Raw genomic sequence first — 71,426 nt, forward strand, 5'->3', positions numbered from 1 at the left:
CGCTCAGAGTCACACAGAAATCCTGCAACTCTGCTGTCCTTCCAGAGCCTTCCATCAGCCAATTGCCCCCAGTTCAAGGAGCACGGGGATGGGCCAGATAGCACAGGGGTCTGCAAAGACAGAAGTCCAACATCCTCCTCATCTTGATAATTGCACAAAGGACATAAATTCAGCAACATGTGCCTGGTCAGCTGCCCCCGTTTCCTGCTAAGTAGCAAATTTATGGGGCACACATGCACATGGGTGATTATTTCCTGATAGTTTATAGTATCAGGGCTCCTTTATTTCCCTCCAATAAATCTAATTTATATGGATTGACAGATCAAACAGTGCATTTCCTGGCATCGGGAGGTTGTGAATCATTCACAGTGATTTAGGAAACTTGGGGAGATTAAGGTTTTGCATAATGCAAATAGTGATGGAAACGTATTTGGTTGGACTTGCTGTGGATGCAATTAGAGCAATGAACACCAGGAGAAATTCGTTTTCCCGGGACAGAGAAAGGTCTGCTTGATATGCAAAAGAGCACAGTTATTTGCAACACAGGAGCCCAGAACGTGGTTAGCAAAGCATCCAGTGACTGTTTGATTTGCAGCTTTAAAGAATTCAAGGATGAATAAAACATTGAATTAATTGCCAAAGAACTGTCGCCAGCCTGCATGTGATCTAAGCGGCTTAGAAAGCACAAAATACCCCGAGTCCAGGCCTGTGGTTTCCCTGTTCCTGGCCCCAGAAACTGCGTTTGGCTCACAGTACTTGGTTCTACCTGGAATTTCTCCCTTCAGAACTCTCCCTCTCTCAGTCCAACTGGTCCCACCCCAAGTACCCTCCCTCCAAAAGCCCTCCCTGCTTACCCTGCCCTGCGGTGGGTGCTCTCTTGTCTGATCTCCTATTGCAATGGCCTCATTTGTTGAGTGACTATTTCCTGAGCACTTGCTATGTGCCAGGCATGCTCTGTTCTAGGTGCTGGGGAAACAGTAGTGAGCAAAGCAGAGGGTGACTCCTGCCTGTGGGGAGTGAAAAATGACAAGCAAAAATAGAGAAATTAGTGCATGGGAAATGACAAGTGCTAGAGAGAAAAGCAGAACGCAGGAAGGTGGAAGGGAGGGTAGGAGATGCCAGGAGGGTGGATCTGGTGCAGATCTGGGCAGAGTAGGCAGGGAGGCCCGAGACCCCTGCAGGCGGTAAGGGCAGGAGCCGTGAGAAACATCTAGGGGAGGAATGTGCCAGCCAGAGGGAAGAGCATGAGCAAAGGCCCTGAGGCGAGAAAACTCCCTGGAGTCTGAGACATGGCAAAGGCAGGTGTGGCTGGAATGACCCAGAAGGACGTGCTGGGCAGCGAGTCCAGACAGGTAGCAGGGCCAAGGTCATAGAAGACCCATTCATTCCACTTCCCAGTTTGTTCATTCACTCAACAAATATTTTTGGAAGCCCTACTACGTGCCCGGCACCTGCTCCCCTAGGCCCCGGAATCCAACACTCGATGAGCAGGTCCTGTGCTCTCATGGGGCTCACATTCTGGCAGAAGATAGAGAAGAAGTGAATGAGTAGCTTAAAAAAGGTGATTTCAGAGAGAGATCGGGAGGCATAGGGAGTAAGGCGGTGGAGAGGATGGGCCCGGCAGGGATGAGAGGTGCACCCCGGGGTGGGCAAATAGACTAATTTTGGGGGTGGTAGGGGGTGACTCTCCTGAAGTGGGCAGGACCCCTGTCCCCATTGACACTGTCCAGGCCCATGAGCCCTGCAGAAATTCCTCATTGTTCTTGAGTGACTCTTATCTTCTCCCTAAGCCCATGTAGCAGATGGGAAAACAAAGTCTCCTTCGGGGCTGGGAACTTGGCTTCCACTGTTTGACCTCTCCCCATCCAGTCTGGCAGGTGATGGGGGAGAGAATGGGGTGGGTGGTCCTCATGGAGCCAGCATGAGGGAGGCTCGCAAACCGTGGGTGGGGTCTTACACACGCAGCCTCCTGCAGACCCCCCGCCCTGGGCTGGCCGCCCCAGAGGAGCCACTGGGTTTGGAGAGGGAGGAGCACCCATAGTCAGGAAGGAGGAGCCCCCTCCCCTGCACTGCAGGCACTCTGGGGGCAAGGGGCTCCAGGGCTCTCTGGGTACCAGTGGGCAGGCCCCCCGTCCTGGTTCCAGAGGGCAGGTTCAGGTCAGGAGCAGGGGCCCGGTGTGCAGAGAGGGCAAAGCAGGCTGCGTCTCTCTCTGGCAGCCCGGCTCTGACTCAGGCCCCAGGAAGGTCTCTGCGCAGCTACTCTCCCTTCTATGGGAATCTCCTTCCTGCCTCCGCCTCCACCCACCCTCCATGGAGCCATAGAGATCCCAGCTCAAGACTTCCATGACTCCCACGGGACCCAGGTTGAGAGGACGCCCTAGTGACCAGGCCCTCTGACCAGGCCAGGCCAGACCCTCCCAGCACTTTCGAATTAATCCTCCAACGACCTTGGAGTGAGGACTGCTGTCATCCCTACCTGTTGAGCGGGAGCCCCCTCCCCAGCATTTGTTGAGGGAACAAAGGAACAGGGGGGTGACTCCCCCTCTCTGCTGCCCCAGGGTCTTGGGAGGGCACAGAGGAGGCCTGTGTCACGCAGGGGGAGGGGGAGGAGGTCTTCAGGGGCTGTTCTTCTTGGTCCAGAGGCAACACCTGACTCTGCTCTTCACCACGGGGGCGGGGGGCTGGGTGTCACTTTAAAACAGAAAGTCCTGCTCCCACTCACCAGGCCGCTGGCCCACCAGCTCCGTGTCCCCATCCCTGTGGCCTCAGAAGGCCTGGGAAAGGGAGAAAACAGAGGATGGGGGCACCGAGGCACAGGGAGGGGTGCTGACCAGAGGCCATTGGTCCGGGGGCTGCTCCAGGCACCCGGGGTGGACGTGGCCTTGGGTCCACACGCCCGGACAGGGCAGCTTGGTGGACATCTGTCTGGCTGTCTGCCCCCATTTTCATGTGAAAGGCAGGCGGGACATGACACGGGGGACGACGCTGCCATCTGCTCCTGGAAAAGCGCTGTGTTGAGAGCCGTGTGTCCGCAACCAGGGTGGAGAGGCTGGCTGGGGCAGAGGGTCAAGGGGAAGAAAGCCAGCAGCAGGTGCTTGCAGGGCGGCTCATGTGGGGGGTGGGCTCTCGAGGGCAGGGCTGTTCTGGGCTGGGTCACCATCTGTGCCCGTGTCCCTGGAGGCGGTTCTGGGCTCGGCCCGGCTCAGAGGCACCCCTCCCTGCCCAGGGCCCGGCCGATCCGATGCAGCCGGTGCTCGGCCCCTCTCCGCTGCCTGCTGCGGAGCCGACCCCTGAACCGGCTCCATCTGCCTCCAAGGTCTGCCCAGCAGGATCCTGCCTCAGTTCCTCGGCTACCAGAATGTTGGGATGGTCCCTAGGCCACACCTGCTCGGTGGTCAGGAGGTTGTCCCCCTGGGAGGTTCCCTCCAGCTCTGACCCTCCGGGTCTGGACACCTGGACACTCCAACCAGAGGTGGCTCGGGATGAGGGAGCAAAGAGAGGCTCTCCCAGGGAGCAAGCAGGCGGGGGAGGAGGAGGGACACCATCCTCTGGCAGTGCCCCTGTACACTTGAATTTCCAGCGAGGAAGACCAACGGTGGTCTCCTCTTTCTGCAGGGACTCTGCACAGGGGGGCAGGCTCTTTGCTGGCTGCAGAAGCCCCCAGGTCAGGACAGCCCGCTGTCTCACTGCAGACACCTCCCTGCAGCCCAAATTCCGTGCCGACCTCAACAGGATCCCTTTGTCTTGTTTTAGTGGAAAGTTGGTGTGTCCCCTTTTGAGCAGTTCTAGGGGTTGGGGAGGAGGCAGGCTGTTGAGAAGAAGGTGTGCTGCCCGCGTGGCCCAGAAGCGGCAGGAGCATCTGCGGGGGTTTGACGGGTGACTGGCGGGAGGGTCACCCAGACGCAGAAGGAGGAAAGGAGGGACCGGTCTCACTGGCCGCGGCGGGGCAGCCCATATGGGGAACGGAAGGGAAATGCAGGCCCGGCCATTCCTGCAGGGCTTTCTCCCCTGCACACCCGCCGCGCTCACCCAGAGGGAATGCACAGGTATTCTGTTTGTAATTAGAAAGTAATTTAATTAGCTGCTGAAAATGAGGTTCCAGAATTAATATTGAAATGAATTTCTAGCTGTGCCATTCAACATCTTCTCTCCTGCCTGTTAGAAAATCAGGAGGTTGGAGGGAGAGGAGGCCCGAGGAGCAAGCGTGAGGCTCCTTCTTTGGTAGATGCCGCGGCAGCCCAGCTCTGGGCTGGGGAAGGGGAGACACAGCCCCCGGTACCCTCAGACCCAGAGCACCTGCGGGGTCTGGGCGAGACAGGGAGGAAGAGTTACAGTCGACTTTGGGGGTTGATGGCTCTGCCACTCAGCGGCTGTGTGGCCCTGGGCAAGTCACCGAACCCCTCTGAGCCGAGTGTCCTCACATGGAAAACAGGGATGACCTGTTGGGGGATTTGGACTCCTTGAGCTCTGGACTCTGATGTCACTTGTGAGCAAGGCTGTCCCCGGCCGCCTCACCTGAAGTCTCCACCCAGCCCCTCGTCAGCGCCTGTCTCCTGGCAGGTAGCACCACCGCCCACGCTGCGTGTTGCCCTTCTCTCTCTTGTTGTCTGGCTTCCACCGCGAAATTTAAAGTCCTTGAACGAAGGGATTTTGATCTTGTGCTCCTTGCTTTACTCCTAGAACCCATGACACTTGCTGGCCCGCAGCAGGTGCTCAGTAAAGGCAGGTTTGGGTGAGACGGTGAGTGGATGAATGGGTGAGTGGGTGAGTGAGTGAACGGGACGTAGGGCCGCGAGCCCTGGCTGCACGGACAGCTCCTGGGAGAGTTAGCCACCCTGTTCCCCTCTCTCCTCCTTTTCTTCCTTCACTCACTCAACAGTCATCCACAGACTCCCGCCACGTGTCGGGTGCCCTCCTAGGCGCTGTGTGAATACAGCCGTCGGGGGAGAAAAGACTTAAACTCCTGTCCTCTTGGAGGCCGCATTTCGGGGGCAGGAGGCAGACACTGAAGCTTTGTGTAAAGGTTAAATACCCAGCAGAGCGTCAGCTGGGGCTGAATCTTAGGGAGGATGTCGGGAAGGGGGTGGAGAGTGATGGTGTGCTAGTCAGCAGGGCGGGTGGAGGGGACCTCTGGGGACGGCGGCCCGTGGGCAGAGCCCCGGGGGGTTGGAGCAGCCCTCGGGTGTGGGCGTGGGTCAGGGGGCCCTGCAGAGGGCAGAGGCAGGGGGAAGGCCCGGTGGGCACCGCGTGGGGGGTCGGGGGCTGCAGGGGCGGGCGAGGCGGTGCCAGGTGGGCAGAGAGGAATTGGGGGGAAGGGGTGAGGTTGTTCCTGGGGCGCCTGTGGGCGGGGTGAGGGGTTCGGCTTCTACCCCGAGCGAGATGGGAGCGGGTGTCCCAGCACCGGAGGGCCCTGAGCGGGGTTTTGAGGCTCCCCGGGGCCACGCGTGGAGCCCCCACTGGGCAAGGGCAGAGGCCGGGGAGGGGGCACACGGGCTGGACGACGGTGCTTAGGGAGCAACGGGGGGAGAGGGGCTGGAGGGAAGGCGAAGAGGGCGCGGGGTCTGTGCTGTTTCCTCTGGTCCCCTCTTCCCCCTTGCAAGCCTCTTCCCACAGGGCCCCGGGGCCCCGGAGCCCAGGCCACGGTCAGGTGTGCTCACCGCCCACCCAGGGCAGACCGGGGTGGGTCCTGTCGGGCTCGGCCCCCGGGGGTCCCCTGGGCTGGCAGGTGGCTCCAGGTGGAAAGGGGGTGTCAGCGGGGCGACGGGGGGCACCACGGGCAGAGAGGGGTGGCCCCTGGGTGGGCCCAGCCTCAGCAGCGGGAGATCCGGGCCGGGGTGTCAGCGCCCAGGCCTCCAGCATTTGTAAATCAGAGTCACCTGCAGCTCCGGTTACTTACACAGGACAGTCGCGGCGTCCGAAGGCCAAGCTCTGAGACCAAGACGGTGGCAGAGCAGAGTCCAGGGCTTGACTCCTCCGGGGCCCCTTCTTCATGTGCCCGCTGCCGCCCGCCTGCCTCCTGTGGAAGCTTCCAGGAGGCTCTACTGGGCCTTGGGAGGACAGGCTCATTGAGCTGAGGTTCACCGAGGTCTTGCAGGAAGCCTGGGCAGCTCGAGGCCTCCATCGATCAATACCGTCAGCCGAAGCTTCCTGGCAGGGGCCCGGTTCCCAGAAATGGGCTCTCAAGACAGGGCTGTGACAGGCAGGGACATGGGGGACCTGGCCTCCTGGATGCCCTGGCTGGTGGGTGGACGCAGGTCTCCAGGGGTGGCTCTGACCAGGGTCTCGGCAGTCCCAGCGGGAGGGTCCTGGGATCTGGGGGCAAGGGAGGGCAGGACACGGGGAGGGTGCCAGAGCGGGTGCTCACCTGGAGGGCGCTCACCGGGTGGCCCCGCTCATCCAGGAGTGCTGTGCATCCTGGTCACCTGCTGTTGGAGGCGTTGAACACCCTCCACCGTATCACACACCGTGGGCTGGATTTGCCGCTAGATGCCCAGCAGTGACCCTGGCAGTTGACCATCAGTAAGTATCTGTAGAATTGGTCATAGAAGCTGAGCCTGGTGACACCTGTCACGGTGCATCATGGACCCTACCAGCTGCTGAAGGACAGCCTTTTCTAGGGCCTCTGAGCATTGTCTGTTTGCTTGTCTTCTCTTTCTCACTCTGCTCCCCTGCCCCATCAGGCACAAGTGACACTTGAGCCCCCAAAGGTCAGGGGACAATGGGATCTGGGCAGACATGTACCTGGGGCTGAGGAACTACCAGCAGAGTCCCTCCCCAGACTGCTGAGAGGTGCTCCTGCTCCTGCCTTGGGGGAAGATGTGCCACACAGAGGCAGCCTATGTTTACCCCAAGCTGGGGCCGTGCTGGGTGCTAGGGACGCAGGGAGGGAACAGACACTGTCCCCACCCTCAGCAATGCCCAGTCCAACAAGAGCGAACACAAGTCAGGCACTGGGCTGAACCCTCATCCCCCTGCTCGGGGGGAGCAGGAAATCCATCCTGCCTTTGCCCCAACTTCAGCCCATGTCAGGGCTCCCGTGAAGGGGTGCAGAGTAGTACAGGTCAGGATCTGTCTAGTGACAAAATGTAAAGTGGGCTTCCCTGCTGCAGGGTGCATCCAAGTCACTCTATGTCCCTTCCGAGTACTGCAGTGGGTTCCTCCGTGGTCTGCATCCCCCCCACCCTGCCCCCTGTGGTTCCTTCTCCACATTCAGCTACAGGGGCCCTCCTCGACGGGCAGCCCCCTCCAAAGCCAGCATCCTCGCAGCCATCCACAAGGCTGTGCCTGGTCTTTCCCGTTTATATCTCACCCACCCTTGTTACGATGCAAAGCAGATTTATTTGCATGTACAACAATGGGATTAGGAGATAAGATAAAAAGGAAAGCAGTCTTCTGTGGGTAGAAGATCAAGATTCTTAAATAGCTCACTTTGGGCCCAGTATGATGGGAAGACATAGTCCCCACTCTCCTCACTCGCTCCCCTCAGGCACGCTGGCCTGCGTGCTGGGCCACACACACACACACACACACACACAAGTACACATAACTGAGCCTCAGGACCTTTGCTCTTGTCCTTCCCGCCATCTAGAATGTCCTTTCCCAGATATCCAGCCTACATGGCTTTCTTCCTCAACTAACCCAGTCTTTTCTCAAATGTCATCTGATCAACAAGGCCTTTCTTGGTCACCCACTTTAGAATTGTGCATGCGTGCACATACACACACGCACACATACACACACACACACACACACCCTATCCTCTTTACCTGCATTATTTTTCTCCTTCGTAATTATCACCATTCTATATGCTATTTTTTTGTACTTGTTTCCTTCACTTACTCTCTGGCTCCCCTGCTAGAGCAGCAGCTCCGCAGGGCAGGGACATTTGTTTATTCAAGCTATGGCCATAGCACCTAGTGCTCATTTTCTCTTGATTGGGTGATGAGTGAATGGATGGATGGGTGGATGGATGGATGGATGGATGGATGGATGGACAGGTGGATGGGTGGGTGGCTTTGTGTTGTCCCTTCCAGCTGATCTGGAGGCCTCTGCTTTCTCTGGGCCCTGTATGAGACACAGAGCACTTAAGGAATCCCCCCTGCCTAATGCCACAGGGAGGTGGCTAGAGTCCCCAGATGGTGTGTGGACTTTGAGCAAAGCCAAGACTTGGGCTACTGGCTGGGGTAGAGCCAGTAGCAAGGCAGCAAGGCCCAAACACAGAACCACTGTATCCAGGTGTAGGCTTAGCAGAGGCCCAAAGACATTTTATGCTTGACCTATTTGGTGCTTTTTAAATTGCCATTTTGCCAATATTTAAAAATCAGGAGATTTCACACAAAAGCTCAGGCTTCTTTCAAAAGTAAAGAATTAAGCTCCATGAGGTCTCCCTTCTCTCACATAATGATGGGCCAGACCCCATTTATACAGAGCACGAGCGTTCTGGCTCAGGGTGGGCCCCACCCCCACTCCCGCCCATTCACCACGTAGGTCACCTGCCCCCCCCTGCAGGTGGCTGAGTGGGTAACCCTTTCCCCGAGCAACTGGATCTTTGAGGATGACAGAGAGTCCCTATCCTGCAGCATAGGAGCTGTGGGGGGACTTCAATGTGCCTCAAGTGGCAAAGAAGAAACAGAGAGAATGGCCACTGGGAGGGGCATGGGACAGGCACAGAAGCATCTCCATGGTAGTTGTCTGAGTCAACCCGTGGACCCAGCCAGAGAGTGGATGTCTCGGAGAATGCCAGCTCGAGAGAAGGGGCCTGAGGACTCTGTTGCTCCTTCTGTCACCTGGAACCAGGTATATCTTCAGAAAAGGAGAAGGATTGGCACCACACTGTCTGAGGTCAAGTTTCCATCTTCTTGAAAAAAAGTGACTCAAATGGAACCAAAAATAGCTAACATGGCAGGCACTGTTCTAAGCGTTTTCACAGGAAAGTGTTTTTTTATTTTCTCAGGACCCTAAGTAAAGGTTCTGTTATTGCCGATGAGGAAACTGAGACACAGAGTACTCAGGTAGAGGTGGTCAAGGGCGTGGACTCCTGAGAACAGCTGCCTGGGTTCAATTCCTTGCTTCACCCTTTTATTACTGTGTGACCTTGAGTGAACGCCTAACAGCTCCGGTGTTAGTTAGCTCATGGTAAACTGCACCATAATAATCACAGTGGGTTCCCGGGCTGTGCTGAAAGAGCTGCTACCCCTGAGCACCTGGGCCTGAGCTGCCCAGAGTGAACGCGTCACTGGACAACAGATCTCATCTAAACCAACCCCCCTGGAACTTCCATGTGACTTCATGTTCTGCCTCTTCCAGGAAGCCCTCTCTGACCACCACAGGTTTCTGGGCTCCCTTGCATAACATGCTGCTGGGCAGTGCCCCAGACCTCCCAGGTCAGCTTGTCAGTCATGTGCCTCTGCAACCGATGATGATGGTAATGAATGATGACGATGGTGGCGATGGTGGCGATGGTGGCGATGGTGGTGATGGAGGTGATGATGATCGTGATGGTGATGTGGTGATGGTGATGGTGATGATGATGGTGATGATGTGATGGTGGTGATGGTAACAATGGTGGTGACGGTGATGGTGATGGTGGTGATAGTGATGGTGATGATGGTGATGGTGATGGTGATGATGTGATGGTGGCGATGATGGTGATGGTAACAATGGTGGTGATGGTGATGGTGATGGTGACAATAATGAACTATTACTGAGCCCTGATGTGGACCAGGAGGTACATTTCATGTTTGTGTATCACCTCATTAAACTGACCAAAGGCAGACAAAGACTCTGCTGTCAATCCTGCGCCCATCAGGCCTCCTGGCAGGAAGGAAAGACCAGGATGCACAGCTGTTTCTAAGCCCCTGCCATGTACTCAGCTTTTTTACACACACTGGCTCCCTTAACTCTGCAGGATCATGTGTCCATCATCCCCATTTCATAGATCAGCACAGTGAGGCTCAAGGAAGCTGAGGTGACCTGCCCCGGGTCACACAGCCAGTGAGTGGCAGAGGGTGGTCATGCACGCAGTGTGTTTGGTGCTAAACCCCAGATCTGCCCACATGTCCTCCTGGCATTTCCTCCAGACATGAGTGGGAAGAAGATTCCAGAAGGCAAGGCTTGCCCCCAGGTGGGCCATTGGCTCAGAGAAGGTTGTGATGAGACTGTGAGGTAGCATTTTGGGGTTCCCTCCCCTAACCTCCACTGCACTCACTCCACAAAAGGAGACTGGGCCCCCTGCAGAGGCGATGGCTGACCTCTACACACTGACAGGATGGCTTCAGGCATGGCTACATCCAGGGGCTCCTACAACGTCAGTGAGATGCTGCCGCTCATCTCTCAGGCCTGGTTTCCCTCTGTGTTGGTGTCGTTCTCAGACAGGCTCTTCCAGGTGGGGGCAGACTGGTCACTGGCAGCTCCAGGCTTCCATCCACCAACGTAGCAGCCCAAGTAGAAACCAGAGACCTCCTTCCAGGAGTCCAGCTGAGCCCCAGGGTGCTGCTCATCGGCCAGACCGGGGTCACATGAGGAGGGGATTAGGCCACATGGACTGGGAGTGAGAGGAGCTTCCACTGCTGAGCCCAGAGCTGGGTGTCTGGGTGCAAGCTGGGGTGTCCGCGCCCCGGGCAGCAGCAGTGGGTCCCCGGGAGCTGTCCTGCCAGGGAAGTCGGTCTTGGTTGCTGCTTGTGGAGCCTCCAAACCTGCGTCTCTGGTCCTCGCAGCAGCTCTAGAGCCTGCTGACCCCGAAATCCATTTCTTTCTCTGCTCAAACCAGCTGGAGCAGAGTCTGTGGTTTGCCGTGAAGAGCTCTGATACTCTGACCATAAGCCTCATTTTGCAGATGGGGAGACTGAGTCCCAGAGAGGGGAAGTGACTCCCCGGTCACCCAGCTGGCGAGTGTGGAGCTGGGATCTGAGCCCGGGATGCAGGGAGAGGGGTGCCTGCTGCCATCCAGGTGCAGCGGGTCTCCTTCCTGCAGGCGGGGCAGGCCCCAGGGCTGAGCCAGTGGCCCCGCCGCGGTGGCCCTGCAGGAGGACCTGGGCCCGAGGTCCCTCCGGGGTTGGGTGTGGCGCTGTCGCAGCCAGTTCTGATGGATGCTCAGGGCAGGGGCGGACGCAAGGGTGAGCTCTGAGGGCACAGTGATTTTCCAGCAGGACGCGGCCTGGCCCCTTGGGTGTCCTCCTACTGGGCGGGGAAGCCCAACCCCGGAGCAGCGCGGCCCCGGCCCAGGGCCTTCCCGGGGCCCTGACGCTCCTGCTGTCGGCTCTTCTGGGGCAGCCGTGGGCTCCTCAGGGGTGGCACAGGCGGGAGACTCTGGGTCACGTCCCTGGCCCTGACCCCACGGTCTCTAGGGCCTGAAATCTCCACTTGCCCAGGTGTTCAGGCCGTGTGTGTGCACAGGCACAGCTGTCCCTCGGCGTTCAAGCTGCACCTGAGAGCCAGCCCTGTCCCGAGGCCACCTGCAACTCCTCCGTGTGGCTTTTTGTCCCCCCCAGCTGGAGCCAGGTCACCTATCCCTGGGGCACCTCACATACCTCCCCACTGATCTCCTGCCCCCACTCTGTCCCCGTAGCAGTGATGTGACACTTGAAACTGAAACGTGTAAATCGGTTCTTGTCATCTCTCAGCTCATCGTCCCCTGGGGGTCCTCACCTAACTCAGCATCAGTGCCATAGCCCTGGCCTTGACTGTGGGCCTGTGCCACCTGTTTGCCCTTTGCCCTCCACGACTACTCTCCTCATCTCCCTGCACAGCCCTCCTGTGTAGGGGGGAGTACCTCTGTTCCCCATTAATCTTTAAAAGATTGCCTGGTTATTTTCTCTCATTACCCTTATGTCATCATAAAATTAACTTTATTGGTTATTAGCAGACCGTACTTAGTTTTGTCTGTCTCCTGTTGGCCATTTAAACCACTGGACCTTAAGGGTAGAACACAATCCCAGGTACACAGCAGGTAATTGGTAAATATTCCCTGAATGGATAAATGAATTAGTGAATATATAGTGGGCACAGACAGCCACATCCGTGCACACACACACACACACACACACCCTGGTCTCCCCCCTCCTAACAATGGGACCTTTTCCCAATGATGAGACACAGTTCCTGTGAGCTTTCAAGGAGCCCCCCGTGGAGCCAGGCCCCACCTTCAATCCCCTGCAGATACCTGCTGGCTTAGAAAAAGATACTTATTTAGACTTTTCCTCCTCTGGGCAGAGGATCCTTAAATCTCTGTGGATTTATGTCTTGTCCTTCTCATTTCTCCGTGAGGGTGTGGGAAAGATTCATGGAGGAAATAAGAAGGCAACCCAACTTCCAAGAGTCCGGGGGGGCCAAGGCAGCATTTTCACAGGGAAGGAAGCTTTTCCACAGTTGCAGCTGCCCCATGGGTAGCGTCACGCGGTCACCCTGGGGAAGCTCTGCCACCAGCTCCTGTGTCCCCTGAGCCCCCACCTGCCAGTCTGGCCTCCTCCCCACTGTCTCCTCTGTGGTTCCTGCTTCGAGGGATGCGTCTTCTCTGAGCCCCGAGCTGCTCCAGCTGCCCGCTCCCTGCGGGTTTATCTCCACGTGGTCAGGACGCTGCTCAAGGCCCCCCCGGCACCCACGGTTCCCCCCGGGGTCGTTCCTCACCACGGGCTTTGCTTGCCAAGTCACAGACAGGACCGTGTTATGTCACAATACGCCATGAAAGCCATGCTACAACTTTGAACCTCTGTAAATATTGAAAAGTAATGAAATTATATTCTAAGTCTTATAAAACATTCATTGCATCAAGGGCCCCTGGTATCATAAAAATATACACATATACATTAAAAGATAACTCTCCAGGACCATAAATATGACACGAAATTAATATAAGGGCTGGAACGGACATTAAATCTTCTATTCACATAAATAAATATACTTTTCTTTCTAGAGTTTTGGAGGCTGTTTTGGAATAATTTATTTGGCCCAAGTTTGTGACAAAAGCTGATTCAAAGGCCGGGCTTTGGAGCAAGTCAGGTGGGACCTGGGGTCAAGTCCAGGTTTGATCCTAAGGGCTGTGTGACCTTGGGAAGAACATCAGATCCTCTGCGCATCAAGTTCCTCATCTGTAAAATGGTAATAGCAACAGGACCCCTTGTCACCAGGTTCTCCTGAGGACACAGTGGAGTCCCACACATGGACAGCTGCGATGGGACCTGCTGATTGCTCATTAAGCTGGAAACTTTGCTGTTCACCTAGGCTCTTGGGAACTCTCCAGGGGGCCCCCCAATATACCAGGTGCTGCTGAACTCCTAGAGAGAGAGGCCTTAATGGATCTTCATAAATAGTTAAACAATAAAAATATGCTCCTAGGCATATATATATATATGGAAGAGCATAGTGATTACACAATGGGCCCTAATGTAATAAAAGTTACATAGACCAGATTAGAAATACAACTCTCTCTGGCCCATAAATTTGACCTACAGCTTGCACATGAGCTAAGGAAGACATTAAACATTTCATTAATGCTCATTTGTTGGGCCTTTTAGAATTTAGAGCAAGGTCCCCGTAGACGTGTCTGCTGCCCCCACTTTGATCTGCTTTTCTGGGATTTGGAATTCACCCCTGTACCCTGAGCAGGACTTCCCATCTGCTCAAGACTCAAGGGAGTTCATTCATCCAACAGATACTTGTGGAGTGCTGGCTCCATGCTAAGGAAGGTTCTAGGCCCTGGGGATGAAACCCTGAATGACAGCAACCCCCCAGAAAAACAGATAAAAGCCACTGTTCTCTTAGACTCTCTGGGCTAATCAAGTGAAATAAAGACAAGAGGAAGGGAAAACCAGCGGCCATTTGGGAGGGAGGGAGAGAGAGAGGAAGGAAAACAAACACCAGCGCGTTGAAGGTTTGTTCTGTGTTGGGCTCTGACGCGCTGTCCTGCTGGAAGTTCAGGGCGACCCATTGGGTGCAAGGTGCTATGAGGTCCCCCCATTTTACAGATGTGGAGACTGAGGCCCAGAAAGGATAAAGGGACCCAATGGGAAGTGGTAGAGGCATGAACCGAACCAGGCACATCTGGATCCAAAGCCTCTCAAAGGTTTGGAATGAATGAATGGTTTCCAGAATGAACGAATGAGTGGATATATGAGCGCATACACATTACTCTAAGGGCCCCTCCAGCAGGGATCCCTCGAAGACTTTGCAAAACCCGGGGAGAGTCAAGACCTTTCTTTATGTCCTCTTACCTGCTTTCTAATTCCCAGAAATAATCCAGGATCGAGATGGAGACAAGGCACCTGCTCCTCCTCACCTGCTTGCTCTCCCTGCTTTTGCCCTCACCCCCTCCAGTCCGCTGTCCACTCCAGCCAGGGGAATCCTGCGAAAGCCCACGTCAGGCCATGCCGCCCTGCACAGACCCCTCCATGGCTCCCACCTCATTCAGAAGACAAGCCGCAGGCCTCGAGAGGGACCCGGGCCCTGTGTCCTGCCCCGTCCCTCTGCATCCCTGGGCCCAGCTCCTCCCCAGGCTTCGCTCCCTCTGCTCCTGCCACGCCTCCTCCAACACACCAGATACGCTCCCACTCTGCAACAGTTGTCCCTGCTCTTCCCTCTGCCTGGAAAATTCCTCCCCAGGGTCCCCTGGCTCCCTCCGTTGGCAACCTAGGCCTCCTCTGTGAAGCCCACCCAGACCACCTACTTTCTCACTGGGCCTCACCCCTGCTGTCCTTCCTTCTTCTCCACAGCACGTCACCAGCTGACAACCTTCTTACAGTATCTCTGCTGCTGTACGTCTCTCGCTCCTAGAGGGTGTCTGCTCAAGAGGGCAGGGATTCTTTCCCAGGCCGACCCGTGCTCTCCCTGGCTGGAATTGTTTTCATCTCCATTACAACACATCTCAAACATCAAACATGAAAGCCTTTGCTCGATGTGTTCTTGGTGCCAGGCACCGTGGCCGCCTCTATCCTACTGAGACTGGCTGTCAGTGAAGCCCAGGACAGGCCTTTGCTGATGGACCCAGTCACTGTTTCTCTTTGCTTCATCCAATTTCTGTAAGTGATATTTCCCTGCATGACTTACCCATACCTTATTCTGTAAGAAGGTCATTTGAGTAAACTGAGTCCCCAGTTAGAAACTGAAAGTTTCTTCAGACAAAAGATCTCTTCTCCAACGTGTCTGGTCCCTAGACTGCCAAGGGCAGTGCAAGGGAGGCAGAGAGTTTTTGTCTGTCTCACTCACTTCTGTACTTCCAGCACACAGAGCAGTGGCTGGTATACAGTGGATGCTCCCTAAATGTTTGAGTTGGCATGGATGTGAAAGGGATCGGCAGCAGCTGAGGAGAGGGACTTCAGTCGGTGTGGGGAGTCACATTTGAGCTGAGACCTGAAGGATGAGAAGGAGCTACCAGGAAGAGAGGTGGGGGGATAGCATATGCAAAGGCCCTGGGGCAAGAACGAGCTTGGTGAGTTGGAGGAACAGTAAGGAACTCGAGGCAGCTGCACTGGAGAGGGCTGGGGGAGAGTAGAGAGAGATGAGTCTAAGAGGTCAGCAGGGGCCAGGCCGTGCAAGGTATTGAAGGTCATGACAGGGAATTTGGGTTTTATTTTAAGTGCAATAGGGAGCCACTGAAGGATTCAGAGTAGTGACACAATTGATTTATTTGATTTTTTTTTCAAGATTTTATTTTTAAGTATTCTCTACCCCCAACAGGGTGCTCAAACTCACAACCCCAAGAATGAGCCAGCTGTCTTGATCCAGAAGTGCCATGGTGGATTATGGGCTCAGGTTAGGAGGCATGTGGGAGGTTCAGACGCTCTTTGGTGACAGGCTTGTGATTCCAGCTGGGCCGTGTGGGGTCTACACTAAAGCTTAGGGAACAAAGCCTCTGTTTATCATAAGATGAGGCTGTGTCTGGAAATTCTCTTGTTCCCTCGACACGTTCACATGTAGACATCATGGGAAGGAGCGGTGGTTGGACAAGTGCCCCATCAAAAATGTCACATACAATCCAAATGGCCCCCCAAACTCCACCCCCCCAGGGGGACCTTCATCCTTGAGCTTCCCCACTCAGCTTCCCTTCCTGGAGCACAGCCTCTGCTGGAGTCTGCATACAGCCATAAGCTCATGTTAGTTTTGCTAATTGATATAAATGGTTTGCCTTTCACAGCTGAGCATAGGCACTGAGCACGTCCACATTAATTGGGTTGGAGGAGGAAAATTAAGTGCTTCAATTTGCCATTTTTCAAGATGAAAAATGGGAAAGGAGAAAGTCATTTGGTTTAGAAAGAGGAGCTCTGAGTAGCTGACACCCCTTTTGGGGAGGGGACAGAGACTGCCCTGCGGAGGGGTCTGGACTCCTGCGGGGGTCAGCCCAGGGGAGAGGAAGTGTGGAGATGAGGTCACACCTTCTAGCACCTCCAGCAGCCCTTCATATGCATAAAGAATTTTAAAATGACCAAGTGCTTTCCAAAGGCAGGTTCATCCGGCCCCCTGGGTGTGACAGGAGCCTAAAGTTGCAAGGATGGGAAACCTAACTTCAAGAGATATAAGCACAAAGGGTATGTATGAATGGGCTCATAGAACTGAAAGATCCCAAGAGTGGTGTGGGCCTCATGTAGGGCTGGATCCAGGCACTCGAGTCATTTTCTTCCAGTTTGTAGCATTTCTCTCTTCCTCTCCCTACGCTGTAAGGAGATGCCACTTACCTGCACAGCAACCCCGAAGGAAAGACTTTTCTTCCTGGTGGCACCTGTGCATTTCACAGGATTCACCTGACTGGACCAACCTGGTCACAAGCCCATCTTTGACCCAACACTAGGGTCGGAATAGGGGATTTATTTGCTCATGGCCAGGGCTGCCTCTGGAGTGTCTTGGTGCCAGTTACAAAAGGTGCCCCTTCCTCTTGGGAAAAGCAGCCTCACACCAGGACACAGGCTTGGTGAACAAAATTTCAGCCCCTTGTTCAGATACAACATGTTTGGTGTACCCAGCGGTTCTGGGTATGTCGATTACGGGCCTGGATGGTGTGCCTGGCATGGAGTTGGGTGTGGGGTCCACCCCCTTCCCCAAAAATGTGAACTGAGAGTGGAGGATGGAGGTTTCCCAAAGGACAATCAAGGCACTGTGCCCAGAGGGAGAATTCATTCATTCACTCAACATATTCTTAAAAAGTGCCCACTAGTACCAGGCAATATGGTAGGTACTAAAGACACAGCAGTGAAGAAAGGAGGACATTCTTCCAGAAGCTCACATCCCAGAGAGGGAGCCAGATAACAAATGAATTAATGATTAATTACATAATAATCATGACAATCATGCTATGGAAAAAAATACAGTGGGATAGGAGGACAGGGTGTGCTGTATCAGATGGGGTGGCTGGGGAGGGCCTCAATGACAAGGTGATGTTTGAATAAAAATTGGAAGAGGGGAGTCAGGTGATATCTCAAGGAAGAGAATTAAGAAAAGAAGAAAAGAAAAGAAAAAAAAAAGAAAAGAAAAGAAAAAAAAAAGGATGACAAGGCTCTGGGGCCAAAGACAAGTTGGCCTGAGCCCAATATAGCTGGACAGATCCTGCAGGGCCTCGTAGGCCATTGTAAGGAATTTAGTTGCCACTCTATGTGAGATAAAAACCCGCCAGAGAGTTCAGAACAGATGAGGGACAGGATCCGACCTGGGTTCTAACAGGATTGCCCAGATTGCTATACAGAGAGGAGTCTGTCGCAGGAGCCGATGGAAGCAGCAGACTAGGAGAAAGAGGGCGGTGCCTTGGATTCAGATGGTGGCAAAGACGCTGATGCGAAGTGGCTGGATCCTGGAAGTAATCTGGAAGCGGAGCGAAAACAGTGTGCATAATAAGTAAGTGAGATGGTGAATGCCGCCTCTGGGGGATGAGCTGACTAGATACTGAATCAGAAGGAGGCAATCTATTTGTTTAAGTGTAATGCGGACCCTGCCTACCTGTCTCCTCCCCTATGCCCCTCAGATCTCACCACATTCTGGAAGCCGCTGCTGGCTCTCCTCCTCTAGAGCACCTGCCTGGGCTTGGCTGAGCCAGCCGGGCGGGACCTGTGTCATCCAGGGAAAGAGGGACCGTGAGCCGGGTCCTGAGGCTCCCCTGGTTGATGAGGGGGCCGTCCTGGGGGTGGACGAGGGGACACAGCACAGCCCCGCCCCACCTGGAGAAGCCCCCGAGCCTGCCGGGTCTCCAGACACCGAGGGCACAGCCTTCCTGGAGCAGCCCCCCTGCCACGGTCGGCTGGTGCCACCACTGAGGGGTCCCAGAGGCAAACTCGGCTCTAATAGCTGGGAGTCTCCCAATTGCAAGTGACAGAAATTAAATTCAAAAGAGCAAATGCAACAGCAAATGTATTAGCTCGGGTAATTAAAAGTCAGGTGTTTGGGGTGCCCACCCAGCCAGATCCAGGGCCTCCCACAGCTTAGTCATGATTGGGTCCCTCTCCCTCTCTGGGCTCTGCTCTCCCCTGGGTTGGCTTCACTCTCAAGCAGGTGGTCTCCGTGGGGTGACCAAGATGCAGCCCCAGACGACAGAGTCTCTCCCCACCTGATCCAGGAAAAGCCCCAGGGCAGCCTCTCATTGGCCCGTTTCGGGTCACATGTCCTTCCCGTAGCCAATCAGAGCATCCGAGAGGATGGACCGCCCGCTGGTCCGCACCTGGGTCACGAGTCCCTCCTGGTGTTGGGAGTTGGGGTCACACTGCTCGGTCCACACCAGGAGGCCGTGTCCCCAGTGGGAAATCAGGGGTGGACAGGGGTGGACACGACTTAGAAATCGTGGGTGCTCCGTGGTTCCTCACCCCAGAGCAGGAGAGCGAGTCAGAGGTGGGACGTGCGTCAGCCGAGGCCGTGGAGCTCGAAGTGGCCAGAGAAGGGTTTTCAGTGCAGGGCCTCACACGCAGCTCCTGAGGGAGCGGGGTCACCGATGTTTTCCATGTGAAACACCCGCAAAGTTTGCAGGAGGCCCTGGCTCATGGGTGAGGCCTCTCTCCGGGATGGCAGCATTGTCTCCAGAGGGCAAGCCTCATCTGTGCACCCCGAAAAGCAACCTGTGAAGTAGGAGCAACCCCAGGAAGCCCTTCTGTCCATCCCGAATGTTCCCAGGGGCGGCTGATGCCCCCACCAGTGCCTCATCCCCCAGCTTGGAAAACACAAATGAGCAACACCTAATGCAGACTCATCCATCAGGTGGCTTTCCTCCTTCCTGACTGTGGGGACCTGCAGGGACTTCCTTCCCTGCAGGGAAGGGGGGTATGGGGGGAGGAGGGAGGAGTGTGGGAGGAAGAGGGTGGAGGCTGCCAGGAGGACATCTGCTTCCCTTAGAACTGTAGGGAGCCCTGCAATCCCTTTCCATCACGTCTGGGTGCAAATCCACACCTTGTCCCCAAAAGGGTGTGCATGTCTACATAAGCACACACCCACAGGGACACACATGGGTACACATGTGTGAGCACGTTTACATGTGTGTGCAAAACCTATCTACAGCACACATGTGCCTGCCCACACATACATCATCCAAAATGCACACATGCATGGGGCCATGCACAACCCCCAAAACACAGCATTTCGTACCGTCTCACACACACACATGCACGTACTTCCTGAAACAGTTGTGTGCACAATGCCCCACAGTATACACGCAACCTCACACATGGGGGTGGAATCACTGATTCTGAAGCCAGGCTGCTTGGCTCTAAATCCCAGAGTCTGGGGACAGTCCCAAGGGCTGGGATCCTCTAGCAAAGTACGTGTGCACTGGGTGTGCAGGTGTGTGCTGTAGCAGGACACCCAAGGGCTGGTGTGGGCCTGGGCTGTGTGTGCCATCTGTGTATGTGGGAGTGGAGTATGGATCTTGCATGATCACAGCATGTGCACAGGGATTATAGGAGGTGCCTCACGTTGAGAGGTTTTATCGCCTCCCTGCACAGCATTCCCTGTGGCATTTTCTTTCCCAGACATGCACAATCTCCAAGGCTGGTAAAATGCCACCAGCTAGATGCTGCCAAGACCTGCCTGGCCCTGGCCTCCTGGGGAGAGACAATGAATTCTCCTCCACTGTTCACTGGCTGCATCTACCCCAGCAGGGCCCGGAATCTCTCATACATCCTGCCTGCTTCCATCGCCTCCTTGACTCAAGAACGGACATCCTTCTTGGAGGATGAAGCCCAGCAACCCCAAGGCAAACAAGACTGGAGTCCTCCCATCTCTCATTAATTTTTAATAATAACGATGACAGTAAAAGAGCTACCATTTATTGAGCAATGACCACATGCTGGCCACTTCTGCCACTACCTCAATTAAGAGCCCAGGATCTCACTCAACCCACCCTCCACAGAGCCCAATCCAGTAGTCATCCTTACGACTTATAGATAAGGAAACTGAGGCACAGGGTGGGCAATGAGTGACCCAGGTTGTAAGTGGTAAAAGCAGGACCTGACTCCGGTAGACCAATTCCAGGGCAAAATTGTCTGGAAATTTGTGTGCAAGATTACATGCTGAAGCAGAGGCTTCCTGATGTGCGATCTTGCTGACACCTGCTTTCTTATCTACTGCTTCAGCCACACTCTGGACCCTTCCTCCCTGCCCCTTCTCGCCGAAGTGTTGTTGAAGTTTCCATACTGTTCCACATGCTGTTCCATCTAACTGGGAGTCTTTTCCTCCCCCCACTCTGCCTGGGAGGCTTTGGGTTGTCTCTCAGGCTGTAGCGCCAAGGTCATCACCATCTCTCTTTACAATTTTCTCTGATCCCAGAGTGGAGTTAGTTGTTCAATACTCCGTGTGCCCATCACACTGTGCTCAAAGCTGTGTCAGAGTATCTAACTACAGTGAAAGAGAGAAAAGTTGGTCGACAGGATGAGCAGATTGATGAGAAACTCTAAATATCAGAAGACAGCAATACAACAAATGTGAAGTACAGAGCAAGAAAGTTAGCATAACCCAGTAGTGATCGATCAGTGATGAAGAACCAGGACAAAATAGTTAGGCGTGATATGTATATGTTTTTGGAGAGAGGGTCAGTAATTTATCACATTCTCAAAGGAGTCTGAGAAACAATGTGCTTAGAAAAATATTTATATGCAAAGCGAAAAGGAGTTAACATAGAACATTCTAAAAGAAAGTGAAAAACTCTGTGTATTTCTGTTACCTTATTATTTAATCACATGTAGATATTGACTCATTAAATGTATCAACAAAGAATAGAAACGGTAAATATAAGTACATCACTTAAAAAGCAGTTTTTAGCCCCAGGAGGAATAATAATAGAATGACCTAATGAACTCTGGTGTCAAGTCAGACAAAGCCATGTAAACGACTCAAAATCCAACAGCATATAACTTCATTATTGTTACCTAAAAGACAGGATGTACATGTTGTATGGTCCTAAGAACATAAAAGGGTACAAGAGTTCTAAAGTGTATAAAATTATATTTTTAAGATCTTATCAAATTCAAAGATTTAGACATAGAGGGGGAAAGCCAGGTACGTATCATACATTTATCAGCTTAGCGGAGACATGAGCCTTACCTGGTAGACAGAAAAATTAGATAAAGTGTATAATGTGCATACATAGACGTGAGCCAGGTAATCACTCCCTTCATGAATTCAAAGAATCACTGACGTCACAACATAAGTGAGCACATACCCTCAACGTCACAAACAAGAATCCAGACACCACCCCCCACTACCTACCTAAATCTCTGCTAACCATTATATAAATCACAGCAAACAAGCTTCCGTACCATGTGCTGTTCATGGTCAAGGACAGTAGGGTTCAACTCCAGGGGAAGCCAGTTCTTTTCCAGCTGTTTCCTCCAATACCCAGAAGACATAATGCTACCGTTTCCCTTTGAGAGCGTGAGTGCTGCTGGCTGCGGGGCCAACAGCAAAGTTCAGGTCAGCATCCGCAGCCCAGCAGGAAGCACAGCTCCACACAGAGAGTCCGAAGAAAAGACTCTGCATCCAGAAGGATGGTCCTTGAAGAGAGAGCCTCCCTTCTAAGTCAACCGTGCACTCTGCCCAGAGACCCACGGGCCCCAGAACTTACCCACTTGAAAAGTGCGACCAAGGAAAGAGGAGTGGCTCTTCAGCAAATCACGGGGAACCCCCCCACACACACACACACAAAAAAACCCTAGAAGAAAATCCCTAGTTTTCTTTTCCTGGTGGCGCAAAGACAAGAAGGAGAAGAAGACATGCTCAGGAAGAGCCAGGTTGCAGAGCCCTGTGAGCAAGGCAGTGGGTCTCGAATGCGGAGTAATCATACTGAACCAAGCACGACGGAACGGTGACTCCAGAACAAATCCCAGGAGAGATGAGACAGTAGCGATCTTGCCAGGTGCTGGACTAGGCACTGGGGTATTACACTGGCTTCTCTTCCTTGAGGGGCCCCGGTCCTGGGGAGACAACTGTGTCAACAGGTCATCTCAGGATGGGTGGTATGTGCCAATCCGTGGAGCGCTAAAAGCCCAGATGGTAAAGACTGTGACCTCCTGGAGAGTGAGGACTGTCACCGTATCCATGAAATCTATCCACAGGCCTGACCCCCGCCCCCAGGGCATTGAGGACACATCTGAGGTGGAACAGCCTGGTGCAGAAGCCAAAGTAGAACCGTGTCAGTCCCGGGCTCGTCCCTAACTCTGGGACTTGGGAAAAGTGATTCTACGTCTGTGTCTGTTACTTCATTTTTAAGTTGAAAATGCTAATAAGCAGCATCTGCCCCCTATGGCTATAATAGAGAAGATTAAATAATAATTTGGTTGCACCTGGTACATAATAGTAAGAAAATACCAAAAATTGTCAATATTATTATTGTTGTTGTTGCTATTATAAACGAGTGGTGAGTGTCTAACTACCCCAGTGGAAATCAGGGTAGTTACTTCTTACCCTGTACTCTTGGAGAGTGTGGGGCGGGAGCCACCTCTCAAGGCATTGTGGGGATTTTCCTGCTTTGCAGACTTTAACCCATTTTGCAGACTGGAGAATGGAGATGAGGGGCCTGGGGCGTGGGTATCCTAGGGCGACCCAGCGAGACAGAGGCAGGGATGAAGGCTGCAAGGGATGACCCCAGTGCAGGGCACCAGCAGCTGGGTGACGAGGAGCAAAGTAAGGAGAAGCCTCACTGCACGGCCTCCTGCGGGGGGCATCCGGGAGAGCAGTGTCATGGCACACAAGGCTCCCAGAGAGCCCAAAATTGCACCCCTCTTCCTTGCTTTTCTGGAGAAGCAGTGGGCATCGTCTTGGGGATAGGGCCAGTTATTCCAGCAGCTTCGACAGCCATCCCTCACCCGGATGGACCCATGGGCAGTAATTCATGGGGTTAGAGACCTAATGGGCTCCAAGCCTTTCCCAAGAGTCTGTCACCTGTGCAAAGTCTGCCCCTCAGGAAGATGAACTGAATGACAGGACTGTCAGTGAGCAGCCCTGTGTCCCCCGCTGGCCACCCACCGGTTCTTCCCCTCGAGGGCAGCTCAGGACACCTCCCAGACCTTCCTGATGAAAGCATTCCTGCTTCCGGCCCCTACTGCACCCCACAACCAGACCCTTAGCCTGGGCCCTAGCCTCGCACCCATGGTCTTTGTTCCCTGGGCCCCCCGCAACAGGTGGGTCGTCCATTTGTTTTGTCATGCTTGTATTCGAGAAGCGTCTAATAAATAGACAAGTACAAAGAATATGAATAAATGCACATGTATCAAAATACCCAGAATGGACAATCGCTAACACTTCATCGTACTCATGTCTTTGGTTCTTCTTGCTAATAAAGGCAATGAAATTGAAGATAGAATTAAAGTTTCTTTTATCTCTTGCAGTGGCCCATTTCCTCACCTTATGGACTATCACTGAATTTGATAAACTTTGGAGAAGTTTTAGCTTCATAGGGAAGTTGAGTGGAAGGTGCAGAGAGTTCCCCATAAGTGGCACATTTATTACAACTGACGAGCCCGCGTTGACACATCACAATCGCCCAGGGACTATAGTTTACAGTAGGAGCTCACTCGTGGCTGTGGGGTACGTTCTATGGGTTTGGACAGATGTGTAATGACATGTACCCATCATTATAGTGTCATACAGAGTAGTTTCACTGCCCTAAAAATCCTCAGTGCTTTCACTCCTCCCTCCCCTGCAGGCAGGTGGCTTTAGTTAAGTGTTGTCGATCATGTTTTCCTCTGGGCACCATCTCAGCTCTCTCCTCGTCCTGCACGTCCTGGCTAGCGGCCTTCTCACCCATCATCTTGAGCGCTTGCTGCCCGGGACACCTGCAGGAGGAGCAGGTTCCAGGTGGGGAATATGGGGGCTCAGTTGGGGACCTGCTATGTCTGAGGTGCCCACAGACGTCCTAGTGGGCTCTTCCGGGAGCACCTGGAGACTCACATCTGGAAATTCAGAGAGGGAACAAGCAGACCGTGGGGTAGGGGCTCTGTGTCCCAGGCAGTCACATCTCCCATAAGGCTCCGTGTCCCAGGCAGTCACATCGTGGGAGGGGCGGAGGCTTGTTACTGTTTACTCCTCACTCTTTCCAGAAGCTTCCCTGGAGCTCAGCTGGAGTGCTTCCTCCCCTCCCCTCCCGCACCTACTGCTGATATTTACTCTTCCACTGTCTGTTGTGCTAAGTGCACAGCTTGTTTGTGAGATATGCTAATAAAGCCACCAGGTCATCACATTAGCAGTTCCTTGCTGAGACCTCCCTTCTTCGGGGGGCGGCAGGCACCCAAACACAGGCCCCATAGTCAGGCTAGCACAGCTAATGATATGCTTCCAACAGGAAGGCAAGCGGCTTCCTGAGGCTTCCACGGACTTGAAACTGCTGATAGATTCCAGAGGGTAGAACCCACCAGGCTGGCCTGGATGCCGAGAGACACTTTCTGGACCAGCCAGGTTCCCCATCTCCCCGTTTGCCAGAAGGGGATCTGGGGTCCAGAGAGGGGCTGACGTCTCTCATTATGCAGATGAGAAAAGATGATGCATCCATCAGCTCAGGGCTGGAGACCAGGGACCAGGCTTCCTGTCTCCACAGGACAGCTCTCTCTAGGCCCATCTCACCTCTTCCCTGCCAGTAGAGTGACCTTCCTCCCCAGTGTGGAGGGTCATACAGGGACCAGACTCTGTGTGCGACCACAGTGTGCTTAGAAAAGGAGGGCCGTGGCTCTCCCCTCTGTCCACCCAATCCTGCCCACCGACCTACCCTCCTCCTGCAGGAGGTCCACATGCTGCCAGGCCTCGCCCAGAGGCCCATGGTTGGTAGCTTCCAGACTACCTCATGCTTTCCCACCGCCCCATCTCCTTGACCAGCACTCTCTCTGTGTGATCCAGCGCACACACTCCTGGTGTCTGCGGTTGACAGTTTTCCAGACTGTCCACCCTGTGTGTTCCACTTCCAGCCACAGTGACAGGTCCGACACCGACATCTGCTCAAGTTGGTCCAATGGAAACACACTGGGGATGTCAGCTGGATGGAGAGCGGAAGAGAGGCCCTCCTTCCTCTGGGGTTTCCTGAGAGTGATGCAAGTCTGGAGCATATAGGGAGTTCGAATGGGAAGCCAGCCCAGGTAAAAGGACTACCGGCTAAGATGTGTTGGGTTAAAAGTGACAAACAAATCCACAAAAAAAAAGAATTTATATTAGTTTAATAGAGCTCAGCTCAATCCCCGTACTCTGAGAACTTTGTCAGAATTCTTGCCCCAACTCTCAGCTCGCCTTGCCTCTGCATCAGTTTCTCTATCAAGCCTGACATTTTCTACAGCGTCAGGGATGGCCTCCCCATCTCGGCCCCTCCAGCCAGACCCTGATGCCAAAGTCCTGGGACTGACTTCATCTGGACCAACCTGGGTCACGTGTGCAACTCTGAACCCATCCTGTAGTCAGGGGAAGGGGCTGCTCTGATTGGTCGGACCTTGATCATGTGATAACTGGGGCTGCCAAGGACCCTGCCCCCCTCTGCCCCCCTGAGCCTTTGAACAGTAGGTTGCCTAGCAACCGGGTGCGGGCTCTTTTCCTGCACCCAGGCCTGGGAAAGCCACACCAGGGTCCTGAATGTTGCATTACAGGGATCCTCAGTACTTGCATCTCAGCTGGCTGTGGCTCCTTGGAGCAGAGGACGGCAAGATATCCTTGATTTAAATCCTGCCAGTGACACTTGCTCACTAAGAGACCTTAGGTAAATGACTCCGTGTCTGTCCCCCCTTGGGTAAAATGGAAATAATAATAGCACTTGTCTCAGAGGGTTGTGTGAGGATCGAATCAGGTAATTTGTCATGGGGACTTAGAAGAATAACTCCCTCATAGTTGGAGCTCGGTAAAGAGTTATTATTAACTGGTGTGAGGAGGAGGTGCCCCTTACTACATCTAGTCAGGACCGCCTCCCCACTTTCCCCTTCATTCCCTCCCCTTCCCTCTCTCCTAGGGACCCTGTCCACCCTTCCATTTAGCCTGTGTACCCCTCAATCCCCTCCTTCTCCCTCTCTCCTGTGGCCCCCCTCCACCCCTCCATCCCTCCCACCCTGTGATCCCCTCTATTCTCCTCCCCCTCCCCTGTGACCTCCTCTACCCCCCTCCATCTCTCCTCCCCCATCACTCTCTACTCCTCCCTCATCTCCCCTCATCACCCCTTGCTTCCCCATTTCCCTCCCCCACCCCCATCACCCCTTCCATCTTCCAGGTAACAAGAAGGAGCAGATTTCTACTGTGGTTTTCAGGCGCCTGTCACCTACTCACAAAAAGCTCCTTAATGCCTCCTTCGTGGCATCCAGAGTCCAGGTCAGCCTCCCACACTGGTCTACAAGTTCCTCCAGAATCCAGCCCTGCCCATCTCACTTGGGCAACATTGGGCCTTTTATATTTCCAAACATGCCACGCAGAGCTCATCCAACCTCAGGGCCCTTCCTCCTTGCTGCTCCCTCTGCCTGAAGAGTCTCCCTCAGATACCATCATAACTGGCTCCTAGGTTCATATAGGCCCCTTCCCATAGCCACCCCCTCGGAAGGGCCTCTTCTGAGCATCCGATCCAAGGTGGACCACCTCCCTCATTCCCTTTCTGGGCTCGTCAGCCTGTCACTCGAGTCTCTGTGTCTCCTCTCATTATCGAAAATGTTCTTAGTCCCTGTTTGTGTTTTTATTGCCAGTAAGGGGACATTTGGGGCTTGGAGGGCAAAGTCCAGACAAGACAACTCGAGAAGGAAAGAAGCCGAGGCTTAGGGCCCTTGTTACGGGATGATCGGAGGCTGCTTTCAGAGGGAGAGCTTTGCAGGGCCCCGATGAGCCAGCTGATGGGGTCCGCAGATCCCAGGAGCCGTCTCTGCTTGCTGGCAGCTTTGCTGGTTCATCATGGAGGCTGGATCTGCTCTCCTGCACCTTCATGGTAAACAGGACAAAGCTGGACCCTTCTCCTGGAAAGCAGGAGGCCGCCACCTGGTGCATAATTCACCTGCAGTCAGCAGCCCCAAATGCTGCGCTGGCAAAAAGCAAACAGCCTGCAGAACTGTTTCTTATTTTTAATCTACTCAAAACCAGGGCCTTAAAGCGCTTACTTTTCCATCCTACTAATTTGGGAGGCAATTAGCTGTTGGGTGTTCTTGCCCGCCAGCGCCCGCTCTGCGTGTCTGCTGCTTCAGTGTGTTCATTTCTGCCCAAATAGGCCAGCTGTGAAGAGCTCTGTTAATCTGCTCTTGAACTACAATTTTTAACAAGACTCTTAAATGATAGAGGCATTTGTGCATAAATAGCACATGGTAAGACTCCCCTTGGGACACTAACCTGATTTATTAAAAATTCTGTAACTACCAAGCTTTATATATCAACATCATTAACACAAAAATATATGATCTAATCTCCTCCCGCAGCCCGGCCCTGATGCAGACAGACAGCTCGGATGAAAGGTAAGAACCTGAAAGACACGCCATGAAGGGCAAAAGAAGCCAGTTTTAAATATTTTAAGTGAAGCCCGGCCAGCCAACCAAAATTTGTTTTCTCCGATGTTAGCCTGGGAACATGTGGAGGAAAACAGACACAATTTCTTTCCATGACCAAACGTTCCCACCGTGCTGGGCTCGGGGTGGGGTCACCCTGGCACCTTTCTCTGTCGTTCTCATGGGCAGAAGAGGATCCCCTCCCACCCCCGTGATGGGATTTAAAATTCAGTGCCCAAACCGCCCCGCCTGCCAGATGCTCGGCGTGTCCCGAGTGGCACCCATCACACGGCCCCCTCATGTTTGTCGCTGGGACCACCTCCCTGCACCACCTGTGCTACTATTTAATGGGTTTATCTAAATGGACTCACTCATTCAAATTTTAGCCTCAAACCAAGCAATATTGTCTATGAAATCATAGATTTGATGTGCTAGTTATAAATGCTCTTCTTTAAAACTTTAAAAAACAAATAATGAAATAAATTATGCTTGCCAGCATGGAGCACCTGGATGGCTCAGTCGGTTGAGCCTCTGACCCTTGATTTCCACTCAGGTCATGATCTCAGGGTGGAGGATAGATCAATCACCACCACTCCCATCCCCTCCAGTCCCCCCGCCCCACACTCATCCAGGAGTCTGCTTGCAATTCTCTCTCCTTCTCTCCCTGCCCCTGGCACCCTGATACCTGTGCTATAAATAAATAAATAAATAAATAAATAAATAAATAAATAAATCCTTTAAAAAAAAATAATGCTTGCCAGCATACCATGCTCTCCTGGTGTGATGGGCAGTGCACCTGGCGTATGCTGAGTTGACTCCATATACCAAGGTTCAGAGCACACCATGTGGACTAGGACGTGGAGGGTGTCTGTTACTTTGAAAATTCAAAGACGAAGGCTCAGTTTTCCAAGCACAGACACTCAGGTCCAGGAGAGGAGTGTCAGGTGGGAGCAGATGACACACAGTGCCCCCCTCCGGCCACATTCCTCCAGCGCCTCCCCTCTGAGAAGACACAAGAGCCAGACCTCAGAAGGATGACTAAGGAGGTGATGTCTTGATGTGTTTGCTTTGTTCTGTTTCTGATGATAGGTTAATCATCTCTGTGTCCCGGAGCCTTTATCAGAGGGAGGGAGAGACACATGCTCGAGACTGAACCGCCAGGCCCACCCTCAGCTTTGGACTGACTGCTCTGCTACCAGGTAATTTCCTCTCCAGCAAATTCCTTACTTTTTCTCATCTGCAGGTATATATGGCATGTCTTTATAGTTACAGGATTTCTTCTAACTGTAAAATTCTGGGACAATTCCAGCATATTCTAAGCCACCAAACCCAGGATGGTGAGGAGGTTAGAGCACGGGCTCTCAGGGTGGAGGTCCTGGCCTTGGGTCCTGACCTTGCTACTCTCTGTGTGACCTTGGGCAAAGGATCCAATGGCTCAGTTTCCCCATCTGCGATACAGGAAGAATCACATGGTTACCGCTTTGGAAGTTGTTCTATTGATTCAGAAAATATATGTAAAGCCTACATGTCAACAGTGCCAGGCGTATGTTAAGCACTTAATCCATGGTCTTGTTTTAGCATTTTTAATGTTGCAGCTCGCAAGTAGAGCATAATCCGGCAATCACAGGCTAAATGTTTTCTACAAACCAGTTTGTTTGGGGTTCATCCTTCCCCCAAAGTATTAGAATACACACACACACACACACACACACACATTTAAATTAACTATCACTTGTTTTTTAATTGAAGGATTGTGCATCAGAGCAAACCTCCAGCTGTGCTGAAAAGGTTGGAAGACCTGTCTCTTCTGTCCCTCTTTCTGCATGGAGACAGGGGGAGTATGCAGCGAGGGCTGCCCTGGATGGGACGTTGTCACTAGTGCCCCTCAGGCCCTTCTCTGCCAGTTCTCTAGTCCACGTGACCCCAGCTTGGCCCCTAAAGATGCTGAGTTCACAACTTCAGCCCCAGCTCAATGATCCTGTGAATAGAGCACTCTGCTGTGACCCAAGGGACATTCCAGATGAGACCCATGGGTGTTTGTCGGGGGAGAGAAGCTGCAGGTCTGGGGTGGTTTCAGAACTGGGGCAGGGCCATCAGTGCAGCCCAGGGATGGGAAAGCACCTGCGTCCTGCTCCGCCCTCCAAACACCAGCGTGGGCCCACCAGGCTGGAATTCCTATGGTAACCCTTGTCTGGCCTTCATCTGATCCTGGAATGTCCCTGGAATGTCCACAGTGTCACCAGATCAGATTGTGAGCCACCTGCCCCATCAATCCGACTGCCCCGTCCCCAGCAGGGGAGGCGAGAGGAAGATCTGGGGATGAGCCGCAGAAGTGGAGGCCACATCTGGGCAGAAGGACTCCATTGTTTCCCGAACAATGACATTTGATTCCTCTCCTGGTGCTGGAATGTGCTCGCTGCAGTCAGCTGGCAATGACTAGTCACCCTGGGTGCCCGGGACCTGCTGCTCAGACCACTTTTCCTCCCGATGGAGCAGAGGGGGAGCCACTCCTGGCTCTCGGATGTTACAAAATAAAATCAAATGCTATTGCTGGTTTTAGCTACAAGAAGCCAAGGCTCAAAATTGGTTCCTAAACCCGGTATCAATTAAGCAGATGTCGAAGAGGCAGTGTTGGAATTTCATTAATGAACCTTGAATGGAAAAATCAGAAAAATTATGCAGTAATGTTTTCCCTCTGCCTTCTGCTGGTTCTGGCTGCAGAAGCTTCAGAGAGAACACTGGGATGCGATCGTTCTGAGTGGAGGGTAGATGGCAGAGGGCCTGGGAAAGGGCAGGTCGCGGGCATCACAACGGCCCTGGGCAACCGTTGGGCATTTCTGTTTTCTCTCTGAGAAGCTCTGCCCACAAGTTGTCCTTTCCTGATTGTGTCACTTGTGACTTCATAAGGCTCTGTCTTCAGCAGCAGGATTTTTATCTAATGAGGTGTAGCCTACAAGGCGTGTTTCCAAGTTCGGGGTGTCAGCCCCACAAGAGCCAGTGGACCAGAAACTGCTGCTGGACCGTGTCTGCAGAGCAGCTTAATGTCCACCCTCCCTCCTGCCCCCCCATCTGTTCCTCCTCCCCTGGTCTCCCCATCTCTAACAGGCACCACCATCTGCCCAGCTGCTCAGCCAAAACCTAGGCTTCTCCCCCACTCCCCTGCCACCACTCGTAATCCATCAACAAGCCCTGCAGACCTTCAAACCAGACCTGATCCACCCACGCCCAGACTCCGCGGCACCCCTGTCCTGCCCTTGCCACCACCATCTCCCCCGTGGACCAGGAGTCTCCCTCATTCTTATCTGGCCCTCAGGTCCCTTTATAACCGCAGCCAGAGTGAGCCTTTGAAAACACCAAGCAGATGTTAACTCATCTTGGAACGAGTCAGTAGCTTTCTCTTCTTACAATCAAATCCAAATGCTCTTTCATGGCCTCCTGGGCCCTGCTTGACCTGTCTCCATGCCAGTCCACCCTGGTCTCTCACCTGTCCTCCCCTGCCCCGCGGCATGAATGAGGGAGCAGCAATTGGCCTGGCCTGGGTCACAAACTTAGTATGCGGTCCTTCAGTGTGACATTTAAGAAAATCCTCAAAGGCAAAAAAAAAAAAAAATGTTTTTTGCCTTTACATTAGTTTTGGGGTCATCCTTAAGGTCAGCAATCTAAGGGGATCTCTGAGAGGCACCTTATTTCTGCCTGGTGTGGACACTCAGGAAAGTAAGTCATGGAGAAGCAATGCCTGAAATCCTAGGGTTTGGGGACTGTCTACTTAGCTCCAGACAAAAGAGCCACTACTTTGCTGACCCATGGACGTGTGGCCCCAGCATTAGAAGCCCATGACTCACCCTGGAGAAATGTTTTCCCTTTCCTAGTCTCCTTCCTGCTAAGCCATCAAGTAGAAAGTCTCCAGGAGGTACGACTTTATCTTAAACACCTCTCTTCTCACTCTCATTGAATTAAGACGTATCAGCCATCATAGGAAGCAATAACTTGCTAAAGATTAATATGTTTTCACTGTACTTGGTTTTACAACAAACTTCTACTTATTTTTGTGAATATTGGTTTCCTGCTCACAGGACATAAATTTTATTTTAAAACAAAATTAAGCCTAAAAATAAAAAGTCCAATTCAGACAAGTCTCAATAGCAGAGATGGTACTGGGTTATTGCAAAACCGGTGCAATTGCAGGCGGCTGGCTGTTCGTGGAGAACTCTGAGCTACATCGGATGCTCTGCAAGGCAAGGGCCATGAATTATTATCTGAGTGTCCCCAGGCTTGGCCAACTACTAGCCCTGGGGATTTGTCCAGATTGAATAAAGTCAGTACCACCTGTCCACAGATATCTCTGGAAAAGGCCACTATTGCCACAGCCGCTCTTCCAAAGGACACGATGCAAACAAGGGCTGGACCTTCCTGTGTGTGTCTCTCTCTCTGCAGAGAAAGGAAGACTCTACCTATTGAAGGCACCACCCCTATGCCTCCCTCATCATTAGGAAGCAGGATGATTCCCTTTCCTTGCTGTGTCCCATGCCAGCTATCCCAACCAGCCCCAAGGAAAGGGGCACAGCTGTTCACCCACCCTGGGACTGGAAGGAAGCCTGGGATGATCTCAGTCAAGAAGCCTCTGGCCCTGAGAACCATCAAAACTGCCACACAGCTGAACAGAAAACAGCAGATGGCACATTTTCCCCCGACCCCCACCTCTGCATGCAGGCTGTACCCAGCTGTGAGAAAATGTGTTGTTGAACTTTGGGGGGAAGAGCATCATTGACCTGGGTCTGTTTCCAGGCTCAGACGTCCCATCCTCTTGCCCATTCCCCCTGTCTCAGAAGGAGCTTGGCCACCTTCAGAGCCTGGTTCAGCAGATAGAAAGGAAGTCCTGGCTCTTTGTAATAGGAAAGGCTTTGAGGCACTGATCTAAGAGGGTGGGCTGTAGGGTGGGGGCTGACAGATGCCACAGATGGGAGGGACTTTCAGACACATCCTCTCCCTGAATTCATCTTCAGAAACCCTCGGAGTGCAGAGATCTGTGTGTGCAGACATTGCCAGCAACGCTATTTATAACAGTTGAAAAATAACCTTTCAAATTGGAACCACTCAATATCCTCTACCAGACTGGTTGAACAGTGCAGTGGTTAAGAACATGTGTTCAAATCTTGGCTCTGCTACTCCAATATATCCATAAAATATGCACATATAAATTAATATGTATATATACCTGCCATGTATAAATACACACACACACATACACACACACACACACACACAGATACCTTTTCAACCTTCCATGATTTTCCTTGCTCTGCGACCCCATCACACCCAATGCTCCCTTTTTTACTCCAGTATATTCTGCTGGTTTCCATTGAGTCACGGACATAAGATCATAATCCAAGCCTGATATTTAGCTTATTTGAAGCACCGATTGTACAGCAGACATTTGTTGATCCCAAGAGAAAAGTTCTGGTGTTCAGTCACCAACCTAAGTGATTCAGGTAAAAATTCTAAGAGATGTCCCTGCTCCTTTTCTGGGCCTCAACCTCCCAAGCCCACGCTGGGTCCTGCAATTTCTCAATGCCACCGGGCTCTGGCCAGCCCCCATCACCTCTCACCTGATTATCACACTGCCATCCTCCACCATCTTCCTGCTTCCCCCCTCACCCTCCACCATTCGTTCTCCACCTGAACACGAAGGGATCTTGCTGGGATTTGAGGCAAGCTGTATCCTCCTCTGTTTAAAACCCCCTAACTCGTGTCTCTCTCTTGGAATAAAGCCTGGCACCTCAGCACAGCCCATGGGCCCCCACATTATGGCATTGCCACCCTCTCTAAGCACAAATCCACTTAGCAAAGTTCTGCCTGGACACAAAAGTCCACCACAGTATCCATGGTCTGGCAGGTGGCTCCAGGTGGCCTATTCTAAACACAACCGTGTTCTTATGTATCAAATTGTCAGTGCAAGTCTGGGGCTCTGATTGCTTCCTGACTGCATATTCTTTTTGAAAACTGCCTTAAAAAATCTATATGCGTGATCATTAATACATATTGTCACATGAGGAGTACCTTGGTTTCATACTAATCATCTATTCTTGGCAGCTAAAAGACTGATTCATGCTTTTAAATAATGAATTCAAAAAGGCTACAGATTTGCAGTTGTATTATCACCACAATTTAAGAGTTGATTGCAAAATCTCACCTAGAAAATCTTAAAAATTTCTGCTAGCAACAATATTCCAAACTCTGTTGTCCTTGACAGTGGACAGGCTAAAGACCCAACCCTCAGCTTATCGATGGCTAGCACTTCTTGCCATGCCCAGAGAGCCTCCAGGATCTGTCTCCTACCTTTCCCTCCAGTCTCATGATCTACCTGCCTTCCCCAGCCTCAGTCAGTTCCAGCCATACCTGCCCTCCTAGTTCTCCTTCAGGATATTTGCACATGCAAAGAGAGTCCCTCTGAAACCTGCCTTTCAGGTGGTGATGTGACAAAAAACATAGAACTTCTTTTTAGGTTTTTTAGGGTTGTTTTTTTTTTTTTTTTTTTTAAGTAGGCTTCATGCTGGGTGTGGAGCCCAGCGTGGGGCTCGAATTCATGACCCCGAGATCAAGACCTGAGCTGAGATCTAAAGTCGGATGCTTAATCAAGCCTGAGCCACCCTTTAGCAGAGAGAAAGCAGTTGTGGAAAGTTGGCAAAGTAGGAGCTAGGGGGCTGATCTCTTGTTTCTTTCAGGATGCAGGAGTAGCATTTTGTTGTTTTATTTCTTTTTCTCCTTGCCTTTACATTCATGGGTCTAAAGGAAAAGAATCATGTGGATATTTACACAAAGGCAGGCCCAACACCAGCACTCAGATAACGATTTGTATAATGTCTCCTGGCATGAACAATGAGTTTCTTTGAACAGTTGAAGCTATAGCAGAGCAAAAATTTAACTTTGCTAAAGTCAAAAGAAAAATATTTGCAATTTGCTCGGTCAATAGACTGGCAGAAAAGCCTTTTGAGATCACTTCTGCAGGTAGAATTTCTCCCCTGGGCCCAGAAGGATGTGCTAGTGGCAGCCTAAGACCCAAGTCAGAAAACCAGCCTGTCTCTGAACCATCCAACCAATTCAACAGACAAATCAGCCCCAGAGAAAGAAAAGCTAAAAGCCCAAACTGGGGGTGGGTGGGTGGTGGGTGGATATTTTTGCTCGTCCTTTTCTCTGTCTGCTCTGTGCATTAGGAGAGTCCCACATCTACAGCCAGGTCATCTGGGCTCCCTTCCCTGTGGCTTTCTGTGTTTGTTCCATAGTAGGAGGCAGAACAAATTATATAGGAGGAGAACGGGGTCAGCAGGTCCCCCTCCCTTGAGGGTTCATGATGTGACAGTGGCCATGATTCTCTCCCAGTGGCCTCAGCTCCTCACCAGCAGCCCTGCCTTAGAGGTATAGCTCTCCCTGGGCTCCCCCGCCCCAGGCCTGGAGCTGGTAAGGGCCCCTCTCAGTTTCTAGTCCCCATGATCCTAGAAAAGTCCCCACTCCCCACTATGCCTCACAGTCCTGATCTATATACTGGGCACAATAATGGCACCTTCCTTGTTGGGTTATTGTAATGATTAAATGAGTGAATGCATAGGAGGTGCCTAGAACAGTGTCTGGTATGTAATAAACCTTCAATAAGGGTTGGCTATTGCTCTTATTCTTTTACTACTGCCATTCCTGTGTTAAGTGCTCTATGTGGTATCTTACTAGAGCCTATGAAGTATACTCTTTACTCAAACTGGTAAAGTGATGACACTCATATATTGTGGTAAATTATGTGTATACCAAAAACAATCACTAAAAAAAACCTATACAAGGAGATATACTTAAAAACACCACAGATAGGGGCACCTGGGTGACTCAGTGGTTGAGCATCTGCCTTTGTCTCAGGATGTGATCCTGGGGTCCTGATGTTGAGCCCCACATCAGGTTCCCTGCATGGACCTGCTTCTCCCTCTGCCTGTGTCTCTGCCTCTCTCTGTGTGTCTCTCGTGGGAGAATAAATAAAATCTTTAAAAAACAAACAAACAAAAATCAAACAAACAAAAAAAAAACCTCCAACACCATAGATAAATCAAAATGGAATGTTAAAAATTGTTCAAATAACCTACAGAAAGCCAAGACAAAACAAAACACCAGAAAGAACAAACAAAAATAAAATGACAGACTTAAACCCTAACATACCATTAATTACATTAAATGCAGATGGTCTAAATACACCAAGGGAAACACAGAATTTGGCAGACTGAATTTAAGAACATGTCCAATTACATGCTGTCTACAAGAAACTCATTTCTGCACAGGCAGAAAGAAACCAGTATCAGAAGAAAACTCTCGGAATTTGAGAAAGGAAAAACAAATACTGGATTGGGCAAAATTAGGTGTGAGTTTAAAAGACTGTTCTTCACTTCATGAGCTTCTTAAACTGTATAGGATGGCGGAAGCAAACATAATTGCATCGTGTGATGGGATGCTTGAGGTGTGAAGGGTAACACTTCAGGGAATCAGTTGCATTTTTTAAAAGATTTATTTATTTGAAGGGGGGTGTTCAGGGGGAGAAAATCTCAAGCAGACTCCCTGCTGAGCACAGAGCCGGACTCGGGGCTCGATCTCATGACCCTAAGATCACGAACTCAGTTGAACTCAGGAGTTGCACACTTAACCAAATGACCCACCCAGGCCCCCCTGGCCAATTGCCCTTGACAAGTGGGAAGGATCAAGGACCTTAAATATCAGGAAGACTTCAATACTTCCCTCTAAGTGTTAAAACATGGTAGCAGTCGTGTTGATCAGTTATATGCATACCGAACACTAAATTACCACTGAGAAAAAGATATAAAACAATGTGCTCTAAAATGTTATAAGTAATCACAACAGAATTACAAAAAGGACTCGGAAACCACAGGAGGGGAAGAGAAACAGAGGGAGTAAATTGAGAATAATAATAAAATTGCAGTCTTTAGCCCTAACTGATCAATAATTATTTTAAAATGCCAATGGTCTAAATAGACTAATTAAAAGAGAGAGACTGGCAGGTTGGATTGAAAAAAACAACCCAATTATATGTTGTCTGTAAGAAACTCACTTCACTCACTCACTCACTTCAAACATAATGACACAGGTGAGCCGCAGGTAAAAGAATGGATGAGGGCAGCCCGGGTGGTTCAGCAGGTTTAGCGCTGCCTTCGGTCCAGGACCTGATTCTAGAGACCCGGGATCGAGTCCCACGTCAGGCTCCCTGCATGGAGCCTGCTTCTCCCTCTGCCTGTGTCTCTGCCTCTGTGTGTGTGTGTCTCTCATGAATAAATAAATAAAATCTTTAAAACAAAATAAAAGAAAAGAATGGATGAAATTGTGTCGTGCAAACATTAACTTAATAAAAGCAGGAGGGGATGTATTGATATCAGATTAAGTATACTTGATTGCAAAGAAAATGACTAGGGACAACGAGGGCCATTGTGTAATCATAGAAGGACCATTCTCCCAAGAAGATATAGCGAACCTAAACATGTGCGCACCAAACAACAGAGCCTCAAATCACAGGAGGCAGAAACTGATGGAGCTGAAAGAAGAAACAGATAAATCCACAATTATAGGTGGAGACTTCAGCGCCTAACTTATCAGGATTTGACACCTTCTATCAGTAATTGACACACCTGGAAGCCTGATCTTGCAGCCAGGAATCAGTTAAGGATACAGTTAAACTGAACATCACCATAAATCAACCGGATCTAACTGACATTTATGGACTACTTCATCATCAACAACAGAATACACATCCTTCCCCAGCTCATAATGGAACATTTGCCAAGAGAGACCATATCCTGGTTCATAAAGCAAACGCTAACAAGTGGAAAATAATTCAGATCACGAAGAGGATGTTCTTTCACCATAATGAAATCAAACTAAAAATCAGTAACAGAAAGACAGCAGGAAACTCTTCAAACACATGAATATTACACAGCACACCTCTATGTAACCCACGAGTCAAAGAGGAAATCTCAAAGGACATTTTAAAAATACATAGAATTGAATGAAAATGAAAATAAAACATATCAACACATGTGAGATGCAGCTGAAGTCATGCCGGAGAGGAATTTAGAGTGCTAAAATGCTCACGCTGGGGGAAAAAAGGTGAGATATCAAATCAGTAATCTCAGCTTCTACCTATGAAACTAGATAAAGAAGAGCAAAGTAAATCCAAAGTGAGCAGAAGGAGGGACCAAATGAAGATAAAAGCAGGAATCAGTGAAATTGAAAACAGACAGAATAGAAAAAAATCAATGAAACAAAGAACAGTTTCTTTGAAAAAGATCAATAAAATCGACAAGATTCTAGCAAGACTGACAAAGATAAAAAGGGAGAAAAAAAATCAAATCACCATGCCCTGAATAAAACACTACAGATCATATAGCCAGTAAAAGCATAATAAAGGACTGCTGTGAATGACTTTACACTCGTAGATTCCATATATTAGAAAAAAACAGACCAATTCTTCAAAAACCAAAAACTACCAAACTCAATCAAGATGAAGTAGACAACATGAACAGTCCTGAACTATGTAAGAAATTACATTTGTCATTTGAAAGCTCCTGAAGAAGCTCCCGAAGAAGTCGCCAGACGCAGAATTTTCCACTGGAGAATTTTATCCAACACTTAAAATATTTAAAACATCCAACATTTAAAAAAAATTAACAGCAACTTTATACAATCTCTTCTAGAAAACAGATAAAGGAACACTTCCAAGCAGAGGCTTTGTTCTTTGCTTCTTGGGTTTTTCATTTTTCTATTACACACTTGTTAACTTTTAAAAAAATAAATTTAATTTTAAAAACCTAAAAAAAATGATCAGCTTCATGAAATGATACTGATACCAAAGCCCGACAAAAACAGTACAAAAATAGGAAACTGCAGACCTCTTTTGTGAATTTAGACACAAGAATTTTCCAATTTATTAGCAAACTGAATCCAATAACGTATAAGGGAATTATATAACGTGACCCAGTGGGATTTAACTCCAGATATGCAAGACTGGTTCAATATTAAAAAATCCATCAATATAATCCACCATATCAACAGGCTAAGAAAGAAAAAGAAAATCATTTTAACGGATGCAGAAAAAAGTATCCATTCATGAAAAAATGCTCAGCAAACTAGGAACAGAGGGTAACTTTCTTTGTCTCACAGAGAACATCTACAAAAAAGCTACAGCTAACAACGTACTTAATGGTGAAAGACTGAATGCTTTGTCTCTAAGACCAGGAAGAAGGCAAGAATGTCCATTTTCACCACTTTTATATACCTTAATACTGGAACTTCTAGACAGTGCCATAAAATAAAGAGAAAGAAAGAAGAAAGAAGAAAGAAAAAAAGAAAGAAAGAAAGAAAGAAAGAAAGAAAGAAAGAAAGAAAGAAAGAAAGAAAGAAAGAAAGAAAACAGAAGAAATGAAAATGTCTGTATTTGAAAATAACACGATTGCTTACAGAGAAAATCCCAAAGAACCTACCCCCAGAAGTTCCTAGAACTAGTGAGTTCAGCAAGGTTGCAGGATGCAAGGTCAAAACACAAAAGCCAATCGATCGCATTTCCTTATACCTAACAATGAACAAATGGGAACTGAAATTTAAATTGCAATGCCACTTATAATTGCTCCAAATACAATGAAGTACTTAGATGCAAAAATTAACAAAACATGTACAAGATCTATATGCTGAAAACGACAAAATGCTAATGAAAGAAATTCAAGAGCTAAATAGAAAGACCTTGTTGGTGGATTGGAAAACTCAACAGAGCAAAATGTCAGTTCTCTCCCAACTGATCTTCATGTTAAAATTTTTTTTTAAAGATTTATTTATTTTATTTATTTATGAGAGAGAGAGAGAGAGAGAGAGAGGCAGAGACACAGGAGGAGGGAGAAGCAGGCTCCATGCCGGCCCGACGTGGGACTCGATCCCAGGACTCCAGGACCGCGCCGTGGGCCAAAGGCAGGCGCTAAACCACTGAGTCACCCAGGGATCCCCTGATCTTCATGTTAAACACATCTTGAGTTAAAATCCCAAGGTCTCCGTAGGCACAGACAAGCCACTGCCGATGCCGCCAGGGGAGGGAAGCTCCCACCTGGCTTCCTCCTGGTAGGGGCCAGAGTAGCTCTCTGCCATGGGGGAAGTGTCGGAAGACCCTGGGCCTCGTTCACCTTCTACTGCTGGATGCAGATTGGGGGGGATACCTGGTCTAAGTTACCCTCTGCTCTTGGGTGGAGGGTCACGAGATGCCAGGCTGGCTGGTGCTCCCAGGGTGAGCTGAAGGGCCTGCAGGCTGCAGGTGAGTATGGGGTTTGGAGTGGGTCAACCCCCACCCCACTGGGGGTGCTGCCGCTGACAGAATTAACCCACCCCTGCCACTCGGTGGGTCTCCACCCGGCCTTCCATTTCCTATTCCATTGATTGGATTGTTTTGTTTCTGTCTATGCCTTTGGTGGCTTTGGGTCGCAGGCCTCTGCAGAGCCCCACGAAGGACACACGTGAAGTAAAGGAAAACTCTGGTAACTCACACGAGGTTCTGTTATTCCAGTCCTGAGGTTGCTAGCTGGTTCCTCTTCTTTCTGAGTCTTTTAGGATTGTAGGATTATAGCATTGTTTGCACAGGATTGTCGAATTTAAGATACAAATTATTTCCAGGGTATTTTGTTGGATTTAGAGGGGGAGAGCAGGGGAAAATGACTCTACACCATCTTGTCCCAGAACTGCAGGACAGTTTCTTTTTTTTTTTTTTTTTTTTTTTATGATAGTCACAGAGAGAGAGAGAGAGAGAGAGGCAGAGACACAGGCAGAGGGAGAAGCAGGCTCCATGCACTGGGAGCCCGACGTGGGATTCGATCCCGGGTCTCCAGGATCGCGCCCTGGGCCAAAGGCAGGCGCCAAACCGCTGCGCCACCCAGGGATCCCCAGGACAGTTTCTTTTAAAACTAAAAGTGGAGTTGCCACAGCCCCAACCATCACATCCTTGAGCATTTATCCAGATGGTATTCACATGAACAATTTGTACCTGAAATTTCACAGCAACTTGATTTATAACAGCCTCAAACTACCCAAAAGTCCTTCAGCGGGTGAGTGGTTTAGACGTAGGATATCCACACCACAGAATATGCCAACAATATGAAGGAGAAGCTATTGAGAAACACAACTTGGATGAACCTCAAGGGAATTTTACAGTGAAAAAAAAAAAAAGTCAGTCTCGAAATGCTGCAGGTTGTATTTACACAGCATTGTTGAAATAAAAGAATTATAGAGATGGCAATCCGTTAGGGGTTGCCAGGGGTTAGGGGTGGGTGGGTGTAGCTACACTGGGTAGCACAAGGGTCCTTCTGGCAACCGAGCACTTCCATACCTTGAGTGTGGTAGTGGTTGCACAAAGCCACACGCGTGATAAAATTGCATGGAACCACAGACACGCACGTACACACACAAATGAGTGTGTACATAACCGGTGAAGTCTGAATAAACCCTGTGGATTGTATCAATATCAATTTCCTGATTCAAGATGTTACCCTCAGGGGAGGCTCACAGAAGCCCCTTAAGCAATTCTCTGCCCGCTGCCCGTGAATCTAAAGTATTTCAAAGTAAAAAGTTGCTAAAAACAAACAAAATTATGAATTTCTAACTAATAATATTTCCTTGAAAGTCCTCTCTCTCTCTCCAGGTCACTGTAAAGGCCTATTAGCACCAGCCTGAAACCATCTAACCGTCTGAGGTTCTACAAGAGCTAGCAGAGGGTGGAAAAACATAACTTCTCAGCTGCCTCATTCACCGGTATTTAATGTGGTCGCTCAACTACCCCAACTAATGGAGAGGATCCTCTAGGGGCTTCGTTTATCAGTATCCCTGCCCCACCCTCTGGGAATCATTGTGGGGTGCTTGGCACTTCAAACAGATACAAAGGAACCACCGCAAAGTGGGGATTCCTGATGCCTTTAAACATAAGCCATTTTCATTTTGTCAAATGATGAGATGCTATGGAGGTAATTTTCCCAAATGCTCTACAATTGGCAACCAAACCAGCCACCGGGAATCCTCTGTGGTGGCTTCGCACCTCCGCACCACCCAGATCGCTGGGTAAGCGTTCCATGTGCCTCACACCCGGGTAGATGCACAAACACACGTTTATGTGCACACACAGGACACAGAGACACTGTCCTCCAGACTAGGCATTTTACAGTTAACTCGTGGATCTGCTATTATGTTTAAGGAAAAGTCCTGAATTCAAATAAAACATGTCCATGTGTGTATGTATATATGTATATGCCCGTGGGTGTATATACACACCCTTACCCACTCACTCCTCGGCATTGGCAGTTATGCCAACACTGTGTATTTTTGTATGTGAGCTTGGCCCCAGGAAGCCAGATCCTTCATGTGCAAATAAATGTGCAATGAGCCTGGTATCAGCCAAGCCTGCCAGGGGTGCCCTTCGAGATGCTTAGTAGAACCCTAAGTTACACCCCCAGACAGGCTGTTTTGAGGAGTGTTCTTTCCTCCAGGATTAGGACAAGCAAAGCTGGGAGAACCTGTCTGACAAGGTGAGTGGTCTCTGTCCTCCCCACCCCCTTTACACAGGTAGGAATGGCTTTCATTTAATTAAAGCCCTCCAGTGGTTCCGTGATGGGTAGCGGAGATGCAGTAAGAAACCCCCTTCACTATTAACCACGAGATGAGAGTGACTCTTGCTGCTCTGGGGAGAGACGCTGGTGTCCTCCAGGGAAAGCCCATCCTACCAGCTTCTCTGTCCCCAGAGCACCCGCTTAAGAGCAGCATCTCCTTTACTGCCCCAAAGGAAGGGAGGGTGGCACTGAGGGGCAGAGGCTGGGGTGGGTGGAGGGGGCCGGGGTGGACACCCGGGCATGCACAGATGTGCAAATACCCAGATTCAAGCGTAAGCTGAATGTAATTACTTGGTTAATTAAATATTGACTTTTAACTCAAAAAGTCATTAAAACAAGCTGCAGAAAAGACTGTCCAGAGCATAGAGGGGGCAGGGAAAGAATCAGAACTTTCAGGAAGGGAAAGAGGTAGAAGGGGATTGTCAGCAGGAAAGACTGCACTTGTCCTACTCTGCACAGGTGCCTACTGTGTGCGGGGCAGGCGGGGGGGGCTTCAGTCTCCAGGCGGGTTGGACAGAGGCCACTGTCCAAAACTAGGATATTCAGGGAGGGATCTCCTTACATTCTTCCACCCTAAGATCCCATTGCTTTTCCCAGCTGTCCTCCAAGTGGACCAAGAGTTTCTGGTATATAGGAACTGGACACCGTTCATATGAGTTTTCCCGAATCACAATGCAACATCCGGCAAGGGGAGGCGCTCCAGAAATGCTTACAGAAGGAACACATGAGCTCTTGTTCAAGCATTGACACGTGAGCATGGATTTGTACGTAGGTGCCTTTGTGCACGTGTGTGTGCAAGCACATGTGCGTGTCCTCACTATAGGCAGACGCTATGGATCCGGTTTCAGGTGAGGACTTCATTCACCAGCTCAGAGGCTCCCAGAGTCAAAGCTCTGCAAAGCGCCCTCTGGCCACATCTCACTCCCCTAATTCACAACAAACTCCCTGGTCCTCTGGGTCTGAGGCCTCAGCCTGACTTTTCCAGCTCCCTTCCAGGCAGGAGGGGGCTCAGTGTGTGCCTGGGAGATGAGGGGGGACTCAGGGGCTCAGATGTCTCCCAGCCTGGGAAGTCGCTCAGCCACTGTGCAGGGCCCGGGTGGGGCCCCAGTGTGATTCTCGGGACCCTCCGGCCTCCTGACAGTCCAGCCCCGGCCCGTCTCTAACCCCATGGCCCGGGACAGCCTCTCCTCTCCTGTCCCTCGCCACCCTGATGGCACCCCTCTCTGTGAGCGTCCTGGCTGGATAATCGGGCTTTTCAGGCTCCTCCTGCCAGTCCTGACTCCCCCCCCCTCGCTGGTCTAACCTCGCGGGGACCTTTCTGTTGACACCCACACGCCTCATTTCATCCTTCCGGGAGTTCCTTGGCGGCCCTCTGCGCACAAGGCCTGGCCGGCTCTACCCCCCTCGCAAAGCCAGAATGCTGCTTTATTTCCGGAACTCCTATACAACAATTAAAAAAAAGAAGAATCATTCCTGCTGTGTTTATCTCCATCAAGAGCTGAAATATAACCTGAACCATTTTTATCTGAGCACTTTCTGGCTGAGTTTGGGTTGAAGCTGAGGGGATTTATGAGATTGTAAAAGTCATGCTTTCAGCAAGTCGAACAAATCAGTGTGTGAAGGAGAAACCATTGAAAGTGGGGAAAATGACTGCGGCTTGGCCTGGGCTTGGAAGATCCAGAAAAGGCGGCACAGAGCTGGAGCAAGGGGACTTTAAGAGTCACAACGTCGGGCCAAAACTTGCAAAAGACAGCACAGTCACTCTCAGGGGTAGGGGCCAAACACCTCACCTCTGGAGCAGGAAAAGCGATGCACGTGTTCTCGAATAGAAATTCCAGCAGCATCCAGAACCCTGCACTCTCGCGGCTAGCTCCGCCTGAACTTTCTTAGACACAAGCCATCTTGTATGTAGGATTGTAATTGCATTAGGGGGAATAAAAAGGTTTGTACGTCTTGAGAAGTTATGATACTGAAACATAGCACCATAAACCCCCATTAAGTCAGAAGAAAGATAATTGCGTTTCCTGCAGCCTCCCTGGGCTGGCTCGCTGACACGGAGATAGATTCACCCCGGCGAAGCGGGGCTCATCTCTGTAGCTCGGTACCCATTTCCCCTCTTAATTACACGTAACTGCGGAAGTCTAATTTATCCGGGCGCCCGGAGCCCAACAGAGCATCCCCGCGGAGGGAGGGTGACGCTGGGAAGCAGGAGATTGCAAACCGCGAGCTGTTTTATGTGTGACCTCCCACGGCGGCGGTGGCGACACTAAATTCTCACTCTTAGGATCTCAGGGCCATGACCAGTTAGGACACTGCTCTGAGAACACAGATAAAGGTGGCAATTTGTCTGTCTGCTTTATGGTCCATCAGTAATTCTCTTTTGGGGGAGCGATGGAGGCAGATTGAACATGCAGCTCTCAGCTTGTGATGGAACAGGTGCCCCCAAGGAGCATTTGTGCGCATGGGGTCGTGTGTCACCCCGTGCATGCCCTGGGCAGCCCCACTGCAAATCTCTGTGGGCCCTCGCTGGGGGACCGTGTTCTAAAGGTTTGAGAAGCGGGTCCACTTGACAATAAGTGCAATTCAATTTAGGTCTCTCTGTGACCGCGGAGCTTGTTTGACCATCACCTTTCAGAAAACTCACTTGCGAGCTCATTAACGTGGCTGCTGATTTAATAAAAGAACAGAGCAGCCCCGAAGCTGGGGCTCTAACCAACCCGGCTCTGTGTCCCTGGCCGGCGACTCCTTTGCCGACCTCCCCGGGCCTCAGCGTCCTCATCTCAAGAACGGGAATGGTATCAAGGCTATTGCGCGGCTGTCATGTGCATTAAGTGAAGTTGACGTGAGTGCAGATGTACCGCAGAGGCCAGTTCTGATTCTCCGATGTCGCTTCAGAGCAGGAAGACGGATATCCCCCGTGGGGACACATTGAAAGGGAAGCCACGTGTAAGATCTTTCAGAGGATGCTTTGATTTGGGGTTCTCAGAACTCAAAGCTGCCTTGGAGATCTCTGATGAGACTCCCGCTCATGGATTCATTCGTCTGACAGATATTACTAAGTTAAGCACCAAGTCATAAACAAACACAGGGACTGTAAATAGGACATGGCCTCTGCCTCGAGGCTAGTGCTGAAGCAGGTATAACAAGTGAGCACGGCCGAGTTGGTGTCGGACTGCTGGCTGCTTACCTCTCCTTTGCTGATAGAAATGGGATCTGTTTGGGAAGCAAAGCGTCCAACTCAAGGGGACAGATCAACCCTGCCAATCATGACAATCCCACGAGTGGGCATTTAACCACTTCTGGCCAATGAGCTGGGAGGGCCCCTCGGCTGGGGGCTTCTGGGAAATGTTTTTCTCCCAGAAAACTAGAGGGCCCCCTTCTGGTTTCTATTCAGAGCCACAGCTGGAAAGAACATAACCCCGAAGTTTGCAAAGGACAGAAGCCAGAGTAGCAGCAAGTGCATGACTTTTCTAGATCCCAACAGGGCAGTTAACAGTCTCAAAGCCTAAGGAGAGAGAGGCGCCTGCAGGGAGAGAGGACTGTCTTACCTGGGCTGGATGTAGCCAGAACTAGCAGGAAGCGTTCAGCTGGGGCAGTGGTTCTAACCAGGGGGTGATTTTGTCCCTCAGGGGGCATCTGGCCTTGTCTGAGAACATTATTGTCACAACAGGACTGGAAGAGCTACTGTCACGTAGGGGGTGGAGGCCAGGGAGGCTGCTAAACATCCCACGATGCACTAGACAGCTCCCACAGCAGACGGTGAGCCAGCTTGGATTGCCACTAGTGTCAAGGTCGAGAAAAGTTGAAATGAACCACCATTGCCTCTCGGCCAGGTAACAGTATTAGGGCCCTAACTGGTCCCCTGGGCTTCTACAGCCTCTTCTCCATACAGCAGCCAGAAGTGAATGATAACCCGATCATACCATTGCTCTACTTGAAACCCTCCAATGGTGCTCATCTCCAGGCTTCATGTGTCTACACAAACCCTGGAGTTGGCTCCCCCTCGCTCTCCAATCCAGCCTTACTGGTCTCACTGCAAGAACATTCCCACCCCAGGGCCTTTGCACTTGCTTCCTCTGCCCAGGATGTTCTTTTCCCTCCCAAGTCTTATCACCACATTTCATCCCTGTCTCTGTTCAAGTGTCTCATCTTCAGAGAGGAGATACAAAATCCCCAAATCCCAACTTCAGCACCAGTAAAACTCACTGGAATGTTTTAAGCAGAGATGTAAAAATATTTAAGTAATGGTTTTTAAAAAGACTGCCTCTGTAAGGCAAAGATGCAAGAGTGGAAGCAGGAAGAGCAGTTAGGAGGCCATGGGCATAGACAGTGGCTTGGACTGGGATGGTAGGGCTGGAGGTCATACGCAGAGGTAGAACCTGGACATCTTTAAATGATTTCTTTAAAAAACATAAACAGAATTTTCTGATGAAGTAAAAGATTTTTCTCAATTCCCCTCCCACAGACAATAGAAGATGTGGCCTTGGAGGACTTTGATCTGCCCTCCCAGACTCCTCATAGCCTCTGAATAAACCACCCCCGAATACAAGTAAAAGCTAAGCAAAATCCGTGTGCCTTAGCAGCCTCACCGTCCCGACCAGCCCCTCAGCTCACTGCACCGAGACATAGACACACACATAGTAATGGATAAAAACTCGATTTACCAATAATCAAAAGATAAGGTAAAAGCAAGGACACTTAGAACCATGAAGCTGGAATTTGAAATAACAACACAGAGAGGCTGTCTTCCGAGTAGGAAGAGTGAACACGCTCAGAAGCCGGAGATTGGGAGGGTTTGGGGGGCAAAGTCACTTCGCTGGCATCCTGGGCCGTGCACGCAGACTGTAAGAAGTTCACGGGCAAGCCTCTGCATCCTCCTTCTGCTCATCCTGAGATCAAACCAGGCAGCCTTCGGCTCTGGCTTTGATTAGCTATGTGTGGCTCGGCTGGCTGGGACTCATGCAATAGAGATGAATGGAAAATGAGGCTCTTAATTATTTTCCAAAGACACACAGCCTGGCTTCATCCCAGGATGAGTTTCAGGCCCCTGGAAGCCACTCCGGCTACATATACAACCTAGGCAGGGTCGCAGGACCTGTTTAGGAGGGTTCCCGCTTGATTCAATGCTCTGCTGGATTGAAATCCTTCATAATTTTTTAACAAGAGGCCCCATGTTTTCATTTTGTGCTGGGAAACTGTCTGCCTCATTTCCATTCCAATTACTGAAACCCTTCTGTCAAATCTTTCAGAGGGAAGGATGACCTGGGATGGGGGGCATTCCTGGGACTGTGATTAGGGAGTGGTATGGGTTCTTGCAACACCTCCTGGGTGGTCGAGGACAGGGGCCTTGGGGACATGAGAGGGACCTCAGCTGAGTGAGCCTGCAGGACAAGCCAACCAAAGGAGGGGGGCATCGTCCTACCCAAGCATAGACAATCCAGGGCACAGAACACAAACTACCCCAGCTCCAAACGTATCAACAGAGCAGCTGGAGCTCAGTGACATCCTAATCAAACCTCTCCTGAGGCAGGGAGGACAGAGCCAAGAAATGAGAAGGGAAGAAACTAACCAGGGGCCTCCTGGCCACACTCCAGTGACGCTCCATCTCTGGCCAGGCTCAGATATTAAAATCATGACTTGGCTCTCGGGGTATGAGCTGAGCAATGGTAAGACCTATGTTGTTTAGCCAACTCAGTGACATTGATGAATCTCAATGAGCACAATCTTTTCTGAAGGGGACCTCTGATGACACACCCATTGATCAGACACTTGGGGATTTCTCTCAGGAAGGGAGTTGCCTTTATTCTGGAATCCCTGCTTCTCAACGCCCAAGAAGGGCAAACTGGTAGTAGGTCCAAATATATAATGTTTGGGGCCCAATGCAAAATAATGCAGAGTCCTATGTCCAAAAATTCTTAAGAATTTCAGGTCAGCTGGGGCACCTGGGTGGCTCAGTCAGTTGAACATCCGATTCTTGATTTTGGCTTAGGTCAGGATCTCAGGGTCGTGGGTAGGATTGAGCCCCACATCGGTCTCTGTGCTCAGCACAGAATCTGCTTGTCCCTCTCCCTCCGCTCCTGCCTCCAATATTGCTCTCTCTCAAATAAGTAAATAAATAAAATCTTTAAAAAGGAAAAAGAAAGAATTCCAAGTCAGCCATGGCAAAGGATTAAATCAGGTACAGTCCCTTCTGAGCCACCTAGGGTTCTGTGTAACTGTGCAGGTCACATGCCCACCTCGCTGGCCCTGGAGAGTGAGGTTGACATTTAGACATGTCTGGAGGTGACTCAGGTTTGATGTTAATGGTAAGAAAATGTGCTGCTGCTCAGAGTACTGTCGGAGGGCCAGGCGAGGTGTGACTGTGCACTAACGGGCCAGATTTCTCTGTGGTTCCCACCCCAGCTCCTCCTCCTGGTGGAGGCCATGATCGCCTTGACAACGACTCCATTGTTGGAATAAGCATGATTCCTCCTGGGGACCACTCGGTGAGGACCGAGGTTGATGGGGTATGTGATACATCCTAGTCCATTTTCCATTCATCTCTATGGTTGCAGTTCCCTGGGGTCTGGAGGGATGTAAGGGACCATCACTGAGGCCTGGGGAAAAGACCCGGGGAGGAGGGAATGGTGGGAAATCTGCTCCTGAGAAGTCTGTGAAGAAGCTGGGCAGCGTGCCTCAGTTTCCCCACCTGTGCCATGTGCATGATAATAGCACCTACGTCCGGGACTGCTGCGAGGTGCTAATGAGCTGGCAAATGAACCACAGAGCCTGGTGGTTTATAAGGCAAATAGATGTCACTGCTTTTGCTGTTTCCACCCACTCTTCTCCCGCCGAGGAGAGCACAAAAGCTGTTCAATAAACAATCCAAGAGCCTAATACACACAGGCACCTATCTCCACACGCGTGTGACTCCCATCACCTCAGGAAGGACCGAGTCTTTCAAGGCTCTGAATTTCCGACAGCGCTTTGCATAAAATAGTCCTTGGGGGAAGATATCTGGATTCCTGTGAAGTTGGTGTTAAAAATATCTTCTAGGTCACCCGATCCAGAGCCCCGGACCACAAACAAGGCTCAGAAGGTGGAGAAACTTCCTGGCCGATGTCAGACAGCCAGTTGCTGATGGAGCCAGGACTTGAACTTGGCCTTGGCACTCCAAGGGCTCTGCTCCCTCACCGTCCTCACTGGCTGCTCAGATCCCACCAGAGCAGCGTGAGGTGGACGGTGGGCTGGAGGCATCACTCTTCCCAGGACAGAGACCGGGCTTGGGGCTTCTGTACTCGGGGCCTCCTGTGACGTTAGCACAGAGCAGTGGAGCAGACAGGACGGACTGCCATGTACCTGCCACAGCCCACCCAGGGGCCCTGGTCCCGCAATCCACATCACACCCATCCATCCATGTGGAGACCCCGCCAGTGGCCCTGTCCAGGCCCTGCCAGTGGGTTCAGCATATCATTTTTAAGCTGTCCTTCCCCACCCAGCATGTCATTCACATTTGGCCACATGCTCACAGCCCTCCCAGGACACCTGGGTTTTGGGTTTTTTTTCCCCCATTTGTTTTTTCCTTCAACAAAAACTGGATTCTAGACAAAGATGTTGAATCCTAGGGAGGTGACAAGAAGCAGGACACACAGGCTTGGCCCTGCAACATAAAAATTTCCATTTTATTATTGGTTTGAAACTCTCTAGAGATAATGCACCCCCTTCCTGCCTGTACCTGGGGTAGACCGCTCCTGCCGCTCCTCGCTGACTGTATCTCCTTGAGTGGAACTCCACGCAGTACATATACAGTGACCTGCCATTGCTCCAACATGTGAGACACAGTCCTGCCCCAGGGCCCTTGCCCCTGCTGTGTCCTCTTCCTACAGCTCTCTTTCCTCATTTAGAAGCTTGGTTCATGCCTTCATGTCCTTCAGATCTGCACTTGGCTGTCACTTTCCTACCTTATAAAAAGGGATACCACTCCCAAGGATACCCTCTATTCTCTTTTACTTTTCCCCACAGCCACAATTGCTGCCTGGTGGACTGTGTGTTGCTCCTTGTCTGTCTTCCTCAACTCAGCCCACTATGGATTTTGCTGATTGTGTTCATTGCTCTTTCTCCAGTTACTATCCCCTAAATGAAGCTCAACATCATCGAATGACTAGATGGATAAGAGGGTTCTTGTGTGCAAATTCTGCTCTTGCCCTATGCCAGCTGTGTGACCTTGAGTGAGTTACTGCCCCTCTCTGAGCTTCCATTTCTTCTTCTGAAAACAGAAACAAGACCAACCCCCAAGAGGCTGAGCCAATTAACCAGGCAAGAGGTGAGAACACCTGCTCTCCTCAGGGGAGATGATAAGCATCACCTTCCTCCATCCTGTCTCCTCCACAGCCGCTGATGTGATGCTGGGGAGGGAGGCGGGGGACCCTCCGAGCCTGTCCAGGCAGGAGCAGGATTCCTCTCCACTCACCCCACCTCAGCCCGACCTCGGAGAATGTCATGCTGCCAAACAGCAGGGCCGGGAAGTAGGCTGGATTTATACCTGCCTTCCCAGCAAAGTGTTCTAAGAATGTGCACATCTATAACTCCATTTCCCTCATGAAGACCCAGTGACAACCGGATGGACAAAGATATGTGAGCCTCTCCCCTTGTGTGAAAAGGCAGGAAGAAATGCTCACATCTGAGTGACCCCAAAGGCAAACACCTGCTGGCAGCTAATGCAAGCACACCCACAGCCACTGCCTGGCACCTCCAGTCTCAGTGGGGATGACGACACCTCGAATATTGGGCTGCTGACCCTGGGGTTTGCAGCAGGATTCAGGGATGGGAAGCAGGAGATCAGCACCCCAGCCCCGTTGCCTGCTGCACCGCACTCCCCCCACCCCACCCCCCGCCAGCCCCCACCCCTGGCTCTGTTAGCAGGTGGATTCAGGACACATTTTACTTCTAATTCCAACTTAAACAGCAGCTGCCGTCCTGGCCTGGGGACCCCTATCTCTTTACGCGTTACTGCAGATCGGCTGCCCGCCACTGCAATAAAGAACTCTCAATGGGTTGTCTGGAATTTCTAAATCAGCACTGCAGAGAGCCTGGCGGGTAAAGAAACAAGACAGGCTGCCCTACAAGACTGATAAGTGCTCAGCTCAAGCAGGTGACCCTGGAGGCCTGGCCTCCTGGGGTCAATCCCTCTCAAACATCAGCTCAAGGAGGGACTTGGCTTCCCTGCTATGAGAGCAATGGGGGTGTCACTCATCCTGACTACCTGGGATCTCTCTGCATCCTTTAGCCTGGATGCTAAACACCTCACTAGCTTTCTTAATGACATTCTGGTTCCCAGCACTGCTTCTGCAATTATGGGGCAGAGAGAGAGAGAGAGAGAGAGAAGGGCAGATGGTCAGGTATTAGATCAGCGATCGTCAAATCGAAGCACTCAGACCCCTGGAGGTACGTGGGGACTTCCTAAAGGCTCCCGGTCGCAGACAGCTTTAAGAGAATCAATTTCTAGATCCTTGACTGACATGTGCGCTCGGTGGGTTCTTCTTTTCCACATCCTCCTTTACAAATGCCCTTCTCGCAGTTGATAAAAGAAAGATTGATCCGTCAGGATTCCAACAGGGAACAGATGGCACACTCCTGTGGGCTAACTTGAGGATCATTTCACAAAGGTACTATTTCAAACGAGTGGGCGGAGGACGAAGGGAAAGTACAAAGGATAGTGTAGACCTCAGCTAGTACGGGGTGCGAGGGGGTGGTGAGGAGAGGGGAGGGATGTTTCTGGAACCCGGAGACAGAGGGGTGGTACACAGTGAGCCTCGAGACAGGCAGTGACCTGGAGAGGACAGGCCGCAGCAGCTACCTGTGGGAGCCAGGGGCATGAGGTGGGAGCCAGGGGCATGAGGACCCACTTCTCTCATCTCCCACCGCTTCTCCTCACCCAGTGGCCAACACAATCAGGAGGCAGAAAACAAGGCAGCCCATGTTGGCGGAAGGTCATTCAAAGGGCTGAGTGACATTGGACAGATACTCTTCAATTGTCGTCTGTTTATTTATGTGAACAAGGTTCAGCAGGCTTACATCAGCCCAACCAAAAAAAAAAAAAAGAAAAATGAGCGGGATGCATTGATGCCGTAACTTCTCATTATAACAGTAAGCCGTATTCATTCATGAATACGTGAATTAATCGAAAAACAGTCTCACAACAGTGATATGGCTTTGATCAATTGTGTACTATTCACAATTGTGATAACCGAACGCAGAGTCATGTGTTTAACATTTAAAGTGTTACGGTCACAGACATCTGTAAATTTTCAATTATGATGTATACATGTTTTCCTTGGAACATACATGCTTTGTTGCTTTTGTTGGAATAAAAGACTTGCCAGCGTAAAAATATGATACCTTTGCATCAAATCTTGCCAGGGGCGTAGCTCCAGGAGACAAAGAAATAATGCAAAATTTCCAACAATCAGAGAAGAGCTGCTCATGTATTTTTAAGACTGACGATGGCAGATATCGAATGACTGTGGTATTTGAGTTTCCACTTGACCACACAGTTTTTAAAAACGAAAGAACGGTTTTCTTTCATTATATAAATATTAAATACTTCGGGTGCAATGATTCGAACTTGTGATAAAAATTTAGGTGTCGGGGCGCCTGGGTGGCTCAGCGGTTGAGTGTCTCTGCCTTTGGCTCAGGGCATGATCCCAGGTCCGGGGATCGAGTCCCACATGGGGCTCCCTGAGTGCAGCCTGTTTCCCTCTCTGCCTAGGTCTCTGCCTCTCTCTTCCTTTCTTCATGAATAAATAAATAAATCTTTTTAAAAAATTGTTAACAATGTGAGAAGGGGTACATGGATTTTTACATGTGGGAGGAAACGGAAGGGATTAGTCTGGAGAATTGAGAATTCGGTGGTCCGATATTTGGCCCCTCACGTGGCTGAGAAACCAGGGGAGGGAACAAGAGAAGAATCTACAAGATGTCGAGGACAGCCTTCCTCGGGTACCCGACGACGGGGCAGTAATGATGTCAGGAAGAGAAAAGGCTGCAGATTTCCTAGAGAGGAACGGAGACTCGCCTAGAAGGACGGATGAGATTTGAATACATGGGGGGAAGGCTGCCAGGACATCTTAGGAAGGAAATGAGCTTAAAGACCCTGAGATCCTCTTGTTCACAACCATTAACAATAATGACGTTACAATTCTGCATTTATCGACCGCTGATGTTTTCCAGGCACTGAGCTGAGCAAAGCATATCTATTTCTGTGCCTGTATGTGTATATCCCACTCAACCCAGTCCCCCAAAGGAGAGGCTTTAGCAGCAGCAGCACCAACTTCCACATGAGGGACCTGGCTAAGTACCTTGCCCACATCACCCAGCAACAGCCAAATGGTAAAGCCAGAATTTAAACATTTAAATCCCTGTCCTCAGGTTCTAGAACCCATCCTTTGTTTGCCTCTCTGCTGTCTGGTTGATCGATCATTCACAGTTACTCGATCCTACCTTCATATGACAAAAGGTTACTGAGCACCAGCGGTGTGCTGGGCACTATGCGTATTAGATACATTTATCAATACATGTCAGTTGGCTGGTGGGTCTTCATCGACACAATTTCCTGCAGAAATCTGCTCTGGTGTGGGTTAAGTCTCCCCTTCTGACTTGGCAAGGAGGGACGACTGCCCTTCTGAGCCTCGGAAGGGAAGCCCGCTCTCTGCTCTCCCGTCTCTCATTCTCCAATCTTAGGGCCTGGCTCCCGTGCTCCACCTGCCTGCCCAGTCCCTGAGTTGGGGCTCCATGCAGCCCGATCCCCAGGCCCTGGAGTATTGTACTGCCTTTAGAATCAGACTTTTTTTTTTTTTAAACTAAAATTCCCTATCAACCTGGTCTTCAATGCCTCCTTCCTCTGCTCAAAGTTTCTAGTTAGTGATGAGCAGAGTGGTCTATGTGTTGATTGAGACCAGTCTGCTGTGAATTTCTAAAAACCCAAATGGCAGCGCCTTAAACAGGATTTTTTAAAAATGTATTTCTGTCTCATCTACGTGTGGATGGTCCAGGGCCAGGACAGCGGCTCCCGAGACATCAAGGACCCAGGCGCCCTCTGTCCCACTACGCTGCCATGCTCAGCCTGTGGCATCTCACTAATGAGCCCGGATCCTGCTCCGGATCGGACACCCTAGTCTGTGCTTCTGCCAGCAGGAAGCAGGACAGAGTGATGGAGGCAGGGAATGCTCTCTCTCCTTAAGATACTTCTCAGAATTAGAACACAGCACTGAGGCTTATCATTCCACTAACTGGAGTTTAGGAGCAGCCAAGAGTACCTTTAAGGGTAGCAAAAGTGTGTTCTGAGTGACCAGATACAGATCTGGGATTCTCTGACTGGAGAAGAAGAAGATCTTGGACACTGATGGACCAGTAGGTCTGCCAGAGTGGCCTACGGTCTTTCAACTTGGCCATGACTTTCTCCTCCTCCTGGCCCCCAACTCTCTGTCTCACTTCTCGTGGACTTCAGGGACCAGAGAGCACTCAGTTTCCCTGTCTGTGACCAGCCCTCCTCCCCAACCCCCCTCCCACTCAAGAAAATCCTACCTTACTAGTTTCCAATATCGACACTGAGTCATCTCCAGGGACGTGGTGTCCTCCAGCTTGTAACATTTAGAATTTGTGAGAACATGTTCGCAGATGGGCTCTCCATTGATTTACAATCCAATTTTCATATTTTGAAGCAAAAAGAAATGTTTTCTGCTCTGTTAGTCTGTCAGCTGCTGCGGGGAGGTGACAAGGAGAAGCTCTTTCACATCAGACACTTGGGGTGGCCATGCAGGGCCACCAGCTGTTCAAACACGGAGAGGATAAGCACATAAAGTGGGAAGTTTTAGTGGCACGTCAGTCAGGGTGGGGTGCTCACTCGCTAGTGTCCATTCCAGCTGTTGGAGCAGGAAAGGGATTTAGTAAGTAGTGCTGGGGAGCCCCCAGACTCTGGGGGAGACAAGAAGTCAGGCATCTCAGAGTCTGCGCAGCTGGAATAATGTCTGAATTATACTGTGGAACTCTCCAGTGAGGACCATGAGCACCCCAGAACCCTGTTTCTTTACATGCCAAGCCTTTTAGCAGAAGTCCGCACGTGGGTGCCCACTGGCCAAGTCCAGGGCATCTGTCTGTGTTCTGCCTTCAAGGGAAGAGGAGGAAGCAAGTCTCCCACATCTGTAGTGAAGATGGGGTGTTTGCTAAGAGGGGAAATTCTCTCAAACGCAGGAAGTGTGTTTAGATAGGGCGGTCAAAACCAAGCCAAGAGTCTCCTACCAACGGGAAAGGCTTTACCCTCCTCTCCCCAATATTCTGATCACAATTTTGTTTCCAGTTCTTCTGAGGACAGTCTTATTAGGGTGAATTCTTTATGATTTCTCAAACACACTCTCAACTGTGTCTGTTGGGCTCTTTGGTTATAAATGGGAGAAGCTGCCTCTAGTTAAGCCAAAAAAATGAGCTTTATTGGAAAGGTATGAGGAAAGCCATCAAGTGAAGCAAATCTTGTGAGTTGGGTTTTAGGAATGAGAAGAGCCATGGAAGCTTCAGGACGGGGCGGGGTGGTGGGGGGGGGCGGGGAGATGCACTCTCCCCTCTTACCGTGCAGCACAATGTTCAGACCTATATGCTTTGTGGCACTTGTCATCACCTGACATGATCTTGTTAACATGTTTGCTGGTCCTTCCCCCCACCCCCACCCTTCTGTCTCCTCAAATTGACCGGACAGAGACCACAGGGCCAGGATCCAGGCCAGGTGCAGGGAAAACACTCAGGAAATGTGTGATAAAAACGCACACAAGTGATTGAATGAATAATGACTTGATTTCCAGAATTTCTAATTCTCTCCCAACTCTAGAATTCTATGGCTTCTAAGAGCAATATGTGGAGACCCAACAGGGAAGCAAGTGGGAGAGATTTGGAAGCTGGCAAAATCACCAACCCCTCTGACTTCTAGGTTCAGACTCAGTCCACCATCCCTTTCCCAGAAGACATTCATCAGCTTTTCTCGAAGATGTGTGCCTCCTGCTCCCCAGGACATATTTTCAAAGTGCCAGCAGGAGATTATTCGATGGGAAGTCTCAGATCTTTGAGGATATTGGGCTGTATCCTTCACTCCACAGGGAATGGTCATTTCTCTTCTGTACAGAGGAGCAGAAAATCCTGAGAAATTGTGAATTTGAAACACACACACAGGGAACTTAGGTAGAGGTATCTGAATTAGAACAAATTTTGCCACTGGAGTCCAATTTGAAAGCATGCGTAAGCAGCCTTGTGTTTTAATGATCTCAAATATTTGGTTAAAGAAATGGTATAAATACCTGCGTTAAATCCAACCACTGCCACTATTAAAAATGCCATAAGGTTGTTTATTCCCATGGCTTGCTCCAAAAGCAACCTGTGCTTGACAAGCCTGGATGAGCTATTTGTTAGAAGGTGCACAGAAATGAACACTATTAAATTAGGTGCCCGTTTATTCCTCCAAGCTACCCATATTCCTGGCTTTACACTGAAATTCTTTCCCCATGTTTATCCATATTGTTTCATTCCAAGTAAAATTTATTACCCAGATTCCTCAGGGCATTTTTTCCCCTTTTTTTTCTTTTCTTGACTCCAGTTAAATAAACTATTGATTTTATTTTCAAGGTAATTTAAGGGGGTTGTACAGTTCTGATTTGATAAGTACAACATTAATGCATTCAGAGTAAACACATTTTAGGGGTTCAATTAGGGCTTCTAATTTGTTTTAAAAAATCAAGTCAACCAAACAATGACTGACCACCATGGGGATTTCTGCACGGGCTGGATAGGCACCGAGCTGCATGCGACATTAATAATGTAGAGAGAAATTTTCAAAAGGAAAATTGATATTAGTGGCTGGGGAGGCTCTTCCAAAGACACGTGCTCGTCAAGGATGGATTAACAGTGGGTTTCTCAGAGCTGGCTGAAGTAAAATGCAATTTTTTGAGGCACCGAGATAACCTAGTCAAGTGAGCCAAGAAATCCCGTGGAGTGGGCAGTCGGCTTGTCCTCTCTAATAAGACAGTGACCATCAGTCATCAAGGAGACATTCCATCTATCAGGGGACATTTAGTTGCAAGTGACAGAAAACGCAGGTCCAACCGATTTAGGGTTTTGGACAGAGTTTTTTGGCTCATGCCAAGGAGAGGTCAGGGATAGATGGGCTTGGGCGTGTCCAATTCTGACTCCATCTGTCGGCTTGGTCTGACATCACACCGAGGCGCACCGTCCCCATGGGGACCTCTGCAGCCACCTCCACCTCCTCCCGCCCGGGGGGCCCTCGGCATCCCCATCTCTCACCTGTTCTTCCCGCCCGGGCCCAGGGTGAGCTCTGATTGGCTGAGGCTACAGTCACGTGCTGCTCCTGGGCCAATCGCTGGCGCGGGCCCGCCACCTGCAGAGCAGCCCTGGGGCCCCGCTGGCGGGCTGGTACCAGGCTGCGGCCTCGGCCCGGGGGCGGGAAGGCTCGGACACAATCAGGCTTCTCACACAAATACAAGGAAACAGGTGGTTTGCATGTATATTTTATCATATTATATTTATCATATTGCATTACTTTATATGCACACGCATGTGCTGAAATTGTGGAATATGATGGAAGATTATTCTTTATGCTAGCGCTGAAAATTGAGCCACAGGTAAATTACAGAACCTGAGGATTTCACTCTGAAGCACACAATATTATACTCACAGGCGGAAATCATCATCACCTCCAGCACCGTGGGCAGCACCAGAGCTCGCTCGGCTGAGCACAGCTCCCAGCACTTCACGCGTATGATCTCATTTACTCTCTCTTTGTAAGATTTTATGTCTTTATTTGAGAGAGTGAGAGAGAGAACGAGCGGTGGGGAGGGGCAGAGGGAGAGAGAGAGAGAGAAGCAGACTCCCTGCTGAGCAGGAAGGCCTTGGGGGCCTTGATCCCAGGACCTGGACATCATGACTTGAGCTGAAGGCAGACACTCAACCCGCAGAGCCACCCAGGAACCCCTCGTTTGCTCCTTTTATCCAGGCTTTGAGATAAGCCCTACACTTGTGTTCAACTTGTATATTTGTTTCACAAGTGAGGAAACCAAGGCACGGGGACGTTAAGCAGCTTTGTCTGCGCTAAGTGGTGGAGTCCCGTAGCTGCTGGGATTGACCTTCCTTGAACTGTGAGGTTGGATTTGCGAAGCTAATGAGGCTACTGAGATTTGGGCTTTTTCTTTTCATGTTACTGCAGAATAACATCAGGTATCAAAGGGAACTGTAGCCTCTGTCCGAATGTTTTCATATTTTTCATAAATGGAATGCATTCACGGATCGCTGGTGTCATTAAAACGGCACTTCATAAAAAGAAACCTAAGGTGCTCTGCTGGCAGCAGGAGTAACCCTTACCCTGTAACCTTATAAATTAAAGCATTCTGGATATCTCTGTGTTCTCAATGGCTAGCAATTAATAATTTAAACTTTATTTTTTATTTAAACGGTTCAGTTATACTGGTGTTCATTACACTTTTAATTCTTGTATATTTTAAAGTATGATATTCAGCTATTTTTTTTTTTTTTTTTTAAAGCACAACGTAACTTCTTGTTCGTGTCAGAGAAAATAAATTATCCAAAGCCTCTATAGCAATTCCTCCATGCCAGGCATGTTGTGAATGTTTTGCAAGTATTAACTCACTTATACTTGAGGATAGGGATCCCTGGGTGGCTCAGCGGTTTGAGCGTCTGCCTTTGGCCCAGGGTGGGACCCTGGAGACCTGGGATCAAGTCCCACATCGGGCTCTCTGCGTGGAGCCTGCTTCTCCCTCTGCCTGTGTCTCTGCCTCTCTCTCTCTCTCTCTCTGTCTCTCTCGTGAATGAATAAATAAAAAACCTAAAAAAAAAAACTTGAGGATAACCCTTAGAGTCAGGTATTATTATTAATAAACTATCCTATAGTTGATGAGTGCAGAAGGCCAGGATTTGGTGCAAGGCAGTGTGGTCCAGGGTCTTCACCTTCAATCGTTATATTATTCCATGTTTCCACATACAGAGACTTGGAACAGTGCTTGCTCTCTGACAGTCCATCAAGCATAATTTGTTGAGTGAATGAGCAAATGAACGAATGAGTGGTGCTTCATAGAGTTCTTTCTTCTACATTATTGCATTTGAATGTCACAGTAATCCATTGACCACGGAGGGGTGTGCCATCAGTCTCCCCAAGTTACAAATGAAGCAGCGGAGTCATGGCAGGGTGAAAGGCAGTTATCCTGCTAGGAGGTGACAAAGCTGGGCCTCGTCCACTGTTCTTTCCACTTCCACTGGGTTCAGAAAACGGAGGCCCCAGGCTCAATCCAAACCGCAAGCTATTTAAATTATTTTCAATTAGTTGAGAGCCTCCAGATTTCTGAGTTGTCTTTAAAGAAAGAAGAAGGAGCTTCGGTTGTGTGGGGCCTCATGTAGACAACTGCCTATCCCCGGGGCTGTCTGGCCACCAGCCCTGCCACCCCCACCCCATCCCCTGTGGTTGCACATTCCCACTGACCCTCTCAGGGAGGAGAGAATTGGCACTCTGTCTTTTCTGATGAGGAAACCAAGGCTTGGGAGGCCCAAGGTTGTAGGCTGGAGGCCAGGGTGTCACTCTGGTGGGTGTGGCTCTGGGGCCACCCCTTAGATGACACCTGTGAGGAGGCTGCCCCTGCCTGGGGCCAGAGTGTGGACAGGAGAAGGTGTGAATTGGGCCTCAGAGTGAGAAATCCTTTTTAACAGAGATCCCTGAGATGGTCTCTGACAGGACACCCCCCCACCCCCACCCCTGCGCCTGGCCTCAGGGAGAAAGAACTGCTGTTCCAGGCCTCAAAACAAAGAAAACAAAAGGTTCCTTTTCTCTCCTTCCAAGGGACAGGTGATTCCGCCTCCATCATCTATGGGAAGCATCAACTCGGAGGTTTGCATTTTGAGCAAGTGTGCCCCTCTCTCCGGTTGTCAAGGGGAGGTCTGTGCTCTCCCGGCCACGTGGTAGATGGTAGAGAGGCCCTGAATCGCCCCTTCCAGGGACCCTGGCTGCTTCAGAAATGGAATGTTCCTTCCAGAACAGCATCCTTGTCTTAGCTCAGGCTGCCGTAACTGAGGATCCCAGACTTGGGGGCTTAAACCAAGGATAATTATTTTCTTCCAATTCTGGAGGCTGAATTCCAAGATCAGAGTGTCAGCAGGGTCAGTTTCTTGTGAGACCTCCCTTCCTGGCTCCTAGACAGCCACCTTCTCACTGTGTCCTCACCTACCCTCTCCTCTCTGCACACACACTCCTGGTATCCCCTCCTCTCCTCATGAGGGCATCGGTCCTATTGGATTAGGGCCTCACCCTTAAGACCTCATTGAAGCTTAATTATCTCCCTAGAGGTCCTATCTCCAAATAGGATCACACTGGAGATTAGGGCTACCCTCCTACCCTCCCCCCTCCCTCCCTCCCTCCCTCCCTCCTTCCCTCCTTCCTTCCCTCTTTCTCTCTCTCCATCCTTCCTTTGTCAACTATGGATACTCACCAAGTAACTACTATAGGCCAGACATGAGGATAAAGCAGAACATAGATAGAATGTGACTAGCACTCATTCCTGGAGCTCATACTCCATGGGGGGCACAGAACATAAACAAGCAAAAACACAGCATACAGCCAGCTTATATTAAATATTTTGAAAGAAAAATAGTAACAGTGATGGTGGTAGGAGTAAGGTGAGTTATTTAAGAAAATCATTGGGAAAAGATTCTCTGAGCAGCCCCCTCAACACACACACACACACACACACACACACTCACACTCACACACAAACGCACAGATGATGAGAAAGAGAGAGCCAGGCTGAGAGCCAGGGGAGGGCCATTCCAGACAAGCAGAAGTGCTGTGCAAAGGCCCTGAGGTAGGAGTGACTGCATGTGCAGTCGCTGACAAGGCGTCCTGTGGCCTGCTCAGAGTGGGGGCGGGGACAGAGGCAGGGGTGGGGGGTGCCAGGTGGGGACCCCTGGGGGCTCCAACTACTCTGGCGGCTCCTTCTCCACCTTTCCTCTTTCCCTTCCCTCCCTCTTTTAGGGTCTCTTTGTGCCCTCCCATCTCTGTGGTCCCCCCATCTCTTCCTGCATCTATGACTCTCTTCCCCAATCTCCATCTGTCCGCCTCTCTCTGGGACTCTCAGCAGTGCACATGAACACACACAGGAGCTTTGGAGTGAGGTCACCTCTGTCCAAAAGGGGACCCAGAGGCATCACCGCTGAGTTCACCTCTCTGTGCCTCAGTTTTCTCTGCATCACCTGTAGAATGGGATAGACCGTTCTCAGGATACCCACCTGCTAGCGTTGCTGGGGAAACCACGTAAGTTAGGACATGCTGTGCTTAAAATAGTTCTTGGCGCATAATAGGTGCTCCATAAATACTTGCCATGTGAGAAAACAAACGATGACTTCAAAGTACCCTTCCAGGTCCTTACTGCCCATCAGACCAGAGCAGGACAAGATTGCTTCTTTCCTCCTCAACAACCCCCCAGGGGAGATCATTTCCCCTCATCCAACCTATCCCTTTAGTTCTGGACAACCACTGCCATGGCGAGAAGCAAGTTCCCTTTTAGCCAAAGGCAGCAGTGTGCAGGGTTGAGCGTGGGCTTCTGGGGCAGGCTCCACCGCCCACTAACGATTGGGAAACGGACACATCCTCCTGCCTAATTTGTCAAGCGGAACTGGTCTTGGTGCCAGGATTGAAGAAAATACACAGACGGTGTTGGGGACTCACAGAGTGAGCATGCAAGGGTGTGGTGGGCAGAACAACGGCCCCCCCAAGACGTCATGTTCTAATCCCTGGAACCCGCGGGGGGAGAATTTAGGTTGCCAGTAACTGATCTTGGGAATGGGGAGATGGTCCTGGATTTTCCAAGGGGACCCACGTACTCACAGCATCCTTGAAGTGCAGGAAGGAGGCAGGGGAGTGCGAGCCAGCAGGAAGCAACATGGGAGGGATAAGGCGAGGGGACTCAGCCTGCCTCTGCTGGCTTTGAAGACAGAGGAGGGACCCTGAGCCCAGAAGTGGGGACCCTGAGTCCAGAAGGGCAGGCAGCCTCCGGGAGCAGAAAAGGCCGCAGATTCTCCCCAGAGCCTCCACAGAGAACACAGCCCCACTGACACCTCGAGTTTAGCACCGTAAGACTCACTCTGGACTTCTGACCCAGAGACCTGTGAGACCTGTGAGAGATAAATAGGAGATGTTTAGCCACTGAGTCTGTGACCTTTTGTTGCAGCAACAATAGGAAACGAATACAACCAACTGTAACACCCACTCCACTAGGCCAGGGTTTTCCGTCTGTCATTTTCATCACCGTCAATGCCCGGAGCACAGCCTGGAGCTTAGTACCTGCTGGGTACGTATTTGTTCAATGAGTGGGTAGGTGATGTGCTGCTATGAATCCAGGCATTTCCTCCCAGGCCATGCTGCCTGGTTTGGAGCAGGCATGTGATCTGCCCCGGACAAGGCTTTGGGGACATTATTATCGGTGGCAATGTTGGCAAAGGAGCTCCCTTTGCACCATATGCCTCTGAGGGCTGGGCCGGCCGAAGCCGCAGGTGCTACCACGATGAGGACCAGGGCCCCTTGGCGTATGGATGGCGGGTGTGGAGGATGAGGTGCTGGACAGAGCGGAGAGAAGAACAGACGGGAGCTGCAACATCTCCAGGTCTTGAAACCCAGTGAAGAATAGAACCTTCTGCTAATTCATTCGAAAAGAGGAAGGGCTGGGTTCAGCACTGAATGGGATGTTGCCCTGAAAAGCTGCGGCATTTGGAAGATCTGAGTTTCCCAAGCACCGTGGCGGACCATGAGAGACGTAGGCAGGAACTGGTTTCCAGCCCCAGTCGTGCACAAGCTCTCATGCACACAGAAAGAGTGATACCAACTTACCCCTGCGTGGGACTTTGCAGTTTGTGAAGCATTTTTAAATATTTTAAAAATTCATTCTCAAGGCAATTCTTATGAATGGCACATACCCTGGGCAGGTGGGGAAACTGAGACTCAGGGAATTCACTCATCAACAAATGATTATGAAGTCCCCACTTTGGTTCTTGTTCCAGATCCTGAGGGCACAGCAAGGAAGAGAGCAGATGAAGACCAGCCCTGGTGGGAGAGCCCGAGAAGCCCCGAGGTGCATGGAAGGCCTAGCTGCCTGCATCTCTCAGCTGGGGGCACTCGGGCTTGGATTCCCAGGGCAGCTCTGGTCCCCTCACATCAGATGGTGGCAGAAGTGCCATGGGGCAGCCTCCTGCTGGGGCACCCCAGACCTGCCTCTGTGGTCACAGACTGACCCAAGGGTTCATTCTTCTCCTGGCGGTGTCCTGCTTAGAATACAAGGAAGAAACCAAATGATTCTTGATTTTTTTTTTTTTTTTTTTTGAAAAAAGAAGTTTGAATTCTCTATTAGTGGCTCTGGAATTTTCATGTAGCAGAAGGCAATTTCATTTGAACAGAATTTGAGAGAAGTTTTTATTGCTCATGAGCATTCTGGCCTCCTTCCAAAAACAGAGACATGACACTTCCCATCCCCTTGAAGCTACATGGGACACAGTGGGTGTGGATGGAAGAGGCATCGTGCATTCAATGACAGGTGTGGGAGCCCCGGGGCTCTCTGCCCTGCACTATGACGGTGGCAGCGGGTGCTCTGAGGTCCCACCAGGCAGGATGGAAGCTCCCAGGATGGCTGAGTCCACATGGGAACACCACCCTCCAGGGTCATCTGCACTTTCAGCGGAACTCACATGAGGACAAGCAAACATGTAAATAAGCACGTAAGTTAAAATGCAAACAAATTCCCAATGTGATTACCACTGAAATCTGGAGGTGACTATGATAGCATATCCCAGCCCTCTATGTTCAATTAGGGGCTGTGACAATGGGCACAGCGTACTTGTCTTGATACTACCTGGGAAGAGCATTCAGTTTCTATTTGGAGTGTCTCAGACAACTAAAATAAAAACAAAACTGTTTTAAGATTCTTTTATCCTTACTTTACACACACAAGTTCTTGGCGGGGTACTAATGGAGATTGCACAGGGTGGCTAACTTGCTCTTTCCAATCCTTTCCTGGCACTACCACTAGTAAAGAATATTAAGCCAAGAACTCAGGCATTTGGGGATTTCTCAAGGGCCAACTCTTATTGCGACTTAATTAAGAAGCTCGGCTGAGAAGCGTCGGGCTATTTAACAGAGGTTGACGGAGCCTGGGTGACTCGAGCTGCATAGAGACGCGGCCTGTATCAGTCTTCCTCGCTTCTATGAAAGCAAAGTAGGTTTGTGTTCCACTTAGAGACTAATCCATTAGTCACTGCGAAATCTCTGAGGACAGGCAGGTCCATTTCAAACCTAATTTGCAGTTGGCTTTTCATTTTAGTGGTTTTGGAATGGAATTCATCTGCCTAAACCCTAGAGTGTTTGGTTACCTCATGCAAATATTTAATACCCACGGCGAAATTTCAATATAACACTAACAATTTGTTTTCCCTGAGATCAGCCTCATTTGTCAAAGCTATTGACCCAGGCCCATAAAGAAATGTCATTCTCACCCCCTTTGTAATGGTTTTATGCAAATCGCTTTCAAGACATAATTCCCTGGAAATGTTTAGGGAGAAAGAAGATCCGGAAGAGAAGACAGATCAAGGGTGAAGATAAACAGGAAGGTGGGGGAAGGAAGAGGGAAGAGGAGGAGAGGTGGAGTCATGGAGAGAGGGGAGCTGGGAAAGGAGGAGCAGCTCTGAGTGTCAGGAGCTGTTAAAGGCCTCTGCCACAGGGACCCGGGCAGGTGGAAATTAGCTCCTGCCCCGTGCCCCTCTCAGCACTGCCGTGGGCCAACAGGTAACACGATGCTTTCGAAAGGGTCAAACACAGCTCGCACAATTTGGACTCGTATTGCATGAGCTGAAAGTGAGAAGTCGGAATGACAATTCTGTGAGTGGAGCCCAGATCACCTGACAAAGGAAGGCGTACCTGGGGACCCACCACGCTTCCCGAGGGCATGGACAGCTCAAAGTTTCCAAGTGTTCTTGTCGCCGAAACAGATCGGCCCAAGAACACTCTTGCTGTGTGCTCAGCGTGTCTGTTCTCTTCGCCCACCTTCCTTGCACAATTCTCCTGTTTCACAAAGGAAAGGCCTGGTCTCCACCCATCCCAAACCTTCCCATGATTGCCTCGAGGTACACACACCTCCCTGGTATTAAAGGCTAACTCGGCAGATTGGCATCTGGACCGGGGCCCCTCTCATCAAGACTAATGATGTTCTCTATGCTTCTTCTGAGGAGATGCATTCCCAATATAAATATTCTCTTAATGTTTAGAAGCATCACATTTTGCTCTTTATTTATATTGTTTTCATCAGTTGAGCACTACTAATCATCCTTTTTTAAAATTCATCTGAGAGAGAGAGAGAGAGCAAGCAAGGGTATGAGCAGGGGAGAGGCAGAGGGAGAGGGAGAAGCAGACTCCCCGCCAAGCAGGGAGCCTGATTAGGGGCTCCACCGCAGGACCCCGGGATCACGACCTGAGCTGAAGGCAGACACTTAGCCAACTGAGCCACCCAGGAGCCCCACTACTAATCATTCTGATGACAATTCAATCCAAAATACATTTTTAAACCCTTGGAGACCTAGGTGCACAGTAAATTTTAAAATTATATACATAATTATATATATAATATATACAACACAATGTATTATATATTTATATTATCTATAAATTATGTATCATAAACTGTAATACAGGTGTTATATATATAACATCTATAATATGTATTATATATACAACTTACTATATATAATAGATAATAATATGTATTCCAAGACCACAGGAACAGAACACAAACCACTGTGTTTCCCTTTAGCAGCACCCGGCCACCTGATTGTCCAGACTCATCTTTCAAGAGGCAGGTGGCTCCTGATGTCCTGGGGCCTCTGGGGGCTCCCTCATTAGCAGGGTCTGCTGTGACCCAGACTCGGACCCCATACTGCCCAGCTACCTCTCAGGCTGCCTGCCCACCGAAACCACTCCATGAACTGCTTTTTAAGTTTCCATTCAGCACATAATGTGGTCTCATCCTCTTCATTAATCTTGGTTGCATTTGCATTTCACTGTTTCATTTTTTCCAAAAGAGCCATTTCCTGGCTGAGCCCATTAATCTTTTAGACTTGTCTTCTTCTAAGACTGGGTTGAGGGTTTTGCTGAACTTCTCCCATGGTGCTGAGAATCCCCAGGAAGACTGTGCTATCGAACGCAAATTTCACAGAGGCCCTGCCCAGCCCTCACGCTCAAGGTCATGTATCTGGAGTTCTTGATGTCATGTAGAATCCAACTCTTCTACTAATGAGACCTACTCATTTCATACACATACATATAGTGTGGTGTATATACATATAGTATGCATATATTATATATAGTATATTGGTATAGTGTGTATATATTTTACTTCGTAGAGTATATATAATATATAGAGTATATCAGTATAGTATATATATCATATATAGTATATTGTGTAGTCTATATATAATTTATATAGTGTTTTGCATGAGCCCCAGAACCTCTGTAAAATAGTTCATCTTTCAAACGATATCCAGGATCCAAGTTTCAACTATAGTTATAGACTGTGTAGGTGAAAAAAATAAATAAATAATAAACTGCTCCTTAATACTGCTGCCTGGGCATCCATTTTGTGGGGCCAAATAGCCTACAGGAGACTTGAGGTGATAGCAACAACCCTCAGAGTCACAAACAAATGAGTCAAAAGCAAATATAAGTTCCTGATATGGGTCCCCCAACCGGTCCTTTGAGAAGCACCCTCCCCTACAGCCCAGAGCCTTCCTCTTGTGCACCCCTCAAATCACAGCCTCCTACTCCCTGCTCTAGCATGAAGCTTACTAACACCTCTGTTCTTTTTGGGCTGAACTGATCAATTCAGCTTTAGTCCAGAAACCCCAAAGCACTCCACCAACAGACCCTGATAAAGGCACATGCCCCAGCTCCTGCTTTGCTCTCTCTGCCTGCACCCTGCCTTGACCTCCCCTGTGAGTAATGAACTTCTCAACCTCACTTTTCTTTGCAATCTTTTGTTAAACAAAGTGCTACTTAACAATTGTTCATTTAAGAAAATCACCGCAGACTGGAAGTTGGATTTCTGTACAGAGATCATTGTTCACCAAGAATCTGAATTGTAATCAACTATTATTTATTTGAGCACACATGGATGGGAGACAGGTTCAGTCCTTTCTGGTTCCCAAATGCTAAGTGGTAGGCGGGCCTTACTCACCAGCTAAGATGTCTTGTCTCACCCACCAGCTTTGCTGGAGAAGAGTCAAATTCATGTCCCAGCAAAGCCACATATTGCTACATGTGATGGGGTGTGGTAGTCCTCAGTGCTCTTTGCTAAATCCATAAGAACTTCCTTCTGGATTGCATTGCACTGCCTTGCTATATTTGAAGTTCGGTGCAGCCATGTGAGTGGCTTTGCCTGTGATGTGAGTAGAAGCAACGTGTGTGTTTTCTGAACCAGTTTCCATTAAGCTACATAATCATCTGCCTGCCATGGTGGTTTTCTAGAAACATGTACCATGATGAAGCCTGAGTCTCCAGATGAATCCAATGTGCAGAGATCCCTGCTACAATAGAGATGGAAATGCAGCATTTGTGAGAAGTAACTATTTCTTATTCTAAACCACTGCGATTTGGGGATCTTTTGTTACTGTGGCATAAGCTAGGCCACGCTAACTAATACACAGTCACTTCTAACTGGTTAAAGCTTCATTTGCAACTTGTTAAATCTGTGAATTGAAAACTTCTACTCTATGCATCTCACTCCGTTACCTACAGAAACTCAGTTCTTTACGGAGTCTAAATTTTTGAGTCTAAAAGTGCCTTTTGGAGCAAATTTTGTGATCTGCTGAGCTTGTATTCTCTGCTTGGCATATGACTTCAGAAAGGACCCAGGAGTTTACCACCATGATGTGTTCTGCCCACTAAAGACCTTTGAGCATTGGGCCTGTGCACACCATACTCATCCCAGTGGCCACAACCTCCGTAACATTTCTCCTAATTCCATTTTCTGCTTTAACACTGGTCAATAAGCAAGCCTGGTGTCCATCAAAAATTGATTTAAATAAGAATGTAAACAGGAAAGTCTTTACAAGAGAGATGCCATGTGCCACTAGTGGAGACTAGAGAAAGTGATTCATTAGCCCTGGAAACTCAGGAAATCAGATGAGTGATACCAAAGGGCATGACCTGTCATCTAAGCAGAGACAGACTCAGATGCCTTCCTACATCAAGTCACTAGGTGAATAGTGAGCCCTGGTGGCTAGCAAGAACCTTCACATCTTTAAGTCAACAACAACAAAAATACCAAAAACCCAATTTAGACCATCATCAGTTATGGAACAATTAAAAATTTTTATGTGACCAAAAAAGATATTTTTTTTCTCCCCATACGTGAAATTGTCTCCTCGTTTGTCTGAGGCCTTGGCAGATCAGGGATCCAGCATTCTCACACTCTTGAGTGGTACCAGAGCACCCAACCCAGCATCAAAGTCCTAAATGAAGTCAGCTTCTCCAGGAAAATTCTTAAGAGAATGCATCATCACATTCCAGTGACTCTGGCTTTAATTTTCCCTCTCAATTTCTTAACTGTAAGCTTAATTGAAACCACACAAAGCTACTTGAGTTCTCTGTCTTAAAGGGGCAGAAGGACACCTTCTGGAGGAATGAAGGGAGACAATTGATAACTTGATGTCTCTTCTCACAGAACCAGCTGAATCTGGAGGCTGACAGTGACCAGCTACCCTGCATAATGTCTGAGACCCTCCACACATCATCTCCTTCCTCCCTGGACTGCCAGGTGCCTGCTATCTTATCTGACTGCACCTTCCCGGCTGAGGCACTAAATACTCCTTTTTAAATGCAAATGTCATGTGACTCAAAGATTTTTATCAGTCAGGAGTCTTGGTTGCATACAAAAAAAAAAAAAAAAGGATTTAAAAAACTTTGAATTAAAGGACTTTGTACCATCAGATAACTACAAAGTGCAAGGAGTACTTAGTCTCAGGCACAACTGGATCCAGAGGTTCAGATGATGTCACCAGGTCCTGACTAGTGTCTCCTGGTCTCTGGGCGGTTCCTTCCCCCTCTCAGATCCATTCCTAGCATCTCCTGTCATGACTGCAGGACAAACAGGAGGCCTTCCCACTCCCGGAAACCCTCACAACAGCCTTGCGGCATCTCATTGGTCCAGAACGCATCCCCTGCTTGGCCCTGGATCAATCATAGTTGCCAGGAAAAGAGAGCCCTGAGGATCTCACTCCACTTGACACTCAGGGCTGGTCAGGCCATTTAGGTGAGAGTAAGAGAGGATGATTTCCCAAGAAAACGGGTTTGGTTACTAAAAGGTGGTACAATGGATTCTGGGTAGCCAAAAAACATGTACAGTTTTAAAATCTATTTATTAAAGAGATTTATAAACTGAGGTAGGATGTACAGAAACCAAGTTTCCCCATCTTTCTGTCTGAAGGCAAATCCCATGAACCCATTTGTCAGAATTAACTTCTCGGATTACAGTACCTGTAACCTTGGAATGAGAAATTCCCTAGCGCTGGGACACAGGGCAGGGGGTTTAGGCTGTGGAAAGAAATAAAAAAGATTTGAAGGTGATGTACTGACCAAGATTGCAAATTGGAGCATGGGCTTCCAAATGATCAAGTAGAGGGATGATGTTTCCAAAATGAGGGGAAAGCAACGTCCGCTACCCCCAGCCTCCTGTGGAAGAGATCCTCTTTTCTCCACCTGCCCCTCAGTACATCCTCCATAAAAGACTGAATAGTGTGGGGATCTTTGGGTACAAGCAACAGAAGCCAGCTCTAAAACCAAACAAAGTTGTGGAAGGTTCACAGATTGGAAGGAAAATCTAAAGAAACATTTTTGAGGATAAACACCAAGTCAGCTCTGGGGTTCTAGAAAGAAGTAACGGATGGGCCATTGCTTCAGGGCACTCCAGTGGGTTCCAGCTCCTGCCAGAATGTATGTCTCTCCCCACAGATCCAAATTCACATGTGTGAGCATGCTTGGTTTTCTTAGCTAAGATGGAATGCTGGCCCCTGTGGCCAGGGTGGGAGAGACAAAGGCCATCCTACAGATCCACCAAGGTGGCTCCCAATGGGTGCAAAAAATAGTTCCCCAAAACAAAATGAAAGTACTCTTATCAAAAACTGGTGAGGGAGTCAGGCATAGATTCTAGCCTGAAAAAAAAAAAAAAAAAAAAAAGAAGAAGAAGAGTGATTGTAAACCACAATTGACTGTTGACCACTTTTGCTCCAGATCCTCATGTTTATTTGCCAACTCTTCTTGATTTGCACAGGCAAAGCCTGAGAAAGCAACTCCCCTTCTCTCACCAGGCAAGTGCACAAGAAACCAGGTTCCAGAACATCACTAAAGCTTTGTCTGTGATAGCGAGAGCCTGGGAGCCAACCTGGATGTGCATCTGCTGGAGACCAAGGTATGGCATACTCACAGAGGTTGAAGTACACTGGAAACACGAGGGTGGGTGCAAATACAATAAAAGTGGAAAATATAAGCATTAGTATAGTAGAGACCAAATTCAGAGTGAGAGAGTCAGAGTGAGAGAGACAGAGAGAGAGAGTGGGAGGAAGGAGGAAAGAAGAAGGGAATGAGGGAGGAGGGAGGGAGGGAAAAAAGGTGCCCAGCCCATGGCCAGGACATGGTCTGATTTGCCCTAAAATGATTTGTCCCCTGAGCCTTCCTTAGATACCTCAGACTGTGAGCGCCCTCGCTCTTTGCCCCCAGCAGTCGCCCAGCCCTGCTCCACCTCTCAGGACCCCTGTGGGTGTCTGT

At 50.0% G+C, this 71,426-nt stretch overlaps 2 long non-coding RNA genes across 7 annotated transcripts; one reads left to right on the forward strand and one right to left on the reverse strand.

The window, feature by feature from the left end:
* Positions 1–17,210: 17,210 nt before the first annotated feature.
* On the reverse strand, positions 17,211–21,567 carry LOC140617902 (uncharacterized). 2 transcript variants are annotated; one of them, XR_012018046.1, is made up of 3 exons: positions 21,499–21,567; positions 18,774–19,022; positions 17,211–17,781 (listed from the first exon to the last, which is right to left on the reverse strand). It is a non-coding gene; the product is annotated as an uncharacterized lncRNA (long non-coding RNA). The 2 variants fall into 2 exon arrangements; XR_012018048.1 differs by lacking the exon at positions 17,211–17,781 and adding an exon at positions 17,795–18,024.
* A 4,365-nt stretch (positions 21,568–25,932) lies between these two features.
* Positions 25,933–47,158, forward strand: LOC140618592 (uncharacterized). Of its 5 annotated transcripts, none has more exons than XR_012018666.1 (8): positions 25,933–26,125; positions 27,807–27,842; positions 28,962–29,071; positions 41,563–41,690; positions 42,419–42,457; positions 43,136–43,288; positions 46,209–46,371; positions 47,004–47,158. It is a non-coding gene; the product is annotated as an uncharacterized lncRNA (long non-coding RNA). The 5 variants fall into 5 exon arrangements; XR_012018663.1 differs by having other exon boundaries at positions 41,563–41,993; positions 47,004–47,157; XR_012018664.1 differs by lacking the exon at positions 42,419–42,457 and having other exon boundaries at positions 41,563–41,993; positions 47,004–47,157.
* Positions 47,159–71,426: the final 24,268 nt, after the last annotated feature.

This window comes from Canis lupus, chromosome 26, assembly GCF_048164855.1.
Source record: "Canis lupus baileyi chromosome 26, mCanLup2.hap1, whole genome shotgun sequence".
NCBI classification, from domain to species: domain Eukaryota; kingdom Metazoa; phylum Chordata; class Mammalia; order Carnivora; family Canidae; genus Canis; species Canis lupus.